This window comes from Carica papaya, chromosome 5, assembly GCF_054855325.1.
Source record: "Carica papaya isolate Zhongbai chromosome 5, ASM5485532v1, whole genome shotgun sequence".
Classification (NCBI taxonomy): Eukaryota; Viridiplantae; Streptophyta; class Magnoliopsida; order Brassicales; family Caricaceae; genus Carica; species Carica papaya.
This window is the reverse complement of record NC_142313.1, coordinates 6,834,844-6,905,869: the sequence shown is the minus strand read 5'-3', so window position 1 is coordinate 6,905,869 and position 71,026 is coordinate 6,834,844. Positions and strand designations below refer to the sequence as shown.

General features: G+C 34.5%; 6 protein-coding genes across 13 annotated transcripts in view; 1 reads left to right on the top strand and 5 right to left on the bottom strand.

The window, feature by feature from the left end:
• Positions 1–2,881, bottom strand: part of ANTR2 (Major facilitator superfamily protein) — a 6,398-nt gene extending 3,517 nt beyond the window's left edge. The window contains exons 1-5 of one of the 3 annotated variants that reach the window (XM_022050569.2): positions 2,463–2,765; positions 959–1,335; positions 752–886; positions 530–637; positions 139–294 (exon numbers count right to left, since the gene is read on the bottom strand). In XM_022050569.2, the coding sequence (XP_021906261.1) occupies positions 139–294; positions 530–637; positions 752–886; positions 959–1,335; positions 2,463–2,517 (831 nt within the window). In that variant the 5' untranslated portion in view covers positions 2,518–2,765. Of the gene's footprint in view, positions 1–138; positions 295–529; positions 638–751; positions 1,336–2,462 lie in introns of all 3 variants that reach the window. The other 2 variants (XM_022050570.2, XM_022050568.2) reach the window with 2 other exon arrangements.
• A 4,028-nt stretch (positions 2,882–6,909) lies between these two features.
• On the bottom strand, positions 6,910–10,504 carry LOC110820900 (glycerol-3-phosphate 2-O-acyltransferase 4). The gene is made up of 3 exons (XM_022050528.2): positions 10,040–10,504; positions 9,480–9,792; positions 6,910–8,001 (listed from the first exon to the last, which is right to left on the bottom strand). The coding sequence occupies exons 1-3, from the start codon at positions 10,348–10,350 to the stop codon at positions 7,123–7,125; spliced, it is 1,503 nt and encodes a 500-aa protein (XP_021906220.2). The 5' UTR covers positions 10,351–10,504; the 3' UTR covers positions 6,910–7,122.
• Positions 10,505–16,249: 5,745 nt separating this feature from the next.
• On the bottom strand, positions 16,250–18,786 carry PIP1B (plasma membrane intrinsic protein 1B). The gene is made up of 4 exons (XM_022050529.2): positions 18,363–18,786; positions 17,589–17,884; positions 16,569–16,709; positions 16,250–16,468 (listed from the first exon to the last, which is right to left on the bottom strand). Exons 1-4 carry the CDS (start codon positions 18,688–18,690, stop codon positions 16,373–16,375), a joined length of 861 nt encoding a protein of 286 aa, XP_021906221.1. The 5' UTR covers positions 18,691–18,786; the 3' UTR covers positions 16,250–16,372.
• Positions 18,787–36,661: 17,875 nt separating this feature from the next.
• Positions 36,662–53,301, top strand: SK20 (SKP1-like 20). Of its 5 annotated transcripts, none has more exons than XR_002540972.2 (11): positions 36,662–36,895; positions 45,304–45,827; positions 45,958–46,182; positions 46,307–46,498; positions 46,599–46,709; positions 46,906–46,978; positions 50,230–50,333; positions 50,406–50,569; positions 51,094–51,209; positions 51,901–52,042; positions 52,615–53,301. XR_002540972.2 is itself a non-coding variant. In XM_022050532.2 (11 exons), the coding sequence occupies exons 3-11, from the start codon at positions 45,792–45,794 to the stop codon at positions 51,912–51,914; spliced, it is 1,035 nt and encodes a 344-aa protein (XP_021906224.2). In that variant the 5' UTR covers positions 36,662–36,895; positions 45,304–45,347; positions 45,537–45,791; the 3' UTR covers positions 51,915–52,497. The 5 variants fall into 5 exon arrangements, 3 of the variants coding, with proteins under 3 accessions (XP_021906224.2, XP_021906222.2, XP_088076202.1); XR_002540971.2 differs by having other exon boundaries at positions 52,607–53,301; XM_022050532.2 differs by lacking the exon at positions 52,615–53,301 and having other exon boundaries at positions 45,304–45,347; positions 45,537–45,827; positions 51,901–52,497.
• A 343-nt stretch (positions 53,302–53,644) lies between these two features.
• SPPL4 (SIGNAL PEPTIDE PEPTIDASE-LIKE 4) lies at positions 53,645–60,543 on the bottom strand. The gene is made up of 14 exons (XM_022050542.2): positions 60,263–60,543; positions 59,426–59,584; positions 59,179–59,290; positions 58,844–58,963; positions 58,384–58,535; positions 58,038–58,220; positions 57,223–57,257; positions 56,658–56,820; positions 55,771–55,824; positions 55,325–55,417; positions 55,070–55,212; positions 54,850–54,920; positions 54,320–54,403; positions 53,645–53,949 (listed from the first exon to the last, which is right to left on the bottom strand). The coding sequence occupies exons 1-14, from the start codon at positions 60,395–60,397 to the stop codon at positions 53,843–53,845; spliced, it is 1,611 nt and encodes a 536-aa protein (XP_021906234.2). The 5' UTR covers positions 60,398–60,543; the 3' UTR covers positions 53,645–53,842.
• A 2,383-nt stretch (positions 60,544–62,926) lies between these two features.
• On the bottom strand, positions 62,927–68,597 carry LOC110820954 (U-box domain-containing protein 33-like). Of its 2 annotated transcripts, XM_088220919.1 has the most exons (9): positions 68,305–68,597; positions 67,941–68,062; positions 67,105–67,226; positions 66,742–66,846; positions 66,463–66,535; positions 66,164–66,301; positions 64,916–65,434; positions 63,976–64,737; positions 62,927–63,385 (listed from the first exon to the last, which is right to left on the bottom strand). In XM_088220919.1, exons 1-9 carry the CDS (start codon positions 68,450–68,452, stop codon positions 63,203–63,205), a joined length of 2,172 nt encoding a protein of 723 aa, XP_088077045.1. In that variant the 5' UTR covers positions 68,453–68,597; the 3' UTR covers positions 62,927–63,202. The 2 variants fall into 2 exon arrangements, with proteins under 2 accessions (XP_088077045.1, XP_021906291.1); XM_022050599.2 differs by lacking the exons at positions 67,105–67,226; positions 67,941–68,062; positions 68,305–68,597 and adding an exon at positions 66,959–67,098.
• Between the last annotated feature and the right edge of the window lie 2,429 nt (positions 68,598–71,026).

Sequence of the window (71,026 nt, the reverse complement as noted above, 5' to 3'; positions counted from 1 at the left end):
TATTCAAAATGGCTTTTCTGCCCACTTTTATATGTAATCCAAAAGGTTCTTGAGTAGCAAATGCGTCAAAACTAGCGAACCATAGATTATTAGGACATAACCCAAAAAAAATAAAAAGAGGCTTAACAGGATGCCAACCTCCCCAATGCCCATAAAAGCACGCATAACAAGCAAAAATGGAAGTCCGATTTGTGCAGCAATAGGTGTCAAAACTGTAGCAACTGACCACCAGACGACCCCAAATCCTAAAACTAGCTTCCCACCAATCTTATCTGCCCATATGCCGCCAACAATCTGTGTGCCAAAAAGATAATAAGATATGGTTAAATTGGAGGGTTAGAAGAATATCTATTATAAAATGGGGGGCGTGTGAAATACATGAATCTAATTTGAAGCATGGTGAAGTCTTATTCTCATAGATAAAAAAATCCTGCAGGACCATGTACCAGCTGCAGAAGCTTGATCAAAGCATGCAGAATTAAATCCACTTGTAAATTTCTAAAATATTTTGGGTTTGCTTGAGCCATACCTGTGTGAGTAGATAACCCCAGAAAAAAGAGGATTGAATTAAACCAACTGTTGCACTGTTCCAATTAAACTCTTTCGACATTGGAAGTATTGCGATGCTCATATTTACCTACAGTGAACATCAAAATTAGCTAGCACATAAAATAGAGGGCAGTAGCAAGCAATTTACAAGTATTTCTTGTGATGATAATCATCCATAAAAAGAACTAACAGGAACACTTACTCGATCCATGTTGCATAATAGAAATGCTGCAAAACAGAGTAGCACAATCACCCACCGCTTCGGAAACTGCTGCCACCATGCAGATTTTTCCTGCACATTTCCTACTAAAACAGCCTCAGCTGATCCATCTGAAGACTGCAAGGAGTCAACATTTGCCTCAATTATGTCATAGTCCTCAGACTTATAATATGCACGTGTCCTGTTCACCTTAGTATGTGCACCTGGTTGTCTTTGCCCATTGCTCAAAGCAAGCTTGTGGTTCACACTTGGTTGAAGCCTACAATTAGAGGTGGAACTTCGAGAAAGATAATGCTCATAGCATCTACTAGTTTTTCTGCAACACATTTGACTAGACTTCATGGACACACCATGCAAAGCTTGCGCACGTTTCACAGTTTTCTCATCTGCGTTGCCAGCACCGAAGGGAAATAAGCAGTATCTGTGTCCAGATACAACACCACTACATGCCATCCGACCACAGAACTTCCGTTGGAACATAGTCCTCTGTGGATTTGATGCAACAGCGACACTTAATCTCTCACATCCATGACGTGAAAGAGCTTCTTCCTTTTGATGAACTTTACCTGCAAATCAAGTTAGTTAATAAAAGAAGAATGATAATGCGGTGCAGATATAAACTGCCAATCAGCGATTCTAGGAGAAAGAGAATCTGACTGATAAATCATCCCTACCTTCTGGAATAAGTAACTTATTTTCTACATGATATATGTATTATCTTGCATTACTGAAAATATCAGAAAATCTCTCCATAACATTTGACCGGCCAATTGTACTAGAGTGATACGAGCAATAGATCAAATCAAATGACTCATCTTTACAAAGAATTTGTAGGGCCACACCGTGAAATCATTGCATAAGATTCACAGTGGCATTCATTACACATACCAAGAGGTGTATGGGCCAATTTACTACTCTGACCAAGTAGATTTTCCAAATCTCCTGATGGGGAAAGAAAAAACCAATTTTGTTTCAACTGAAAACTAGACCATTTGCAAGCACCATGAATCATAACGCTATTGCAATTGGCAAAACTGTTATAACAGGAAACACAACAATCCACATGGAACCAGAAAGAGAGCAGGAAAAAGAGTCCTGATTGGAGGGAAAATATTTATCATTCACATTGGTTGCCAAATTCTTCTTTTCCTTTTATTAATCTGAACAAGATGGATTTAGATGGCCATAACAAAATGAATAAATGAAACTAAAACATCCTTCCAGGTTTGAGAAAGATATTTATTACTCATATTGGTTGCCAAATTCGTCTTTTATTTTTATTAATCCAAACAAGATGAAATAAAATAATGAAAAAATTCAAACCAATGAATAAATGGAACAACAACAATCGTTCTGATATGAGTTGACTGCTAACTTGAACAATCTGTAGTTATTGATATTATCAAACAATTTTGTTGCAGCTCAATTCTATAATTCAGTATCATGAAAGGATAAGGCAATAAATTTTTTTTCCCTATATCCAGTTAAAGAATTATAATTCAAATAAAAAAAAAATCAACATATAAACATCAAAAAGCCGATAAATTAAAAAGAAAATGAACATTCAAGTGAAGAATCACTAGAGAAATAAAAGTCCTCAAAATGTAGCTAAATTTTCTGCTCGAAAAACTAAATAACACGCAAACCAAACTATAACAAGAATTAATGTGAAATGCAAACAGTAAAATAGTACCTGAGCCTATAAACGAACGGAAATTCCGGTTCGAAATCAATCCGCCGATGGCCATTAATTGCTTTAGCGCAAAGCTTTTTAAGAACTGGAAGCTGACAGTAGTTAGAGTTCACTACACCATTTTACACTTTCGAAAACGGAGCTCGAACCCGGAAAACACAACACCGTTGGGAGTCCTCTGCCTCTGCTACCTTCTTCGAGAGAGAAGTAGAGGATAAACAGAGGAGATTTTTGTGGATTTCTATTTTTTTATTCAAAAGCGGGAAAGAAATTCCCATGGTTTTTCATATACACAAACGAAAGGAGGGTCGAGAGGGCGACACGTGGCATGTCATCCTCCCGAGAGCAGGTTCCCAATTGCAAGCCCACAAAATAATGGAAATACCCCTCGATGTAAGGGAAAACTACAGTGAGTTTTCGGGCTTGTTGAATGTAAAAAAGAGGAGATGCGATGGGCATTATTGGAAAGCAAGTTGGGAAAATCTGAACCGTACCTGACGTGGGGTTTGAATAGGGACGAGACAGCCACCGGAAAAGAGCATGGAAAGGGATAGAGTGACGCAAATTTTTTATTTTTTAATTTACTTTTTAAAATTGAAATTAGTTTTTTTTAAATTATCTGAAAATTATTTAGAATAAGACACATGGAAAATGAGATACTTGTTGAATATCAAACTTATAATTGTCAAGTCATCACTAATTTTTATCAATGTCAAACCGTCCAAATAATATTTTCATATGTTTTTTTCTTAAAAAAAGGAATTTGTTACCACATAATTGGATGATGAAAAAGATGTTATAAAAAAAAGGACTACGATTGCTCTTTTTGATATTCCTTATCACCGAAAAGGGCGAGGCTCCACCATACCCGGGCGACAATCGCTCTACAAAGAAAGTACAGATAAGGAAGGATGTCGTTGATCCATCGGAGAATGGTGACGATGCTACGAAGCATATGAATGATGAGGAAATGGAAGAGGCAAAGGAGATGGAATTGACAGCCTTTGAAGATGAGATCCAGAAGATTACCGAATGGCATGTAACAAGTCCAACAGAAATCTGGGGCCTGAACAGAGAATCTTTTCAAGATAAATTGACCAACACTAGGCCCTCGGATTGAAAACAAGACGACTTTAAACTCAACGAGGATGATATAACCCTGGACACAAAAGGCAAATTTTCCACAATTTTTTTCTCGAACAGGGTCCACAACTACATCTCTCAATCTATGAAAAACTCTATTATCATTTAACTCCTAGGCATAGCCATCGGATACCAACCCCTGTTAGTACGCTTCTAGAATCTCTAGCGGTTAGTGGGTACCTTTAAATTGGTCGACCTGGAAAACAATTATTACCTCGATAAATTTAGTGATCCAAATGGTTTTACACACACACTCACTGGGGGTCCCTAGATCATCTTCAACCATTATTTAACCTTTCAACCTTGGACCTCGTCTTTCTTAATGAACAACGATAGAGTTGCCTCGGTGGTGGCGTGGGTCCATTTTATCGGTCTATCCATTCAATATTACCATAAAAGTGTGTTGAGAGCAATTACCAAAGCAATCAGAATGGTGGTCCGCAATAACTATAATACTTAGTCCTCTAAGAGAGGAAAATTCACTCAGCTCACTGTTGCGGTGAACCTCACCAGGCCACTAGTCTCAAAAATTTTAGTCAAAGGGTATCTGCAAAGAGTCGAGTACAAGGGATTACCTACCATCTGCTTTGAATATGGATGTTATGGCCATCTTAAAGAATATTGCCCCCAAAGCACGAATCTCAACATCATGGAAAATGGAGGAGACGGTGGTTTTAATAATGAACAGACTTCACCGTTGATGGCTATTGACAAGAAGTTTGGCCCCTAGATGCAGATTGTTCGTTGGGAAGGAAATTCGACAGAAAAGATACTTCATAAACTAACAAGGAAACTACCATGAATAAAAGAAAAATAATTTACGGGTCAAGATTTGATTTGATTGTGAAAATTGGAGATTCAATTCTGGAAGCCAACAGATACATGGTGGAAATATAAAGGAAAACCCTAGCGGCATCAACTGTAGGGGAGAGAATAAGAGAAAAGGAAGACCAAAATTCGGTAAATGTAATAAGGAAAGGAGCTAGTATGAGAAAAGGAGCCCTAGCAAATTAGACAGGTCAAAACAAAGCCAACCCAATACCATGGAAAAGCTTGGGCAAACGCACGAATCTTTGGAATTTGAAAATAGAATTGAGGTGCGAATCCAAGAAGGAACGGAACACATGAAGGAAATGGATTGAAGCCCAAATCTGGACATCCCCATTAGTGGCAGCCCACATGCCACTATCTAACGGGTCAGCTCCTTACTGGATCAGTGCAAGAACACTATGGTCCGGATTGAGGAATGGGTTAAGCAACCTGCAACCCCCCTGCCAAACTCTTTTTACGATTAGATTGATTGCATTGTGCGTAACTTTATCTGGGGCTCCTTGAGTGATTCCAAGAAGTTGAGCCTGATCAATTGGGATACCTTGTGTCAGCCTACTTCTTATGGGGGAAGTGGTGTCTTGAGACTCAGGGACTTAATAAGGTTTTCTTTAAGAATGTGGGTTTCATCATGATCACTAAACCGCACCTTTGGGTTAAAGTTCTCCGGTATAAGTATAATTGGAGTTATCCTTGTAGGAATACCTCCCACTTGAGTAACAGCTCTCATCTGTGAAGGAACCTGAACGACATCTGGGAATCTTTGGATCATGGTTTGGCTTGACACATTAAATATGGGAACACTGTGAGATTTTGGGAGGACAATTGGCTGGGGAACTATGGTCTGCTTAAGCTTCTTGCCTTCCAACTTGTTAATGAGACCCAACGAATTGAGTGTGTTAGGGCCTATGTGACCCCTATCCGCAATTAGAATTGGGGGCCCTTGTAGAATATTCTTCTGGCAGGCATCTTTCTCCAGCTCCGCATGATGACCTGGGAGTGGATGTACCCTACTGGGGACTCACTTCTAATGGTAAATTTACTGTTAACCCCGCTTGTAATATGTTTACTGATATTTCTTCTCTTTTGCAGATAACGAGTGGAAGCTCGCATGGACTTGGCCAAGGGCTCAACAGGTTCGCATTTTCTGTGGTTGGTCTTGCGAAAGAGCCTACTTACAAATGAGGAATTGGTTTATAGACATATGACTTATGACTCGGCTTACAGCACCTGTGGTCATGGCATTAAAGACCTCAACCATGTCTTAAGATAGTGTCACCAGGCCAAGGGTCTTTGGCTTAAGATCGTTTCCCATACAGTGACACACTCCTTTTTCAACTCTTACTTTAATGACTAGTTTACCGACAACCTATAAAATATGTATAGTTAGTGCTCCTCTTTCAGTGACTTGAAGATTGTCTTTGGTCTCACTAGTTGGCTACTCTGGAAACAACGTAACTCCATTATTTTTGGCGACAACCAATCCAACCTAGATTAGTTGAGACAGGCCACCTTCAGAATGATTGCTTACACCTCTCAGGCTATCACCATGAGGAATGTTATTTTCGGGTACCGAAGCCGAAAAGAGGAGGGTCTTATTAGCTGGACCCCATCGACTCAGAGTTGGATCAATGTCAACACGGGCGTTGCCTTCCGTAACAGCTCTTATATGGCTTGTACGGGTGGGATTGCTAGAGATGACCATGGGAGATGGCTTGAGGGTTTCTTCCGGAAGATTAATACTTGCTCCGTCCTCCAGGTTGAGCTCTGGGGGTCGCTTAACAGACTGGAGTTAGCTTGGAGACTGGGCGCGCACCATGTCATCTTATAGATGGACAGTGCTACTACGATTCAAGCCCCAAATAAAATTCCGAACATAAAACTAACTCCCACCAGTGCCAACTTCAACCTGCTCCTGACTTTGAAAGATTGGTGATTTAAGGATTAGAATGTCAAAATTCAGCATGTATACTGGAAGAGGAATAAGTGCGCCAATTTGTTAGCTAATATGCCCTTTGCTTGACCTCCTGGTTTGTACCATCGGTATTATAATTTAATAAAACTCACCGAGATCATAAGGGATGATATTATTGGAGTTTTCTGGCCTAGGATGTGCAACATTTATTCTTGTCTTGTTTGAAAGCCTTGGTGTTTTTTCTTTCTCTTGTAACAAAAAAAAAAAAAAAGTGTTGAAAATTTATTTGTAAATGTAAATTTTTTAAAATTGAAAAAATACATGATAAATTTGCCAAGAATTTTAGTATGAATTTGTAAGACTTGAGATGAATATAAGATATTTTTCACTTTATAAGAATTATTTTTCAAATTCAGCATCTTACAAAATTTCTCACCAAAACTCACATGGAATAAATTTAGATGTGAAAACAAATTTATAATTAACATTTTCATGAGGTAGTTAACTATTGGAGACAGTTACAAAATGATGAAGAACAAAGCATATTACAACTAAGACAAGTTTATAACACCTGAAAACAAATATGAAATATATATGTCTTATAATAAAGACAATTCAATCACAACGTACTTTAAATTTTCTTCTTCTACCCCAACAATGACTTAACAGTACTGAATTAGTAACGTTTTGCCAATCATCAAACCTATCTTATCTCAAATACAGTGGCTAATGGCACTCTTTGCTTCAGAGGATGCAAAAATAAACTGACCCTCTTCATTTCTTGGCATTGTACATTGACTCCACCTTACCATCATTTCCTCCCAGTAACATATACTTGTCCTTCCTGGTTAATACGGTCCGTTCAAACCCTAACACATCACCCAACACCTTCTGCACGTAATTCGCCACCTCGATCGGCGATTTCCCTCCGGCTTTACACGTCATTTCCTCCGGTAGGCGGTCGAGGAACGTCACCTCGTAAGTTGGTCTCGGATTCATGAAGAAGTAATACGGATCCCAAAATTTTACACCACGTACCGTCGTCCCGTAAAACATGTTCTGCTTACAATTGACTGCCACCGGCACGATTCTGTCGCTCATCTCGGCGAACAGTGCACTGAATCGCAGCAAGAAGGGTTCCCGACACGTGGTGCCCTCCGGGCACACCACGAGGTCGCCTTTTTGGAGGAGTTCCGATATGCGGGCTGCGTCAGCCGCACGGTCGCGGGTCAAGGCGACGGCTGGGATTGGAGATAGGAAGCGTGAGAGACGGCTTACACTGTATGTGACACAGGAGACTTTGCGTCCGAGAGCAATGGCGATAACGATGGGGTCGAGGGCCGTGCGGTGATTGCAGACATAGAGGTTGCCGGGGGAGCCGCGGGACGGGGGAGGGGGTGGGTTCCCGCGGATGATGAGGTGGATGCCGAGCATTTCGTAAGTGTAGCGTACAATACGCTCCGGGAGAGGGAGGTTGAAGTAGACGCGGATGATGGATAATATGAAGCCAAATGGCAGCCAGATGTAGATGATGAGGGCGTTGAGTGGAGTCGGACGCTGAACCAGACGACCGTCATGGAAGATGATTCGGCTCTTGAGGCTGTCTAATGGTGCTCGTGATGCTGATTTGCGGCGGTGCACCATGTACCCCTCCTGTATGTACGCAACAACACAATGTATCAGCGAGGTAACTGGAAAGAACTGGTTATTATTATGAACTTGATGGGTAAATAACATGACATATTATGATAAGCAACAAAACAAATCTTAGCAATTTTATTAGTTGAACATATGCGGCCTCATAGGAACAAGAACTTATGGGAAAGAGTTTTGCTGCAAATTAATAAATGTAATGACACCTTCGTTCATATAAATTTACTAATGAAAATCTGATGGTAGAGTCAGAGAAATGATATGATTTAGAATCCTTCAAATGTATTTTACAAACCAAACATAAAAAGAACATATATGTATATATAGGTTTTGAAAGTGTGATCAGTTATACACGTGCTATGCCAATATGTAAGCAAACAAAAATTTTACCAAAATGACTGCAAAAAATACTTTCATTGATAGAAATTTACATATATTTACACAATATAAGAACAAATGCATTCGTAGTTTTGGTTAAAATCAAATAAATTTTCATCTTTTCATCTTAGCCTTTAGATAATTAATTATCTTAAAATTGTGAAGTAATAAAAATTACCAAAAATTCTCTTTCACTCTGACCAGTGGGTTAAAATTACTATGCATTGTTGACTAATGCACCAAAAATTACTAAAATTGTAAATTTAGAAATATTTTTCAAAAAATTATATATATTTAAAATTATGTGGAGTCTCACTATTTAAGATTAAGGGCAGCCCTTCGCTATGAACTAGTACTTGAATTTTTATTTTATTATAGTTTGTAATAAAAATTAACACACACATGCAACTCCCCTGATAAAGTTATTATTGTTATTTAAAAATTCTACCTATTATTTGTACTTCAACACAACTTGCTAGTTATGGGATAACATGTGTACCAAGCACAAACCCTCTCTAATATTATATAAAACCCACAATTTATATCACACCATTTAGTAAATGATGCATAGAAAAGACTTAATATTAACATATTTTCATTAAGAACCAAATAATTTGGGCCATAAAAATGGGAAAACTATTTTTTGGAAGCAAAAGTTTGGCATTTTGGCTGTTTGGCAGCAGGCGGCAACTGGCACATGAAAGTTTTAATTACTTTACCTGGCTGGTAGTTGGAGGTTGGTTATGAATGCGGGTCCTAAGGCCTTAAAATCGTTTACCCAACCTCAAATGTCCACACTCCATTTTTCAAGTTACACTGAATTAATTGGACCTTTTGTATTTATAAGTCGTATTATTCCGTACGTAACCGACACTAACAACAGCAAGAAAAGAAATTTTATCTAAAGAAACGCAACCAACCAATAGAATAAAAGAGATTAACAATATAAATATATATATATATATATATATATGTAAGATCATCACGCTTCGTCAGATTAAATTACATTATATTATATATAATCTAACTTAAATTAACCACGAACCATACCAAACATGTATTAATTTATGCACAAACCATCATGATATTTGGAGACTAACCTTGCAAATAGACATGAAATCGTAATCCGAAGTGCGGTCCCCGATGCCAAGATCGGGAGATTCCTCTCCGAATTCCTTCAAGAGGGCGAGTCTCTTCAATTTGCCAACTAAAACCCCCGGTTTCTTCACGAATCCGGTGGCCTTCTTGGTTTTCGGGTTCACTTCGATCTCAGTCCCTAAAACCTTGTCACCGCCAAGAAAATCCTTCACAAACGGCTCCACCATTATGATTGGGTTTGCCGTCACCACCACCTTCCTCTTGCACTTGTCGAACACCTCGTAGCTTTCCTTTCTCACATCTGTAGCGTAAAACCTAACCAAACACGTGTTGTGAACAGAGAAATAAACTTCTAAGTTTTCATCCTCAACTTGCAACCAGTACTTATCTAAATATTTAATTGATCCGAAATCATTCACATGATGAGTAACATACTTGAAATTAGTTGATGATTAAAGACTAGAAAAAGAAAAAGAAAAAGAAGAGCAGCTTTATAACTCCAAACAGAGGAATACTCCCAAGTATCAATAATTTATAACTAACTACGCTTTTGAGACTATACCGAGGCAGAACAGCACGCGATGCAAGCTCGATATCGCGGATTTTGAGGCCAGCGAAGGAAATGAAAATGAGGATTTGGATGCCGATGGCTTCAGAGATGAAAAGATAAGCGACAATGACGATAGGAAGAGAAAGAAGCAGTACGAGGCCACGAAGAAGACTTCCTGCTTCAATAGCGACTAGCATGAAATAGGGAAAGGAGCTGCTGGACATGAGTAGAGTACCATCAAGATCCGCAGCGATCGACTCGTAATTTGAACCCCCGCACGCCGATATCGAAGGAAATTTTGACCTCTGCTTCTGCGATGACATGTTTCCGGTCGGATATGAACCTGGATACCTTCAGTTTCTTCGTCCCCAGACTGATATTTTTCTGTTCAGTATAAGGCTGATTTTGTTTTCTGTGTTCGGTTTTATTAGCAGGAAGGGGAATCGGGAGGGAATCGGAGGAGGATAAGAGGGAACGTTGAGTTTTAAATGTGGCGGTTGGCGAATGAATTTACAAAATTGGGCCTGAACTTTTCTTGACACTTTCGTGTTGTTATTTTCATCGTTTAGGTCAACGGAAATTTGGGACTACATGACAGTAGGAAGTAACATATTTTGGTTTTTAAGTTTCTTAAAATTGATATGACTAAAGGGATTTAATCAAACAATTATATCTATTTTTTATTTGAGAGCTAATTTTGAATTTTTTATTGTACAAAGTTTTATATACTAAGGTATATTAAAAATAAATAAATTTTCTTAATTAGTATAAATCAATATTAAGTGAACAAACTCCATTTGGAATAGATTAAGTGATTAAAACTTATGTTATATAAAAAAAAAAGTGACCAGAACTTATCGTATTAAAATTTCAAGTAATTTTATATATTTTCACATAAATGATAGAGAAAAATGTCTCAGTTTGTTTATTAGAGAAATTTTTTTGTAAATAACATAACTAAATACACATATTCAATTGAACATGAAATCGAATTCGATTGATATCGTTTTTATTACTTCGCAAGGGAAAGTTCAATCCAAGTTGAGACGTGGAGCTATACAAGTGTTACAGTGAGCACGAACATGTATAGTCTCATTGTTGGAAGCATAATATATATAACTATTGCGAAAGACTATGACACTTTATTCTATATTACATAAATTTAAAGGGTAAACAAAGTCACACAACCTTTGTTAGTATGAGGAGCAATCAAGATACAACAAACTCTAACGAGAACTTACTTACACCACAAATAATTCAAAAGATGATTCAAGAATTAGTACAAGTTATTCTTTAAGGTGCTATCTTTTTTTACTTTTCTTGTTGCTAAGTTATCAAATAAAAGAATTAAATCTATCCCTTGGTATCTTGATTTTGTTACTTTTAACTGATGTTTGGATAAGAACATGTTTTTGTTGAACTCAAACCTTATCATTTTCATCAACATGTCACTATTGCCAATGAGAAAAAATTACCAATTAATGACATTATGTTGTGTGTTTAACTAATACATTAAGAGAATCCTTATACCTCCCTAATACTTTCTATGGTCATCAATTAATTGCTAACTTAGGCTCTATTAGATCATTAAGTGGTCAAAATTATACTAGTTAAATTTTCTTCTCTTTGTTGTGATATATAGGACTTCAAATGGGGCAAGTGATCACAAAGGACATAAACATGGACATTTTTTTCTATCTCGAGTTGTACCACAAAAAGAATCATCCATCATGTCTTTTAGTCTTGACTTCTACATTTAATTCCCATGCCAATAATACTTAGAATCTATGGCATTATCACGTTAGTCCCTCACATCTCAGTAGGTTAGAATTTATGTTCAAATCCAATTATCTTTCAAACAAGTCGAATGTTAAATCTTATATTTCACAAATTGCCAAAGTTATGCTTTATGCATATTTTGCTAAATTATCATTTGGTTCTAGTATTTTAGTAATGAAAGTACTTTTTATCCAGTGCACTTTAATTTGTGGGAATAATTGCCTATTCCGTCTAGATTTAGTTACAAATATTTTATTTTATTTATTTTTTACTTGGATATATCTTTTATAAGCAAAATCTGCACTAGTAAATATAGCCAAGAACTTTATTATTATGATTGAAATACAGTTCAAAAAATTAGTTAAAATTTCTCATACAGACATTAGGGGCAAATTTTTTGTATATGATCTTAATAAATTATTTTAAGAGAAGTGGATTTTAACCCAACAATCATGTCTCAGCATACCAAAACACAACAAGGTAGTTAAATAAAAATTATGTCATGATTTAGAAGTTGTTCTGACTCCTCTAATCGAATATTATGTTATTCCTCAATTTTGAGAAAAAGCAATTCATATAAATATGTATCTTACTAATAGAAAAACTATTTCAGTTCTTGATAATTAATCTTCCTATTTTGTACTCTTTAGACAATCACCATATTACATCTTCATATCTTGATTGTGTTTGTTTTGTGTTACTTCCCTCACATGAACGAAACAAATTAATTACAAAAATTATCAAATGTCTTTTTGTTGTTTATAGTGATAAATAAAAGGGCTACGTTTTCTATGATCCTCAATTTCAATGTTTGTGTGTATCTCATCATTTTATTTTATTAAAAGTGTGCATCTTATGTTTTATCTCCTAATTCACCAACTACTAGTTCCACCATTTATTTTCTATATGATTTTTCTAAATCTCAATCCAATGATGATAAAAACAACATCTATCATGTTAATAACTAATAGCTTTAGAGATTCAGTCTCTATTTTCTCCATCAATGCACCAACACCACCTACACCACCTTTGGAATGATATATCCCAACTTTAGTAGACCATCTACCAGGCACTGGACTAAACATGTTAGAGGGAGAAAGGCTATGGAAGAAGAACTTAAGGCATTGAAGGATAATCATACTTAGGACATAGTTCATTGACCAACTACTACTTCTGGGTTTATATAATTAAGGTCAAGATCAACAACACTTTAAACTAATATAAAGCTCGTTTAGTAATACAAGAGAATAAATAGGAGTATAGAATTGGTTATGAAAAAACTATTACTCTTATTATCAAGATAACCATGATCAATACTCTATTTACTACTCTATTAGTTAAAGTGAAAAAAGTTTTTCCTCAAGAAAATTTGAAGGAAATTGTTTATAAAGAGTGTCTTCCATATTGTTCTCTTGCTGATCCTAATCTAGTTTGTCAACTTCGTAAATCCCTTTATGAACTTAAACAAGTGCTTAAAACATGGTTTAAAAAATTTTAGTTTGTTGTATGTTCAGCAGGTTTTTGACAAAGTTCCAATGACTACTCTATTCATCACTCACATACTAACATTGTCATTTTAGTTAGTATAGGATGATATGATTATTGTAAGAAGTGATCAACAAAAAATCATATAATCCAAACATTTTTTCAATGATTCTTATCACATAAAGACTTAGGCACTCATATATATTCTTGGATTATAAGGGTCATATTCATCTCATGTCATTCTTTTTCCTCAACACAATTACATTAAATACTTATTTAAGTTAATTAATCTTACTGATAATAAAATTTTCGCTACTCTAATGGAACAACATTTGAAAGTAAAGTGAGATGATGATGCACATATCCTTGATCTTGCTCTTTATTAATGCTTAATGAGTAGTCTCATTTATCTCAGTATCATGGATCTTAATATCTTCGGTGATGTTCAAGTTGTAAGTCAACATTTGCTATTTGAAAGGTACTTGTGATTACAAGCTCTACTTTCTTTCTAACACATCTCTTACTCTTATAACATTCAGATGAAAATTATGTTGGAAGTGTTGATATTCAATATTATGCGAATTGTGTTTTTGGGTGATTTTCTTATCTCTTGAAAAGATAAGAAGTAAGGATGAGAGTCAAAATCTTGCATAAAAATTAAGTATTGATCTTTATCTCTATTAATTTTGAAGATATATATCAAATGACTCTTTATGGATCTTGGTATTGTATGCTCTTAACCAACCACTCTCTTTAGAGACAACACCAATGTTATTAGCATTGCTACTAATATGGTCCACTATGAGCAGACTAAATACATGGAGGCGGATTGCTATTATATATGTGAACTTGTTCGTGACAAACTTTTCAATCTTGTCCATGTCACTGTGATGATCAAATTACTGATCTATTTTCATTTTAACTATCCAACTAGTAATATTTTTACTATTTATACACTTAATTTTATTAATGCAACTAACTAGCTGGTAGTAAAATAGGGTCAATAAATGCATTAATTAAAAAAAATTGGATTTGGGTGGATGAAGAAATGTTTCTATTAATTTGTGAGATTCAAGGTTATAAATTCTTGAAAAGTAAATCAATATATATGTTTAGTACGTTTATTTAACTAGCTCCGAATAAGTAATAAACATATAGTAAAGTGGGTATAACTCAAAAACTTGATCATAAAATAATTAAAAATTAACACATGAATAAAAATCAAATTTGTAATTTCTAATGGAAATACTTTAGCAAAAAAAAATATATATTAATTACATTTTCTATAAATTAATTTGACAAAAAGCAAGACACTGCTCAAATTTTAAACTACGATTTATAAAATACTAAAACACACCCACCCAACCCAACATATTTATGTGTTTTTTCTTTAATTAAAATGAACGTATAAATTAATTTTGATTTAAAAAATGATGTTATCATGAGACTTATTTTAATAATATAATACCCTAATTAATTACGTACTAGACTTTTTTGTGTGTTTGGTTTGAAATTTGTCATAGTTTAGATGGAGTAGTTGAACGCTTGAAAGCTTAAACATGCAAATTCGCGATACACACGAAAAGTAATTATCATGTACACCCACATATAAATAATAAATTTAATTTATTATTTGAAATTATATTAGGTTCGAATTAATGTTTCAAACATTGAAAATTTATTTTTTCTTTCTATTATCCACACGTCTATTCCTCTTTGGACCAAGAACTAATCGTCTGGGTCAGCAACAATTTAATGCCAATTGCCAAGATTCAAACGACTTACTTGGATCTGACACTGTGTATCCATCGTTTTTAAAACGTTAATTTCCATAAAATTTTGAAATCAACCCATTAATTTTATGGAATTTCTAAAAAGTATATATGCTTTTAAAATATTACATATATATATATATATATGTTTACATATGGAAAGTTAAAAAAAAAAAAAAAAAAAAAACTAGTTGCGGATAAGGTAAATGTTTCTTGGACTATTATTTTATTATTATTCTGCAGAGAAAGGAAAATATAACTGGTGATTGATGGAAGCAAACTTGTATCTGTGTATTTTATATAGGAGGTAGGTGTAGGGTTACAATAAGCAATAATAATGATCACATCGCATGGGCGTTTTTAATTAAAAATTAGTATTTTTAATTTACCCTAGTTATTTTATATTTATAAAAAAAAAACATAATAAATATTAATTATTATAACTTTACTAATCTAATAATAAATTAAATTATTATTAATCTCAAACCCACCCACAAAAATAAGAATGTCTGTAACATAGGAGGTGTTTGGCTTTAATCATAAATATAGAACAATTGTATTATTTAATGCATTACACCACTTTCTGGCTTATGGTTAGATGTGTGTGTCTCCTCCCACCAACTTTCCCACTTTACTCCAACCCCATCTTATTTATTTGCCTTCTGTACTTGTCACGTGCTGTATTTATAGCTTCTTATACATTTATATATATATATATTGCTCTCTCTCTCTCTCTCTCTCTCTCATATGTATCCAAATAGCTTTTGATAAAATTTCTATATAATTTTTCTTTAATTTTTATACATTATTTTTGTTTTTAATAATATTTAAATTTTTAAAAAATATTTAAATGTTATTCTAACGACATCCTGGTATCATTTATTTAAATAATAAATACAAAATAACATTATAAATATAAAACATTAAATATTTAATTATCAAATTTATTCTCCTACCCATTTCCAATATTTATAATTTTTTCAAATTTATACTTTTTTTTATCAAAGATTATAAATTTATAATTTTGTAACACCACAAACCGTACGGCATGATTACGGGTTTTTTTACCTTCGGTGATATATTATTACTTCCAAATGAATGCCTAGGCCCTAATTGAAAGCTCAAAGCCCTCATTGAAAGCCCAAATAAATCCTAAGAAAGCACGAAGATTAAAAAACTAACACAATAGAAACAAACAAACACTGATTAAAGCCAGCAAATTTATACAACCAAACTCCACCAGATCCTAATATATATATATATATATATATATAAAGAGGAGATAAATTATTAGAGGAGGGCTTTCGTTTTAGCCTCTGGTTTTGAATGGGATGGCTCTGATGACAATCTGGTGATAAAGCGCAGCAAGTGCAGCTCCAATGAAAGGTCCTACCCAGAACACCCACTGAAATATCAAGTACCAAAACATTAATATCACACAACCATTTCTTGCATCAATCATAAATATAAACACGTTTAACTTAGTTTCTTCAAATTTCACTCACATGGTGATCCCAGGCAGTGTCATCGTTGTAGATGATGGCAGCTCCGAGGCTTCGGGCAGGGTTGATGCCAGTTCCCGTGATGGGGATGGTTGCCAAGTGAACCAAGAAAACCGCAAACCCAATTGGAAGTGGAGCTAATATCTGCAAATTCAAAGATGTTTATGATATTCATATTGCAGGAAATGAAATTATATCCTGTCGACTTATTTTATTTTTCTATGGTTTGCTGACTAGTAAATTACGACGAATGTGAAAACGATTTTGAGCCATCTGATGATTTATTCTCTAGCTTGGACTAAGTTAAGACTCAACCATGCAAATATCTTGTCAGCATTCGTTGTGTCGTGATTTTTATTCTACTAAATTCATCATTGAAATGCCCGAGTACATTACACTAGCAAGTTTTTTTGGAAGAAACTTACTTTGTTAAGGCGAAAAACTTCCCAGCTTAATCCAATTTTATACATATATATACACATACGGAAATGTACCATAGTGGCTATATGCTTAAGGGCCATAGCCACTATGGAAATTGGGTCAAGAAGTTCATCATATAACTTTTAGGTGGGGAGATGCACCATTAAAGCCAAAGGCTCTTCTTAGGTAACTTTAATTCCCAAATATCTTCTCATATTAGTCTTAACATTTCAAATTAAAAATTATATGAAGTCAACAAAATTTTGTGAACTTTATTTGTGGAATTCATAATTTGTTCAATCAGAAAATACTAAGAATAAGATCACTGTACAATTCACACATCCATATATGAAGGATTTTTACTATTGTTGTGAAATTCACTTACAACTCTTATACTTTTTGTACTTAATTCAAGCATAAGACTTGAACACCCAATTCCAGATAAATTTTAACCCTATGCATTTCTAATTCCATAAAAGAAAAATGTAAAATCTGGAACCAAATTATAATAATTTCATAAGAACAATGCATTTCTTCCTATTTCTTCCCTAATTCTTATCCAACTACACCGTAAAAATACTGTAAATACATAGAAAAACTTACAGGGACATGGGAGTCTCTGGCGTTTCTCTTTGCATCAGTAGCAGAGAAGACAGTATAAACAAGAACAAATGTACCCACAATCTCGGCACCAAGTCCGTCTCCTTTTGTGTAGCCATGATTCACCATGTTGGCTCCGCCACCCAGCATCTGGTACGGCCTTGGCTGGAACCCCTTCACGACGCCGGCGCCGCAAATTGCACCCAGGCATTGCATCACCATGTAGAATATGGATCTGGTCAGGGACAATTTCCTCGCCAAGAACAGTCCAAATGTCACCGCTGGATTTATGTGCCCACCTGATCAAACCCATGAACAGGTTGACGTAAGGACTCGAGAATTTCCGAGAAGCAATAATATTTTAAGTTCATGGGAGTTACAGTGCGCGAAAAGAAAATCATCAGATTTTCTTTTCCTGCTTGGTTACCGGGAAAAGAAAATCCAAATGGAAATTTAGTTTGCATGGGAGTTACAGGAAACCTATTTGGACTTTGATCACCATTTTTTTCATTGGATTTCCGGTATGGTTTTCTTCCCTTCTTGTTTTCTTAGAAACTAAACATTAATCAGACAAAACCAACCCCCACAAATAAGACCAAAACAGAAAGAACTTTTCATCTCTCTCTCCTCTTATTTTCTCACTCTTTCTCAGCAACCAAATAGAGACTCTCTAAATACATGCAAGATGTAAACTTACCCGGAAAAAAACAGCAAAAAAATATTCAAAAGAAAGAATAACTAACATTAGGGGTAAGATGAGAGATGTAAGGAAAATACCAGAGATCCCAGCAGTGCAGTAAACCAGAGCGAAGATCATGCCACCGAAAGCCCAAGCGATGCCCTGAATACCCACAGAGGCGCACTTGTTGGGTGCCCTGTTGACACCCATGACCGTCAACACAGTGATGTAGAGGAACAAGAAAGTAGCCATGAACTCAGCAATGCCAGCTCTCCAGAACGACCAAGAATGGAGCTCGCCGGGCTCGAAGAGCGGAGCTGGCGGTGGCTCCTTGTAGTCTTTATCTGTCTGAGCCGATGTCCCGATAGGTTGCCTCTCTGAGAATTTGTTTGCCCCAAGCTTCACATCCTCTTCTTTCCCTTCCATTTTCTTCTTCTTCTTCTTCGTCTGTTAGAATGCCTCAAACGAAGTGTACCAGTTGGAAGAAGCTTGGAGTTGGAGTGAGTGCAAAGGATGGTCAGAGTAGAGTGATTTATAGAAAGTATGTATTGTACTGTTTAAATTGTTCAAAACGGCGTCGTTTTCTGAAACATAGAAATTCGACACGTCCATTTATCTCAACAACCACGTGGACACGTCATGTGGTTAGGTTTATGTGGGTGCCTTGGAGGAACCAAAAAGTAAAAAAGTGAAGAAGGAAGTAAGAGAAGAAGGGGGAAATGTGTGGATGAGATGAAACGGGGCGTTTCAGAAAGTGACAACATCAAAAGAATAGAAACTTTGGAGTGTAGCAATGAGTGAGTCTGCCACCATTTCCTATACAAGTGCGTATCACGCAATGAGTCTAACGGCTACTTTACGCCATAAATATTAAATATTTTAAGTTCGAGATTTTTTAAATTTATAATTATAAAATATTTGGAAAAATATAAAAAATTATCCTTTATTATATGTCTCAGTTTAACAACTTAAAATTCACGAGTTATGAAAATTTACCTTTCATGTGAAATTTATTTATAAATTATATTAAGATAAAAAAAAAATAAGATTTCATGTAGAATTAAATAATGCATTACGAATTTTATGGAAATTAGTAAAATTTAAAATTTATTATTTCAATTTCACATAAAAATTTATATAAATCAAATTTTGTTTTTTGGTTTTTGTTTTTTGTGAGACTCTTTTGATTTTCTTTTTAAAATAAATATATATAATTTGTAAATAAATTTAACACAACTTTTATATGTGTTCAAAACATAAGCTTACTAGATTTTCTAAGACTATTTTTAGAATAAATATAAATTTTTAGTGAAATTTATTTATAAATTAATACTTATTTATTTATAAAATTGTTAATTTTATTATAAAAATTGACTTCACATAGATTTTTTCAGGAAATTGTACGAAAATATTTCTAATTTCATCAAATTTTATCAAACCTATAATATATTATTGCAAACCTACATGAAATTTTATATGTAATTATTTTTTTTTATCATTATAGTACAGTTTAATTATCTAATATATAGAGCCAATATAAATTTAGAAATCAATTTTATCTATTTTTAGATAATGTAAAAATATATTTTATCTTTTATATCGTTAGATTTGGTTGTACTTTTAGTGGTTAAATTTTTTTATTTACTTTTTAAAATTTTTTATTAGTGTTTATAATTTAAATGTTAATGATAGTGTTCACAAATTTGAGAGGGTGTTCTACCAGTAAAATTACCATCTAATCCAGAGTTTGACCCAAACAAATTTCGACCCAATAATCAGAACGCAAAGAACCGAAAAGCTTGCCTTTCTCTGCCTTCTTCCAAATGCTACCTCCACCCTACCTTACACATAATTGGAAGACTCGCTCCGATCATATTCGAAAAGAGCGGAAGAAAGAAGCTGAAGATGGAATCTTTGGCAGCTGAAATTGGAAAATTGACGGAGGCTTGATACTTTTAAGGAATTAGAGAAGCAATGAAGCGAAGGGGAAGACTGGATTTTGGGTATTAAAAAAGAAAGAAGCTAGGGCATGTGAGAGAGGGAACCGAGCAAATTTCAAATTAGGGTCAAGGAAATGAAGAGAGAATGAGTTGATTGAGGATGTGAGTAACTTTTCCTCTATGATCTTTTCTTATTCAATGGTTTGGTTCACATTCTTTCACCGATTTTAATGTCTGATGATATAATACCCGAGCCCGGAAATTAACTCGGAATAAATTTTAACAATTTTAAAATATATTAAAAAAATATTTTATAAATTAATTTAATTTAATTTTTGTTATATTTGAGAAAAAAATATAAATTAGAGACGAGACTAAAAATAATTTTGAAAAAAAATGTTGAAAATTTGAATTCTTAGGTGTTTTTGAAATAAAAATTAGAAGCAGATGGTTAAAGTGCAAATAAAAAAAGTCCAACAGCGTAGGATTGCTCAGTCAGCAACCTTAACAAATCAGAGTGCACCGCGTGGCAAGATATGCTGATATCGGTGTCATGCGGGAGGCCATGCTGGGAATCCGCATGTCCTGCGATCGGACGGTCCAGGATTGATCTCGCACGCGTAGACGATCCGGATCCGTTTTTTCCTTAGGTGCGATTGAACGGTTGAGATCAAACGTGATGAACAGTCCAAATTCGTTTCTTTCTTATGCACAATAGAACGAATGAGATCGATCGCGATGGACAGTCCAGATTAACGCGGGATGGGTATAAATATTTTGTATCACACAGAATCTGAACCCTAGCCCCAACCCCACCCCCACCCCTCAGCCAGAGAAGAATGATCAAATGCTAAAGAAGGAAGCCGACCGCCTATCGCTGCCGGATCGAAGCCACCTCAGACCGCCAAAAAAAGTAAAAAAAATCTCCTACCCGCTCGAAATTCGATTTTGAGCACCCTTGTTGCCATATCGGAACAAAATAAATAGTGGGTGAGCCAAAAATCGCGGGCAAAGTCTGGTGGGGCCGCGGCGGCCCAAAACTCGTAACCTTCTCCAATGAGCCCCTTTCCTGTTCCAGTTTCGTGCAATTTTTTTACCGTTGTGTTTATCGTTCTATTTTCTGTGTGTTAATCGAATGAGGAATCCCAGCTGCGAAGGAGAGCCGACGGACCTACTGCACCCAAAAATCCCACCACAGGTAAGTTTCAATTTCTCGAATTTTTTTGCCAACCGAGGCTCCTAATGTATTTTTTTGCAGGGATACGTGTAAAGTCGGCCGAAATTGGCCTAAACCGACCGAAAACGACCAGGTCGAGGCAAACCGCTACTGGGGGCAGTAGTGCCGTTGGCCGAGCACGGCGGCGCTGAGTGCTGAACCACAAAAATTGTCTGAAATGAGTTTTGGACACCGATTTTGGATTTTTGGAGTATTTTTAAGTGTGTGATGAGTGTTTTGAATTCTACAGAAAAATTCAAGGAACCTGATACTCGTTAGGAGGCGTAGTAGACAGCTGAACATCTTGAAATGCCGATTCAAGTAAGAATCTCTCACCATATTCTCTGTTATAGAATTAAAGCTTAATAATCAATAGTATGGTATTTTGTGAAATTTATAAAACTTTGGGAATAATTACAGGTCACTAATAGAGCCGAAACTGGTTATTATTTATTTGTCATGTTTAACTGATTATTTACTTGTACAACTTTAAATACATAATAATATATTGAAATAGTTAAATGATTAAGTTGTATTTCCTTAATACATATATCACTTATTTGCATGATTTATGTTGATTTGTGAAATGTGAAATTAATATAAAAATGAGAAATTACTTGATTATGTGAATTAATAAATGATTGTCTTACTGGATATTCTGAGAGATGGTGGACGAACCGAGTACATAGGGAACCCTACCGTGAACATTACCTCATAGCGGACAGGGTATCGAGGGATGGTATTTTTAGCGCTCATACCGGATAAGGTATGGAGACAGCTCAGTTCACCCTTATACAGGACAGATTATCAAGGGATGACATTTTTGGCACTCATCGCGGACGGGGTATGGGGACGACTGGTTAATTGACAAGTTTAGATATTAGGTTCGCGCATAGGAGGACATCCTTATGGACCCTTAGAGGTACCAGTAAGGAGATAAAAATGAACGTTGTTATTCTTACTCACTTGTATAAGAAATTGTAATGTTATTTGAGTTATTGTCTTTATAGATCGAGTTTGAAAATCTCATAACGGTAAGTATGTAATAAATAATTTTTCATATGATAAATGAACTTACTTAAATTAAGAGCTCTATTAGTCATTTTATAATTTTTTACCAACCATTAGTTTTCGTATCGGTGAGTAGTGTGATATTCTTATTAGACTAGTGTAGCTCACTTCTATTAACTATTTAGATTAAGAAGATCAAAATCTAAATCCTAATCACCAGTAGGGCTGTGAGTAGGTGTCCCCCAGATTCTATCAAGAGCTAGTGGAGGTTAACCTCATTACAATATTTATTTACTATTTTCATATGTTTATTTCGTTTTTTTTTAATCACTATGAATAGGACATTTTAGCCCTAGTGGGCATTCTAATTTATGTGTAAGGAATGTAAACCATAATGTTATTATACGTTTCCGCATCTTTAATTTAAATTTATTTTACTCAAGGTTTTGGATCTTTACAGTTGGTATCATAACCGCATTCCTCAAAACCATTCCTTATATAAAGATTTAAAAACACCAAATATAAAACTACCACTCAACATTTCTTTGTTAAATGCACGTACAAGAAATGAAGAAAGGAAGACCTCCATTAAACTGAGCAGCCCGAGATGACTCACTTCGAGAGGATGTTGACCGATTCTTTGAAATGTTGGAGAGACTCATCTCTATCCAGCATGTCTAGGAGGAAAGGAGGGAGTTGTCTAACCCTCCCCAGCTGCCATAATTTGAGTTATCCTTGCAGTGGAAATATCCAGAGCCATTCCAATATAACCCTACTCCCCCACCGTACTATCTGGCACCACCACAGTACAATCTGGTACCTCCACCATATCATTCAGCACCACCACAGGGCCACTCAGACCCTTCCCAATACAATTCAGTTCCTCTTCCATGAGACCCAGTTCCACACATGATGGACACAGACTACATTGAGAGGTACAAAAGACTAAACTCATTTACCTTTACAGAGACATCCTCTTTTGAAGATGACGAGTTTTGGTCAGCTGAGACAGAGAATGTCTTTGCGACTCTTGGGGTGATTCCCGAACAGAAAGCTATATTTGCCACTTACATACTTGTGGGAGAGGCAGGCCACTGGTGGCAGCTCAAGTAAGCCACCCTGCCCGTTCCAGTCACTTGAAAATAGTTCCTAATAGCCTTCAATGCAGAGTACTTCCCAGAGCACTTCCGATATTTGAAAGATATAGAGTTTGTATACCTAGTCCAGAGTGAGATGTTTGTGTCGGAGTATGCCTGAAAATTCCTAGAATTGGGTCGGTATTCCCCTAAGAGCATTATGAATTAAGGTAGGAAGACAAAGAAGTTTGAGTGGGGCATCTGCCCTAAGATCAGACAACAACTGTACGTATTTAAACTCAGTACCTACTCAGCCATTCTATACAAGGCATAACTAGTGGAAAGGAACTTTTGCATCTTTCCTCCAGCAATGGAGAATTCCAGACCCCCAGTTTCACACATAGACCAACACCCACTGCACCGGCTCAGCAAAACAAGAGACTTAGGCTAGTGACTCAGGCTCCTCCTTAGACTCTAGTAACAGGACGCGGTAGGACTTGCTAGCACTGTGGCAAAGATCATGGGGATCGACCTTGCTATCATCTCAATAATACATGTTGTATATATGGGAGTATCCAACACTATGCGAGAGAGTGCCTGCGGAACCAGAATTAGGTCAGACCTCCTATGTAGGGCAGAACTTACAACCTCACTCAATAGGATGCTAAAGCCAACTCAGACGTGATACAGGATACATACACTATTTGTAATCACCTTGCACATGTTTTGATTGATACTGATGCTTCATATTTATTTGTCTCACACACTTTTACACAAAACTTAAATGTATCACCGAAAATATTTATTTCTGTGTTGTTTGTGTGCACTCCTGAAAATAGGACACTACTAAGGGATGTTATATATAAAGCTTGTATTATAAACATAACATATAAGAAATTAAGTGTGAATCTTATAGAGATTGACATATGAGACTTTGATGTAATCTTGGGAATGAACTAGTTAGCGGCGTACCATGCCATCATAGATTGCTTGTAACGACCCCGGACTTTGGGTTTTACATTGCTTCCACAAGAAACTTATATTCAACCCTCTTAATGAAGATTCATTTACAAGTTAATAAAAATTTTAAATGTAATTTCCTTATTTCATAGTATTTTAACTCTGTTGTCTTCTCTACATTAGGCAAACCTAAGAAAAAAATATTCATTCAAGAGATTTCGATAGTCTGATACTTATCTTATGTGTTCCCTGAAGAACTACCTAGACTACCGGTGGATAAAAAAGTTGAATTCACCATAGATCTCCATTTTGGCACCCAGTCTATCTCGGTGGCCCCTTACCGCATGAGCCGTATTGAGATGGAAGAATTGAGGAAACAGATTAATGAATTGCAGGATAGTGGGTTCATCCAGTATAGTGTATCTTCTTGGGGTATCGGAGTCACATTTCTAAAGAAAGGGAACGGGACATTACGATTGTGTATTGACTACAGGGGATTAAACAGGGTCACAATCAAGAACAAGTACCCTCTCTTCATAATTGATGATCTCTTTGACCAGTTGTAGGGTGCCCAAATCATCTCCAAAATATATTTGCATTCGGGTTACCAACAGGTAAAGATCATGACATATAACATTCCCAAGACAATTTTCAGAACCACATACGGACATTATGAGTTCCTAATCATGCTCTTTGGACTAACCAACGCACCATCTATTTTATAGACTTGATGAACAAAATTTTTGGACAATTGCTGAATCAGTTCGTCATTGTATTTATTGATGATATCTTGGTCTATTCAAAGAGCAAAAAAGAACACCTCACTACCTGACTCAGGTTTTGTAGGTTCTCATAGAGAAGAAATTATATGTCAAATTGAGGAAGTGTAGTTTCTGGTTCAAGTAGACTACCTTTCTAAGACACATCGTATCAAGGGATGAAGTATCAGTGAATCCCAAAAAAGTTGAGGAAGTTCTTGGATGGGAGAAATTGACATCGGTTAAGGAGATTCGTAACTTTTTAAGAATGGTAGGCTACTATCGCAGGTTTGTAGAAGGATTTTTAAGTCTAGCCACTCAATTGACTCGACTCATAAAGAAGAACGTTAAGTTTGAATGGAACGTAGACTGCGAAAGGAGTTTTACAGAACTCAAGAGTGATTGACTACTGCACCCGTGTTGGCCTTACCGAGTGTGACACAGAGTTATACAGTGTACAGTGATGCCTCCTACCTATGGTTGGGTTGTGTTCTGATGCAGCATGACAAGGTTATGCCTATGGGTCCAAGCAATTGAAGAGTCATGAGAAAAATTACCCCACCCATAACTTGGAACTTGTTGCTATTATCCACGTCTTGAAAACCTAATGCCACTACCTGTATGGGGAGAGTTTTGAGATTTTTACTGACCATAAGAGTTTGAAACACATATTCACTCAAAAAGATCTGAACATGCGTCAGAGGCATTGGATAGAGCTCCTTAAGGATTATAATTGTAATATTTTATATCACTCGGTAAGGGCAATATAATAGTTGACACATTAAGCAGAAAAAGTACAGGTATATTATCTCACCTAATGGTTTTTGAATGCAGAGTAATAGAGGCTGAACAACAAATACAATATCAGGACTTAAAGAAAGTTGCATCTTAGCCCATCGGACTGTCCAACCCGAATTGATCCAGAGAATAAGAGAAACACAATTAACCGATTCCACCATAGTCGCTCTCAAAAAAGATGTAGAACAGGAAGTACGTCCAGAATTTTGATTCTCTGCCGATGGATTACTCAGATTTCAAGATAGAGTGTGTGTTCCAAATAACAGTGAACTAAAAAGAGACATCATGACAGTGGCTCACAGCTTCAAGTTTGCCATATATCCTGAAAGTACTAAAATGTATCAAAGTATGTGACTCCAGTTTTGGTAGAGCGGGATAAAAAAAGAGGTACTCAAACCGATAGGCATTCAAAGAGAACGATTCGCATACTGGAGGATATGCTTCGAGCTAGTGTTTTAGACTTTAGAAGCCATTGGGATGATCACCTACCTCTGATAGAGTTCGCCTATAATAACAGCTACCAGGCAAGTATCAACATGACTCTATATGATGTATTGTATGGCCGACCATGCAGATCGTCGATCTGTTGAGAAGAGGTGGGTGATAGAAAATTATTTGGCCCAGATCTTATAAAGGAGGCTACAGCCAAGATAGTTAAAATCATGAAGAACATCCAGACAGCTTAAAATAGGCAGAAAAGTTATGCGAACTCCCGAATGAGGGATTTAGAATTTGGGATAGTCACTCATTTTAAAGAGATCAATAGGTTTAACAAGAGAAAAAAATTAAATTCCGAGTTCATTAGACCATTTGAAATCTTAGACTGAATTGGTATGACTATCTATAGACTGACATTGCCTCCAGAGCTATCCAGGGTTCATAATGTATTTCACGTATCTATACTACGCAAGTACAACCCGGACCCCTCACACATCCTGTCCCACGAGCCCTTTTTACTTCAGAAAAATCTATCCTATGAGCAGGTACTGGTAGGTATTGTAGACCGAAAGAGTAGAGTACTCTGTAACTGAAAAAATTTATTCATTAAGGTCTTACGGTAGAACCGTACGCAGGAAGAGGCCGCTTGGAAACTGGAATCAAACTTTAGGGCCTAGTACCCCCAGTTATTCGACTGATGAGAGAGTGACAAATTTGAGGGACCAAATTTCTTTTTAATGAGGAAGAATTGTAATACTCAGGCTCGAAAATTTGTCCGGAATAAATTTTAGCAATTTCAAAATGTATAAAAAAATAATTTATAAATTAAATTAATTTAATTTTTATTATATTTGAGAAAAAAATAAATTAGGGACGAGACTGAAAATAACTTTGAAAAAAAATGGTAAAAATTTAGGTTTTGGATGTGTTTTTGAAAAAAAATTAGAAATAGGGGGATCAAAGTGCAAATAGAAAACGTTTGGCCATATAGGACTAATCCAGTTAGCAACCTCAACGAACCAGAGTGCACCACGTGGCAAAGCACGTTGACGTCAATGCCACGCAGGAGGCTACGATAGTGATCCACGTGCCCCACAATCGGACTATCCAAGATCGATCCCGCGCACGTGGACGGTCCGGATCCATTTTTCCCTTAGGCACGATTAAACGGTCGAGATCAAATGCGATGAACAGTACATATTCGTTTCTTCCTTAGGCACGATCGGACGGATGAGATCGATCGCGATGGAGGCCCAGATTAACACGGGATTGGTATAAATATTTGCATCACACGAAACGCGAACCCTATATGCTAGCCCCTCCCCCTTGCGCCGAAAAGAAGGACCAGACACAAGAGAAAGAAGCCGACCACCGCTGTACCGGAGCCACTTTTGACCTGTAAAAAAGGTAAAAAATTCTCCTACCCGCTCGGAATTCGATTCTGAGTACCCTGTGGTCATATTGAAGCAAAAGGAACAGCAGGTGAGCCGAAAACCACGGGTAAAGACCGGCAAGGCCACAACAGCCCAAAATCTGCAATCTCCTCCGATGAGCTCCTTCCTAATTCTTGTTTCGTGTAATTTTTTCACCATTGTGTTCACTATTTTGTTTTTTGTAGGTTGACCGAAGGAGGAATCCCAGCCGCGAAGGAGAGCCGGTGAAGCCGTTGCACCCGAAAATCCTACCACTTGTAGGTTTTAGTTTCCTTATTTTTTCGGCCAACCGAGGCTCCCTAAAAATTTTTTCGTAGGGATACATGTAAAGTCGGTTGAGACCAACCTAAACCAACTGAAAATAGCCAGGCCGAGGCAAATCACTATCGCAGGTGACGGTGTTATCGCTGGAGCAGGGTGGCACCGCCATGCCAGAACCCAAAAAATTGGCTAGAATGAGTTTTAGACACTGATTTTAGATTTTGGGGGTATTTTTAAGTGTGTGACGAGTGTTTTAAATTTCACAGAAAAATTCAAGGAATCTGATACCTGTTAGGAGGCACAGTAGACAACTCGACATTTCGAAACACCGATCCGAGTAAGAATCCTCTACCCTATTCTCTGTTATGGAATTGAAGCTTAATAATCAATAATATAGTATTTTGTGAAATTTAGAAAACTTTAAAATAATTACAAGTCACTAATGGAGTCAAAATCAGTTATTTATTTATTTGTCATGTTTAACTGGTTATTTATTTGTACAGCTTGAAATATATGATAATATATTAAAATAGATAAATGATTCAATTGTATTTTCTTGATACATATATCACTTGTTTTGCATAATTTACGATTGATTTGTAAAATATAAAATTAATATACAAATGAAAAATTGCTTGACTATGTGAATTAATAAATGGTTGTTTTACTGGATATCTTGGGAGATGGTGGACGGATCGGGTACATAGGGAACCCTACCGTGATGTTACCTCATATCAGATGGGGTATCGAGAGATAATATTTTTAGTGTTCATACTGGACAGGGTATGAAGGCGGTCCCGTTCACCCTCATACCGGATGGGGTATCGAGGGATGAAATTTTTGCCGCTCATATTGGACAAGGTATGGGGATGACCAGTTAATTGACAAGTTTAGATATTTGGTTCACGCATAAGGGGACATCCCTATGGATCCTCATAGGTACCAGTAAGCAGATAAAAAGAAAAGTTGTTATTCTTACTCACTTGTATAAAAAATCATAATGTTATTTGAGTTATTGTTTTTATAGGTCGATTTTGAAAACCTCATAACGGTAAGTATACAATAAATGATTTTCATATGATAAATGAACTTACTTAAATTAAGAGATCTATTAGTTATTTTATATTTTTTTTACCAACCTTCAGTTTTCATATCGGTGAGTAGTGTGATATTCTTATTGGACTAGTGTGTAACGACCCCGGAAATTAAAAAAGAAATGTATATAAAAATTCTAAGTGCGGAAGCGAAATAAAATATTATGGTTAACATCCCTTACACAATAGCCAAAACGTACTAAACATATGAAAGAATAAGTTAGCTAAAGAAAATACTAGAAATAAATACTATAAGGAAAACTATAAAATATTTACACATCTACTAGTCGTCTTCCTGCAGAATGGGCTCAGGAACCAAGTCTTGCTGATCTGAAATGGTTAAGTAAGGAATGACCTACACTAGCCCAGTAAAGACGTCACACTATATCATTGTCACAGAAGTAAAGGTTGGTAGAAAACAAAAACAACCAATGGAGTACAATTTTTAACAAATTCATTTATCAATAATAAACCCTTTACTGTCCACTTACCTCGGTGATATTCATGAAAACGACCCTTAGAAAACAATAAGATCATAGATATCATATAATCATACGCACTCTGTAACATAGCACATGTCATACTTTTATATTTCAATCATCAAACAATAATTTTCCTCTTTTATCAGCCTACCAGTATCCATAGGGATCCATAGGAGTCCCCGCTACACGTGAACCATTCACTTTAATAACTGAATTTCAGGGTCGTCCTCATACCTCGTCCGGTATGGGCGCCAAAATATTTAAAGTCTCTAAACCCTTTCGGTATGAGACAATGTTCCCGGGAGGGTTCTCTATGGACCTGGTCCGTCCACCATCTCTCAAGATATCTAGTGAGGCTGTCAACTTATCCATTTATCAATTCACATGCCCTTTTCTATTCTTTTCTTAGTTTTCTATTTCTCACATAAACATGAACACTTAAATAAGTAACGTGCATTTAACAAGGCAAGCATACATTAAACCCACGAAACCAAGCAGCAGTGAAGTAAACAGTGATTCATGCATCCGAAACCATATAATAAATAAGTCGCATACCGTAACGCATTTAAAATTGTGAAATAAATAAAACAATAACTGACCGAAAAATATATTATATTCGAGTTTCATTAGCAACCTTAATTAATTATACATATCTATTAATTGCAAAAATACGATATTTCCATTCAATTGAACTTTAATTCTGCGATAGAAAATAGGGTGAGGGATTCTTACTTGATTCGAAGTCTAAAACCGATTTTTTACTGCACCTACGGACAGTCCCTAAATTCCCTGAATTTTTTTTTTCGGGAACTGAAACACACTTACGGTACCTATACATATCCCCAAATAACTCAAAATCAGACCCAGGGCCTACTCGGCCAATTTTGAAATTCCGGCACGGCGGCTCCGCCATGCTCCGGCGGCGATCCGCCTTGGGTTGGTCGTTTCTGACCGATTTCGGCCGAATTCGGCCAAACTTGCATTGGTTCCTGTGATAAAACACCCATAGGGCCCTTGGTGGGCCGAAAAAATACCAAAAACCGAAACTTACCGGCGACGGGGCTCTCCGGTGCGGCAGCTCCTCCGACTCAAGTTACGATTTGGTGTTTTGCTCCGGTCAACCTGTAAAGGAAGGAACTGTGGTCACAATGGTGTAAAAATTACATCGAACGGGAATTGGGAATGGCCTCATCGGAGGCAAAAACTGAGAAAATCCACGGTAGTGCCGCTGGGCTTCGACGATGTTTTCCGGCCAATTGGCCGGTGTTTTGGCTCTGATTTTGTCACAGGTAGGTTTAGAATTGAAATCCGAGCCAAGGGGAGAATTTTTACCTCGTTTGGCTGCTAGAAAGTGCTCCAGTGCGGCGGCGGGTGGCAGCGATCGGTTTTCCGGTGGCGGTGATCAGTTCCCCGGTGGCTGGGCTTTCTTCTCCAGCGAGAGCTCTGGCGATTAGGGTTAGGGTTTGGGTGTGGATGAGATTATTTATAACCTTTCGCTTTTAATCTGATCCGTCCATCGCGATTTAATATGGGTCGTCCGATCGCGATTAAATAGGGAATGAATCTGGGCCATTCATCGTGATGTAATCCTGACCGTCCGTGCGCGATTCAATCTGGACCGTCCGTACACGTGCAATCTGGGTCATCCGTACGCGTGCAATCTGGGTCGTCCGTACGCGCTTTTGATCTGGGTCGTCCGTGCGCGCAGGAACGGATCTCGGCCGTTCGATCGTGCGCACGCGGATCGCCCACGTGGCTCCTTTTCGCGTGACCTCTTGCATCAGTGTCTCTGCCACGCAGTGTGTCCTAGTTGGCCGGGGTTGCTGACCGAGCTGCTGACGTGGTATAATTTTTCTAAATTGCGTTTTAACCCCCGGTTTTGAATTTTTTTTTCAAAAATACCCCCAAAACCCAAATTTTCACCTATTTTTTCTAAAATTGTTTTCAATTAAATCTCAAAAATAATTTTACCTCTTTTATTATTATTATTATTATTTCTATTTATTTAAATTAAACTGATTAAAACTATATATTATTACATAATAAATTATTATATTCATATAAAAAATTAAAATAAAATAATAAAAATTTATCGGTGAGTAGTGTGATGTTCTTATTGAACTAGTGTATCTCACCTCTATTAACCATTTCAGATCAAAAAAATCAAGATCCATATCCTAATTAATAGGAGGACTGTGAGTAGGTATCTTCCAGATCTTATCAAGAATTAGTGGAGGTTAAACTCACTGTAATATTTATTTACTATTTTTATATGTTTATTCATTTTTTTAATGAACCGCTATGAAATGAACATTTTCGTAGTCCTATTGGATATTCTAATTTATGTGTAAGGAATGTAAATCTTAATATTATTATACGCTTCTGCATCTTTAATTTAAATTTATTTTATCCAATATTTTGGGTCTTTATAGATGATGATTCCTATTTGACAGACACCGGAAGATGATGAGCTGAGATTTATTTATGTTTTTGGACTGAGCATTATTAGAAATTACCTATATTTTGAATGGATTATTTGGGCATGAAAATATGTGGATAATTGCATGTTGAGAGAATCTTGATGATAAGAATTGCTTCATCAGGCTTGTTGGATTGGGTTCAAGGCTTCATTAGCCTTCGTTCTTCACAGTTTTGAACTTTTTGTTAAAAAAGAAGTATGATAATTTTTCAAAATACAAAAGATTGGATATTAGTTTTATTACACATTTATGATTATTTGTAAAATATTTAACTATATCCGACAGTGATTGAATGTTTATGCGACCAACAAATTTTACACTACAAAAAAAATTATACACAAAATCCATTAGGAAATAACTAAATTTATAATTTAATAAAATTTTAGGTACAAAATTTGAGTTTGTATTCTTTTATGGACAAAAGAATGGTATCCTTATTCAACATCATTGAATAAGTTCTTGATTTAATTATTAAATTGTTTGAATTCGAATAAGGTAGATTTTCTTTGTTAATTTTTAGTCTAATACCAAACTTTGTTTGATATTGAACACGGTTGATTTTTAATGGTATTATTTATTCGAATGCAGATTTTCTTGATATCAAAACCTGATTGATTATTTGATGAAAATAATTTATTGAAGAAATAATATAAAATTTATTATTTATTGACCACTAGATACTTTGAATAATTTTAAATAAAAAATCTCAATTTACAAAAATACTTAATTTTTAAAGTCTAAATTGATTGTTATAAAGATTTTTATTTTTAAGTAAATTTAAAAAAATGTAAAAGAATAGGTCTATTTTTAGATTTGTCTTTGTTCTCATAAGGAATACTATATAAAGAGAGAGAAAGTAGAAGAAGTGTCTTTGCTCTTATTTTTATAAGTTTTGTACGATATCTGTGATTTTCTCTAAGTTTTTCTTCTAAATATAGATTAAAACCTCTATATACAGATGTAATAAGTGGGTAGAGTTTATTTAGAAAATTCTAAAATAAATATAGTAGTGACACATTTTTTTGAATCACTATTTAATTAAAAATCTCTCTAAACAAAAAAAAATATTAAATTTATTGAAACAATTAAATCTCTTAAAGTATATTTTAAATCCAAATTGAGTCAAATTGAATATTATTTTTTCTTATTAATTGATTAATTACTTTTTTTTATTGATCAATCAAATAATAATTTTAAAAAATTTATCAAAATTTGATGTCTACAGTATAAATATGTGTGTATATTATTTTGTAAATGATTGGCCTCTAATATAGGTAGTTGTCAATGCGCATGCTTGTGGCGAGCAATTGAGAATGTTGTAGGCAAAAGCATTATCTCCACTTACATATGCCCGTACCCCTAGGGCCCAGGCCCACATGTCGTTTTGCAGGTTCAATTATATCATGCCATATTACATCAATCGCAAAACTACGAATAATATATTAGCCATCTATAATTTATTTACTGCGTAATAAATACAAGTCACAAAAGTAATTATAGATATTTATTTTAAATATTTGAAAATAAAAGGCACACAATAAATAAATTAAACATTTACATAAGTAAATAGTAACCTAATGAAATTCTTCATCAAATATTAAATTTACATAATAAAAATACAAAAATGCACATAATAAATAAATAATTGTTGTACGTATCGACTCGATCAATCAAATAATGTTACTTATAACTTTATACATAACTATTCTTTTGATTATGTACATGAATAATACATAACAATATGGGAAGAACGTATGATCAAAAGATTATTTTTTTTAAAGTAAAACATCTAAATATGAAGGATGAATAAATATATTTTATCTGTGATAAACAGATTAATCCAAAAGGGAGTTTAGTTGTCCATTATGGTGAAATTAAAGATAAAATATCATTAAAAAGTGCAATTTTGTAAATAAAATATTGACATTAACCGTAATTTGAAGTATATATAGTGCTAAATTTACCTTTCACTAGTCATTGCCAATAGGGTTGTTAGTATGTGGGAAAATATTGTAGCACTTGAATTATATTAGTTTTATAAAAAATTTGATATTTCAAGGTACGTTGAGTGTCACCCATTCGCAATGATCTAAAAATTTTATAGTTTATTTTTTAAAGTTCACGTGTTATATAATAACTCACTCAAATAAAATTTGGTTTCCTCCATAAATAATACTTGTGCATAGTATACTTTAACATCAACTTTTTAGAAGTCAATTTTTGATGTTGTTTACGGTTAAGAACGTACGAATATTTAAGTAGTGTGTAAAGATTAAAATAGATATACTATATTTGCAAATATAAAAAAAGTGTCATTTTCTACTAAATAGATATTGTTAAAATTATTACATATCAATACGGTTGGAGATTTCGATGGGAATGAGTATCCATAATATTTTGTTCATCTTTTTTTCCTCTTAAATTATTCGATTTGTAATTAGATTAGAAAAGAGACTCAGACAATTAATTGAACAAAATTAATTTTTCATGAGCCTCCTAATTCTTTAGTTCAATTTCTTCAGCATGATTAATTTATGTTTGAATGATGTTTTCTATAAAAAGAAAAACATTTTTTCACATGCTTTGTATTGCTAATATATTTTAAAAAATATATTACAAATATTTAAATTATAATTTTTTTTATTATAAGATAAATAATAGTGGTAAAATATATTATTTATGGTAATGATGGTTATAAGTAACATGTATATACACACATACAAAATGATATAAATTTTTGTTTCTCTTTGTCTTTGGTCTCTATGATATCTCATATGTGCATGTGTATATATTAATGTATAGTCTCATGAAGATCTCAATAGAAGTCTTATAAAGAGAGAAATACAATTTATGATTTTTTGTTGCTTTCCTTTAAATTGTAGTTATGATAATTTTATTATTTATTTTTGTCTATATCATTGAGAATTTTATTTAAAATATAGTGATATAATAATAATAAAAAAAAAACTTTTGATATAACCAATAAGGTCAATAAAGTACTTATTGGATTCTTTATTTTTGATTAAGCATAATAATAATTGTCATAACATTTATTTGAAGTTATTGAAATTCGTTATTTTGAGATTCTAAAACTATTATTTGGCTCTTATTTTGAATAAAATTAAAAACTTCTATAAATCATGATTTTGGTTGCTCCACAAAAATAAATAATGTTATGTAATGATCTAAGTATTGTACGAAGTCTCATACTTTATTATAATATTTTAAATTTTAAATAAAAAAATTATCATTATGCTTAACAAAAATTGTGATTTAACTTCGTATTAGAAGTTAATGATCTTAATCTAATTTGTTGGTACATGTCTCTATTATAATTATTGTTTGTTTTGTATGTTCTAATTGATTATACTTTGTCGATTGAGAGTTTATCTTTTTCGACATTTTATTCCATTTATATAAATGAATGTTACTCTTTACCACTCACTATATTAATAAAGGAGTTGCACAAACTATCTTAATTGTCTTAGCTAGTGCTCCACAAGTTTATGTTGCCAGTCATTTATTCCACTTTAATATGACAATCATATTTATTTTGTGATGCAGTTGATTTTCACGTTTGTTCTTCAAGATTTTTCATTACTACTAATAATTACATGTGAATTTATATTTATCAATATAGTAAAATATTCATACCCATGAACACTACCAATTGATTAAAGTGATTTTTAATAAAAAATTCATCAGAGATTTTATTTTTATATAAGAACGAATTAATGATCATTTTTTTTTTATATTTTATTGACATTAAAATGAGTCGAATCATAAAAAATAATAATAAGATATTAAAAAATAAAAATAAGTCGAAATTAATTTTTTGATTAATAATCAATAACATAACAATAATAAACAATACAGTTAACCATTAATATGACATAACAAATGATGCAATAATAACACTGTAATTATTAGTAAAATAATTTTAGAATATTATAATTACTAGTAAAAAAATTATTTTATAATCGTTATCATTAAAATAATTTTGTCGTTACTGTCATACAAAATGACACTAAAATTTTTTAGTTATTAATATTATTATTATTATTATAACTATATTTACATACTATTGAATAATAATACAAAATTAGTGCATTTTTTAATATATTATAATCAAACTTTTAACATATAATATAATGTTCAATAAATAATATTCAATTACTCTATATCTTAGCATCATTTTAAAAAATGTAAAAAAAAAAAAAAAGAAAAATCTGCCCAAGACATCATAAAAATATAACTTTTAGGATGAAAAAAATCAGTTTTTTGGTAAAGGAAAAAAAACAAAAACAAAAAATTGGACCCAAAGGCCGATGAGTAGCTAACCAAACCCCAGTTTTTAGTTTGGGGTCACGTGTGTACGGCGACGTTTCATCGGACCCTTGCTGCCTCATCTTCCCGACAGCGGCCCGGCGCGTACCTTTTAACTCACCATTCTTTAGGCACAACACATCTATGCCCCAGCCTAGTTTTACAGTTGCATTTCCTTCTATTTATTTATATATTTATTTATTTTTAAAACTTCTCTTTCTCTCTCTAAAACGCTCCCTCTCGTTCTCTCTCTAACGTTTCACTCTCTCTCATTTATCCATTCTCTGGTTCGCCGACAACCGCCAAATCTCTGCAATTTCAACTATCTCCTCTCTCCTACCATCCATTTCTCCCTCAGGTACACGCCACACTCTCCCCTATGTAGATATTTATTTGTGTTCTTCAACCTTTATGTGTTTCTGTTCATTCTGCATCTTTCTTTTGTCATTTTGGATTATTGCATCTGAGCATCTCCTGTTTCCAGTTTGCTTCATTTTCCTGTTTTCGTTTATTCGATCGGTTTGTTCGTCTCATGTTTTTGTATTTTCTGTTCGTTTCTTGCTTGAGGATTTCTGTTTTAGCTTTTGTCTTTTAGGTAGGGTTAGGTAAATATTTTCTATCTTCTGATTTTTTTTTTTGTTTGGATGGTTGTGTGTGTGCATACGTCGACGCGATGTATATACGTGTATGTTTTCGAGGTTCCATTGTTGATCGATTAGGTTTATTTTGGGTTGGTAGGTAAAGAAAGGGGAGAAACTTAATTTTTGAATTTTGTTATTATCACGAAACGGGAGCAGGCATTAATTTAAGCTTAGAGTCGAGCTATTTCTTTAAGTTTAATGGAGTTTGTTGGGAAAAGAAAAACCAGTTACTTCTGGGAATTAAAAAAGTTGCATTGCTAACGTTCTCAGGAGCAAAGAAACCAAAATAAATTATTTGAGTTCTTGATTCACTGTGTTTTTTCGCCACGATTGTTCGCCGCTGGAAGAATTATGCAGAAATGAATAACATTTAAAGAAGTTGAATGACAAATTTTTATGAAATCACATGCTCTTGAAGTGTGTTTGTCTGGATATGCAAACATTGGGATTGGCTGATGGCTGATTGCAGTTTGAGATATGATAGATTTTGGGGGTGGGATATCCATGGAAAAACTAGCAGTGCCAGTTATTATTAGTGGCTGCAATTGGTTAGTTAAGTGCCATGGCAACTAGTTGGGTTGCTTGGTAAAGGAGAATGTAGGATGGGGGGATTATGGAAGAAGGGGGCTTTTTGTAGTTGTCTCAGTAGATGATGCTATGGATATTAAAACAGAGTTTCAGCTTTACAGTGATATTGTGCTCAAGGTGCTAAGTTTAACTTATTTTGCTGCCAGTGATGCATTTGAAGAATGCAATCGCTAAATTTCCGCTTGCTTGTTAGTTTAATCTGCTGGAAGAAAACAGTGGCCAAAAGAGAGGTTTCGAAGGACCTAGGAACTGGAAGTTTCATGACAAGAATTCTGTCACTTAAATATTAAAAAAAAAGAATTTTGTCCGTTAAAGATGACATATCATATCGGATAATTTTGAAGTTTCTTTTATCTTTTTGGTTATCTCCTTTGTCATTTGGAAGGATAGGAACAGTCAGCTTTTGAGAGTATTGGTTCTCTCTTTAGTAGAGTTAGAGATCATTGGTTCCAGATCTTATGTTTTTTGTTTAAGGGTTATCCTTATTACTGTGGGGGATCTTATTGTTGAAGAGGAAGAAAATTATGGTATTAAAGAAGAAGTAAATCAAGGTGTTAAAGAGAAAGAAAAGTATGGTATTAAAGAGAAAGTAAATCAAGGTATTAAAGAGAAAGAAAGTCATGGTATTAAAGAGAAAGTAAATCAATGTGTTAAAGAGGAAGAAAATCGTGATATTAAAGAAAAAATAAATCAAGATGTTAAAAAGAAATAAATAATGATATTAAAGAGAAAGAAAATCAAGGTGTTAAAAGAGGAATAAATCATAGTATTAAAGAAAAAGAGAATCAAAATGTTAAAAGAGGAAATAAATAAGGATATTAGAAAAGAAATAAATCAAATTAAATAGTAAAATATATCATTTGTAATTAATGGTAAAATTATATATGAGGTTGTAATATTCAATGGAATACACATCAATTAAAACCATTCTTAACGCTTATATATATTTTGACTGCTATGTGGAGCCTTGGTACTTGGGCTGCACCTTTTTGGTGCCCTATGTCTCCTTTTTTATTCTCAAAAAATTATTATCTTGTAAGCCACTAAATACTAGGAAGAAAAAGGAAAGAGGAGTTGGTGGCGTGAAGAAAAATTTATTTTTAAAGATAATGTAGATGGCGCATCAAGAGAGTCGGTAATTTTTTTGGTGCTTAAGCAATTCTTGAAGAAAATAGATAGTATGTATACCAAGTTGATATGATTTCAAACAAGTGATTTATCAATTGGTAAATTGCATTACAACGCTTAAGTTTACCTTAGTACGTAGAAGATGTCTCCATTTAAGAATCAAAACATAGAAACTCCTACCTTTGCATGAAATTTAGATTTTGCCCCCTTGGGTACTGTTTGTTAAAATTTTATTTTCATTGCTTTCTATCACATCATATTATTTCCAAATATAAAAACATATCCTCTTTTCTATTATGCAAACCTAAGTATATATATACACACTAAAGTAAAAATCAATTTGAATGTAAAAAAGTATACTTTAAAAAACTGTGTCTGGCCAAACAAACAACTAGGCACTAGTCGCTCATTTAGCTAAATTCTTATATGAGCTGGTGATGGGTGTCGAATCCAGCAAAAATAAATTTCTAATTAACCAATGAAACAATATTGTAGTGGTGGTAAAAAGGGTCGAATCTGCAAGAATTGAAAACTAATTTTTTTTCCTTGACCAATGAATAAAAAACAAACAGTAGGAGTTTTGTAGAATTTAATATGCAAAATATAAAATAAACAATGAGTAAAATAATATTGAACAAACTCTTGCCTGCAAATTAGAAATTAAAACAATTATAAGAAGAATTCATAGTTGATGAAATAGTTAGCTCTAGTATTGCAATTGATTATAGACGTAAGGATTTGTTTCACCCAAAAAAATCAGTTATAGTTGTCCAAAACGTTTCGACAACCAATCATTCTTTATTCCTAAACCAACTAAGAAACATTTGTTAGTTGATTCTTCGCTGCCAAGCAGTTCTGTGAACGTCCACATGATTTAAGTTGTCAACGGTCTTGAGAACTAAAAAGATCTGATTCAAGTTGTTGGATTCATCTGTGTGAACCAGTCAATTAGATTATTTACTTTTCTTATTGCGTCATTGATCACAATTTGGTGCTGAAACCACTTAAATAATTACGGATTTGAGGAGTTCGGCTAGCTGCTTGCGGTTTCTCTTCTCATATGATGGGTTCTGTTCAAATGAATTCGAAACAACAAATATATGTAGGTGCAGGAAGTAAATAAATGCCAGCTCTGAAATAAAACTCATATTAATTCGATTAAATCTCATTAATACATTATTGGAGTTTTTTAAATCTATCAATTAGGAAAAGAAAATAAGTTAGCCACTCATGGTGGGCTTTCCAATACAAAAGAGTTATTGAAAAGTAAAGGGAAGAAGAAAGATGAAGAAAGAGAATTGTAGAAGCAGCAGGAGTTGTTGTGTGCGGCGTCGGGAAGAAGAGATGATAATCCTCTTGCTTTGACAGTCGCCCCCTTTATAGGAAAGGGAGCTAGGGTTTTCTTTTTTTGTTCCAATATGCAAATTTCCTTTGATTTTTTGTCCACAAATCTGGGGCTTGAACGGGATTTGTTTTTAAATTTTAAGCGCGCGCCTTTTTCTTTTTGAATTGACTGCTGTGCACGGTTCTTGGCATTGCCCGAGGCTAAACTGTCTGGGGCAAGACCCAAGCCTTGCCGAGGCTTGCTTTTGTACTAATGATTCACTTTACAAATTCTTCTTCTCATCATGCTGTTTTTCTCTGTTTTTGCCCTTATGTCCCACATTGCAACAAAACACAGAAAATAGTTTGGATTAGGTGACATACCATCAAGTTCAACAACCCAAAAGTGGGTAATAAAGTTGTTTTCAGGCTTTATCAGCTATTAGCAACTTAGGTAATTTGGATGGGTGAACCCACTCACAATGACCACAATCAGTTCTTTTCTTTTCTCAAACTCAGCACCTGTGTGTCTCCACCACCATTCTCTTACCTAGTCTTCTTGCCAGTGTATTAAATGTCTTTATTAACAATTTCGATGAATGTTGCAAAGAAGCTTGAAGCAATTCAATGCAGATTTGTACGGGGTGACTTGGAGGAACATAAGAGATACCACTTGGTGGCATGGGATGTTCTCAAAAGACCTTGCATCAAGGAGGATTGGGGCTGACATTGATCATTAAAATGAATCAGACACTCTAGGCTAAATGGGCTTGGGGGTTTTTGAATGAGAATGAGACTTTGTGGCATAGAGTAACTGAAGCAAAAGTTTGGCAAAGGGGAAATAGATTGTTATCCGAGAAGTTTGTCAAGACTGCGTAGGATTGGTGTGTGGAAGAAGATAAGCATGGGAAGGACTATTTTTCATAAGTGCATCAGATGGCGGGTGGACAATAGGGAGAAAATTAGATTTTGGATGGATCCATGGGTTGGTGAGGAAGCACTTAAAAGAGAGATTTTCATGGATTTATGCGACCACAAGGCATAAAAACACATTGGTAAAGGAGATGTATAGAGTGATCGGGAATGGGAGGGAGTGGCATGTGGAGGTTTTAAGGAATTTGAATGATTGGAAAGTATGTGAGTATGAGTCTCTTTTGGATGTTTTGTCTTTGGTGGTTTTGGTGAAGAGTGAGGATCAACTTATTTGGACGCTCAACTTGAGTGAGTCATCTTCAATGGGGTCTTTTCATAAACATTTGACTAAGAATGATGTTATGGATGTTAAATTCCCATCACGACAAATACGGAAAGTGAATTCCCTTTGGAATTACTCTCTTTGCTTAGGTAGTAAGGTGTGAGAGTATTTTAACCATTAATAAGTTGGTTAGAGGACAAATTAATAAGTTGATTAGAGGACAAATTATTGTAAACAGGTGCTATCTTTGCATGTGTTGAGGAATCATGTAATCACCTTCTTTTATGGTGTCCGGTTGCCTATAGCTTATCAAGCATTATTTATGAGTTCTTAGGGATTAGTTGGGTGATTTCTAGGATTGTAAGAGGGGAAATTTGGGCTTGGGATGGACTTAGTTGCAAATGTAATGTTGCCAATTTGATTCCTTTGACTGTTTTTTGAGTTCTTTAGAAAGAAAGAAATGTTAGAGATTTTAAAGGGAAAAAATTAGGTTTGTATAAATTAAGAGATAGGTGGATTAATTATTTTGGGACTAGTTTGTTGCATTATGATATTGGTAGGGTTGAAGATTTTGGGGATATAATTGATATAGTAACTATTTTGTAAATCTTTATGCTTATTGGTTGGTACTCATTTTTTTGGTACCTTGTTAATATACACATTACATTTTTATTTTTCTAAAAAAGTTGATTAGAAGGGGCAAGATTTTGGTCAATGGATGCTACTTGTATAAAAGTGCCTAAGGAGACATATGAGCCTCTAGTGCTCATTGGGAAGCAGCTCATGGATGTATATTGACCATCAACAAACTAATGAAGAGAGGGAAAATAATGACAAACTGGTGTTGTATCTATAAAAGAGCTAAAGAGGTTTATGACCACTTATCAGGTGTCCCCTAGTATACAGTTTATGATCTATGGCTCTCGAGATTCTTGGTTACAACTAGTGATGTGAGCAAGGAGAGAGAAAAGAATATCTTTAAAGGGAGAATCAGCCAAGAGGAAAGATTTCTTCCTAAACCATGTGATATATTAAAGGAAGAGAAAATCAAATCTCATTTTTTAAAGAACTAAATCCTACGGTTTAAGAAAGATATGAGTGGTCTATTTACTCTTTTAATGGAATTAACCATATTTATTTTCCCTAATTCTGTTATGATTAATTAAAATATTCTCATTTAAAAAGAGAATTTTTTATCTATCCTATTTTAATCAAAATTTTTTTAATTTTCATTATTTTCTCATTTAAGGTAAGATTTAATTTTTTTATAATTTTTACAATTAATTTAGGTGATTTATTTTCTTGTAATGCACACGATCTACTTTATAAATAGATATTTAATTCCTAATTATCTTCATTCAAATTTGATAATAATAAAATTATAAGTTTTTAGTTTTCAATTAGTGAGGTTTTCTTCAACCTTTTTGTTGAGTGAGAATTGATTCAACTCATCAAGATCAATTTTTGTAACGTTTATCAATCATTCTTGAATTGATTTCACTTATAAAGGTTCCATCTTGTGGTGTTTAATCAATTCAAATTATCATCCCAATTAGCTTAGTTGACATTCACGTGTCGAATGTAGGTAAAGTAGAGAGGGTGATTTTAAATACTAAAGTATATGTGAGGTTTTTGATCACATTAGTTGATTATGGATTCCGCATCAACTAGGCTATGGCTGGTACTAGTAAGGAGGAGATTTGGGCTTGGATAGACATTATGAGAAGAAAGAAGCACTTGGGGCTATTCTGTTGGCAACTATTTGGGTGCTTTAGAAAGAAAGGAACATGAGAGTATTTGAGGGCGTGGAGGAGAATCTTGATAAATTAAAAGAGGGATGGTTTCAAAACTTTAGTATTTTGATATTGAGACGACAGTTGTATTCAATGGAGAATCTAGAAGATCTTATTGATATACTTGTTGATATCTAAATTCTTTTGTATATAGATTTTGCACCTCCTTAGTGCATGTAAGTAATATAATACACACTTTTTATTTCAAAAAAAATTAGCGTTTAAACTACGGAGCATGGTACATAGAATCCTAGGTGTCAGTTGGGTAATGGTGGGGAGTGTAAGGGAAGAAATCTGGACTTGGAAGTCGTTGTGCGGCAGAAAAAAACAATCAGGTCTCATTCCCCTCTCAATATTTTGGATTGCATGGAAAAAAAGAAATAGAAAAGCTTTCAAAGAGGTGGAGGAGTTTGATACGGTTAGGGATGGGTGGTACCAACGTTTGGGTTTTTTTATTATTGGTAATTACTTACACACTATGGAGAACTTTGGTAACCTTATCGAAGTCCTCATTGATCAGTGAATACCTTCCGCATACAGGTTTGACATCTCTTTAGTGCCTGTAATTAATAAATACATCTTATACTTTTTATTTTTTAAAAAATCTCTTAGCTGGTTTTCCTTCACACCCAGACATATATCCATCTAGTATTTTTTCTCGTTCTTGCTCAGTAGCCATGCAATGCAAGTAATTTCCAAACCACTGAACTGATTCTTCCTCATTCACTGTCTTCCTTGCAAACCCTCTTCCTATCTTCACTAAGCCCATCTTTACAACAACCCTAAATCCCAATTTCCCCCGCCAAACCACTCACCTTTTCTGCTCAACGTACCAGTATTGTGATACCCACAACACTAATCCCTCAAAACCTCCAATCTTATTCTTTTTCCTGCGAGTAACACGAATTAAAGAAAAAATAATAGGATTAAATGTGGCTCTGAAGATTTTCAGATTGGAGAAATGTAACGATAGTTCAGTCATTTCAGTATTTCTTTTAAGATTTGACAATCAAACTTCTTATTTTTAATAAATAAAATCAAACTTAATGCCCGGGGAGTACGTCTATATTTTAATGAACATACGTGTGTGTTTTCCCTTAATTCTTAAGTAGGGAGTTCTATATATGAGGATAAAAGTTATGCATGTCGATGCAATTTACACTTTGTGGCTATTATTAGAAGGTTCATGTAAGTCGAGTCTAGGTTCTTCTTAAACAAGGATGTATTTCTAGCCTCCCAGTGAATGATAGTCAAGGGAGCCACACATTCTTTAGTTTGTATTTTTCTGATAGAAAATTATAGGACTCCTGATTATAAATAGAGATTTCCTGATTATTGAGAATTAATGAAGTCCTATGGCTGGTTGTTGTAATCTCCTTTATTTTGCTTCTCCTCTTGAAAATTTGGATTTAATAGCTAAGAGGGAAAAAAAAAGGAAAAAAAAATATTTATATTCCCTTCCAAATAGTAAATACATTTTTCTCTTTGGAGTTCAAGAACAAAACAAAGCTTTCATTCTTGATCCAATTTCCCCAACTAACTCAGTGTATCTCCTTTGTTGGCCACCATCTTGCCAGCAGCGGTTTTGTCAGTGCCACATCCTAAAACATAAGAGTAAAGCATGATTGTCGCTGTACCATAAATGTTTCAAACTTCTATATAATTAATAATAAATGCATTAGAACAGCTTATGAAGAAGTCATAATCAACAGGTGCAGGATGCTACCTGTGCAAAGAAGTAGCAGAGTGTCCAAACTGTTTCTGATCTGGTGCTTGGTTTCCAGACTTATTTGGAAGACAGGCCATGAGTTTCTTAATCTGAGTTGGGTAATGGGTGGGATAATAGCTGCATAATTGTGAGCATGGGAGTGTCTGGAGTTGCCAAGAGCAGAAAATGGGCTATTTTGCTTTTTCCTCTGCTGTTTTTTTTTTTGGTGTTATCTGGTGAAGCAAGAATAGGATAGCTTTTTAAAGAGTTTGCACCAGGATTGAGGATTACTGGTTTCTGAGCCTTTACATTTTTATTCACATGTCATCCTTTATGTTCTAAGGAGGATTTTGCAGACCTTATAAAGATTTGAGTAATAATTTCTTGCAGGTACTTTTGTACGCGGGCAGCAACCCCTTCAGTGCTCTGTACATGTGATTCATCATTTTCCTGTTAAAGAAATGCATTAAAAATTTGGCTTTATTTGCAGACCTTATAAGGATTGAGGACATTTGGCTTGTGCTTGACATATTGTTCTTCGTAATTTCATATGTTCTAAGCTGGAAATTATCCCTGGGGAGTCCAATGGTTGCTTATGTTTGTTAATTTTCCTGCTTTACCAGTTCAATGATGCACCTTCAGGAAATTTCTTTGAAGTATTGCTGAATATCCATGTGCATGGGCTTTGAAGCTCGACTGTTTATGGTAACATCATGGAAAATTAATAATAGGCTTGAGAATGTCCACTCCTTAAGAAAAGTAAAGCTGTCATTCTATCTTCTGCATTCAAGCTTTTGAGTATTAGAGAAGACTATATTGCAATTTTACTGCAAAGGGGCTTTGTATAAAATAACTTGGTGGTTCAACATTATTGTCAAATGTCAGAAGTTGATATGACAGTGATCAAACCAGAGGTATGTTATTAATGGATGCGATTTGCCATTTTTCCTGCATTGAATTGTCCTTTCAGCCAATGCTAGAAGTTGAAGGTCTCTGTTTTGAATATGTACAAATGATGTCGGACCTATGTCTGTATATATGCAGATGATGAAGTCCTATATCTGGCTTCAGACTGCCGATGGTTCAATACAACAAGTAGAACAAGAGGTTGCAATGTTTTGCCCTATGATATGCCATGAACTAATACAAAAGGGAATGGGATCATCCAAGAACTGTGCTATATCACTTCCACAGCGGGTCAATCCTGCCATGTTAAGTCTGATTCTTGATTATTGCAGATTTCACCAAGTACCAGGACGTTCTAACAAGGTTTAACATGCTTTTAAGTTGTTGATCTGCCTCCTTTAGGCTATATAAATTGAGTAATATTGGATCTGCCTCCTACCATGAGCTCTTATCAAGCTCTTGACTTTTTCCTCCCCTGTTGATGTAGGAAAGGAAGACTTTTGATGAAAAATTCATTCGAATGGACACAAAAAGGCTTTGTGAGTTGACTTCTGCTGCTGACAGCCTTCAGTTGAAACCTCTGGTTGATCTTACAAGCCGTGCTCTTGCACGAATTATTGAAGGCAAAACCCCTGAGGAGATACGTGAAATTTTTCATTTGCCTGATGATCTCACTGAGGTGTCTGCTACTTGGGAAACTGTTTTCCTTTTGGCATGCTTCCCTGTTCCTTATGTTGTCATTGTTGTTTCATAATTTTAACATTTTAGTATTTATGCAGGAAGAGAAATTGGAGCCTTTGAAAAACACAATGGATGATCCAAGAATTCGACTTTTAAATAGGTTGTATGCAAAGAAGAGGAAAGAATTAAAGGAGCGAGAGAAATTAAAGGTGACTGGCAGTCTTTTCGCTTTTACTTAACTTATAGTAACTTGTAATTTACTTTTAAAAAATGAAATTATACTGTTTGAAGGTGCATTCTGCTGTTTAATGTGAATTCCATTAGATGAAAGTGTAATAGGGTTCATACAACAGTATCTACCTCTATGGGGATGATAATTGCAAAATTTGGCTTCACATCTTTCAGAATGTTGAGGTTGAAGAAGAGCGAGTGGATGAGCGTTCTGTGGATGACCTCTTATCATTTATTAATGGGGAAGGTACTCAAGCTTCACCTTCATTATTTTTCTCCCTGTCTGAGTTTGCCTTCTTCATTATCTTCTGTGTTGTAGGAATCTCTGCTGCTTATTAGGTTTGAGTGAACTAATTTGCTTAATTTATAGAAGGATTTACCCTTTATTTTATTTGGAACATAGTCTCAATATTTAGGAATTGAAAAAATATGGATAGCTTGGATGCTGAAAATTCTTTTATCAAATATCATATGAAATTTCTTTTGTAAACTAATTTTCTTTAATATAAAGAACAAATTTTTTATTGTTGACTTTATCCCCCAAAACATAAATGGTTATGCAATTATAAAATGACTTATTTTCTAGTAGCGTGCTCAGTTGTCTGTGAATCCTTTTTCCCTATAAAGTTTGTCTAGGCAAGTACTATTTTGTAAAGGGTAAATCTAAAAAGCATTAAGGATCCTAATTAGACTTGCAAGTGAAAATGAGTCACTTGTAGCCACTTTGAATATTTAGATACTGTAACGACTTCGGAAATATTCAAAGAAAATAAAAAATAATTAAAGTGCGGAGGCGTAATAAATGTTTAGGGTTTATATTTCTTACACAAATAACTTAAAGTACCAAACAGTGTTAGGGAATTCACTTTTTTGAAAAAAATATAAGAATAAGGAAATAAACGGGAAATAAAGAAATCTAGCATCTACTCGCAATCTTCCTGCGGTTCGGGCTCTGAATCTGGTTTTCTTGATATGAAATGGTTAAATAAGGGATTAGTTACACTAACTCAGTAAAGATATCACACTATATCACTGATACAGAAGTAAAAGTTGGTATAAAATCAAAAACCACTAATGGAGCACTAAATTTAGTAAATTCATTTATTAATCATAAAGAAAATTATTTACCGTTCACTTACTGTAGTATGGTTCATAAAAATAACTTATGCAGACAATTGATATCATACAGATCATAGTTTCGTGTAAAATCAGTAACATAGTACATATCACAAGTTTATATACATCGTCAATAAACTAAACAATAATTGTTACTTTTTCATCAGTCTACTAGTATGCATGGGGGTTCATAGGGATGTCCCCGCTACACGCGAACCATTTCCTTTAACAATTTCAATTATGGGTTGTCCTCATACCCCGTCCGGTATGAGACAACGTTCACGGTAGGGTTCCCTATGTACCCGGTCCGTCCACCATCTCTCAGGATATCCAGTAAGGCTGTCATCTTCATCTATTCATCTTTCCACACAACTTTTCCGTTTTTCGTTAGTTTCAATTTTTCAAATCAACCATAATCACACAAGCAAACAAAAATGCATAAGGGAATACAATCATATCTCAATTTTTCAACTAAACGGTGATCACATAAGGTAGCAATACATCCATTCAAATCATAAAATTGATAAATCAGATACTATTATGTCTTTAAACTGTAAAATAAATCAATAGAGACCAATTTTCGGTTTTGGCTCTATTAGCAATCCGTAATTAATTATGCACATTTATTAAATTCGCACAAAATACATTTTATTATTTATTTAAACTCCAATTCTATTATAAGGAATAGGGTGAGGGATTCTTACTCAATTTGATGTCCGAAAAGTTAAGCTGTTCGACTGCGTCTACGGGCGATTTCCGGATTCCCTGAATTTTTTTTCAGGAATTAAAATGCACTAATAATACCTACAAATATTCCAAACAAAGCTAAAATCAGTGTCGGGGCCCACTTGGCCAATTTCGGAACGAATTCGGCCAATTTTGCATCGATCCCTGCGAGAAAACACATTAAAGGGATTCGGTTGATCGAAAAAACACAAAAAACCCAAACTCATTGGCGGCGGGGCTCTCCGGTGCGATGACTCCTCCAGCTCACGTTGTAGTTGGGTGTTTTGCTTCGGTCAACCTGTAGAGAAGGACACGGTGATCACAACGGTGAAAAAATTACACATAATGGGAATCGGAAAGGGCCTCATCGGAGGCGTTTTGTGAAATTCCCTGCGGTGGCGCTGCCGTGCTTCACCGGCATTTTTCGGCCAATTGGCCTGTTTTTTTGCTCCAATTTGGTCATGGGTGAGTTTAAAATTGAAATTCGAGCAAAATGGAAAGTTTTTACCTTTTTTGTCAGTCGGAAAGGGTTCCGGTACGGCGGTGGGTGACGGCGGCTCCTTCTTGGCGATCAGGTCTTCATCTCCGACGAGGGGTTCTGGCGGCTAGGATTAGGGTTTGGGTGCGAATAAGAGTTATTTATATCCGTCCGCTTTTGATCTGGGCCGTCCATCGCGTTTGATCTGAACCGTCCGATCGCGATTAAATAGGGAGTGAATTTGGGCCGTCCATCGCGATCTAATTTGAACCATCCGATAGCGTGTGAATCTGGCCGTTGGATCGCGTTTGGGAGGGAGCGCATCCAGACCGTCCGTGTGCGCGGGAACGGATCTGGGCCGTTCGATCGCGAGCACGCGGATTGTTCACATGGCACCGCATCAGCGTCCGTTGCCATGTGACACGTCCTGATTCGTCGTGGCTGCTGATTGGGCATCTTACGTGGCAATTTTTTTCTAAATTGCGTTTTGATCCATGATTTTCGATTTTTCTTTTAAAAATATCCTCATAACCCAAATTTTTACTCATTTTTCTCAAAATTACTTTCAATTTATCCTCATTCAATTTTACTTCTTTTTTTACTCTAAATTAAAATTAAAAATTAAAAAATTAAGAAATTATATTTATAAATAAATCTTAAATTTAGGGTATTACAGATGCCCATAAAGGTTGTTCATCCCTGGAGAATGCCATGGCAAGTCATACTGCCAAGCGTTGTTGTGTCTTAATGTTTGATTTCCTGATTTCTTGGTCACTTTGCTGATACGATTATAAAATGAATTTGGTTACTTTCTATATGCAGAACAACGGAGCATTAGTAACTTTTTTCTTCTGACTGATATTTTGTCCATTAAATGTCTGTTCCAGTGTGCTATACATTTGAGATGTCTTAGCTAATATTCTTAGTCAAGTACAGTCTTTCATTATATTTTTCCTACCTAATTATACTGTACATGCTTTCTTGCTCTCTCTCAAACATATATGTAAACTGCGCAAGTCTATATCCTATATTTTCTCATTGCTTCACTGTGAAATTTTGCAAAATAATGGAGCTTGATTGATATCTTTGATTATCTTAGTATTGCCTCTTAGTCTTCTTTTTTCTACTTTACTTCCTTTTGAAGGCCTCATTGGAGGTAAGGAAATTCTGTTTCACAGATTCTAAGGGGATTAAAACTTCAAAAAATAAAAAGAAGAATCGGAGAAGGAGAGATCAACAGAAGAATGGTTCTCCAAATGAAGCAAATGAAACACATAAGAAGGTTGCCATCATTTTTGTTTTCTTTTTAGTGTTTGGTATTGGTCCAGTTACCGGGTGTTTTTCACTTGGCTAGGAGGAAAACTGTATCACTTCTTCATGTCATACTGCTGAGGATGGTAATAAAATTCGGTCCAGTTTGGGTGAGGAGTCAAATTTACTTGATATGGAAGATGACATTTTTGCACATGGTGATATTGATGATGAGATAGATCCAGCTCTGAAAGAAGAGATTGATAGGTAAGCCTGTTGGTGGGTTGTTGGAATTTTCTTTTTAAAGAATCTTCATAAACTCTTGTTTTGGTGCTTTTTTACTATTTTCAGAAAATCTGGTGTCAAAAGAAAGGCTGTAATTGTCTATATTGTTGCTTTCTCTGAATGCTAATTATATTATGGGGGTAAAACAGTGATTTGATGCATGATTTTTTTGAAAATTTTTTTTTGCACCTCATTATATATGTATTATTATGTGTCAATTTGGAAAGGAAGTCAAATAGGAAACATAAATTCCTACAGAGAGAAATTAGGGAAGCAACTGAGATAACAGAAGTAGTTTAAGCAGTTGACTAAATACTTGTCTTCAGTAGTGTAAAGGCATCGAGAAATGAAATTCTGTTTACCTGGATTTCTCACTCTCTGCGATTCTCCCTCCTTTTTTCTCTCTTTCTCTGCAACAATTCTAAGATTGAATGGTCGGCACAGTCCACAAAACTTTCTCACATCACATATACATCTTATTCCCTCTTATGCTACCTTTAATTCAGAGAGGTGGAAGATTTTGCGCGGAGATTGAATTCCGACTGGATCTCATCTTTGGGTCAAGAAAGGAGGCCGGTACATTTTTCAATCAATGGCAATGGTACTGCTAGAAGACATGCAAGTATGTTAACTGTTCCTTTATATTACAAGCTTATCTACAGCAGTATTTATTTTTAAGTTCTCTCTGTGGAACACAAAGCCTCGGTGCATATTAACTGCTTGTGTTTTGTAATAATAGTATAATTAGATTGTGCTAATGCTAGTTAGTGTTCTTTTTATTGTTTTAGATAGTGAAAAATATATAACTTTGTTGAAAATGTTTTAATCTTTTATGGGAGAGGTTGGTCAGGTTGGCTCTATAGCATGCACCTGGAAGTCGTCTGTTTGTAGTGCCTGCATCCCAGTTCAGAATCACATTTAGTGATGCATGCTAAATTCAATGCACTTGATTTACATCTGAATTTCCTCTTTGGTTAATTGTATATATCATGCTAAGTTATTTCTGACCTGAATAATTCATGGTCCGGAAATTATTTTATTTAAGAAGTGTTTAATCTGATATTTTCTAGTTATCAGAGCTGCCCTCAGCAGTTCTGTAAAATTTGTAAATCTCGCCTTAATTTTGTGAGTTTTTACCCTTGAATCTTTCTTGTAGACATGGATTTGATGGCAAAGTGCCATGGCAATAAAATTAATGACTTGATTTACCAACTAGAACCAGGAGGATTAACTTGCTTTGGACTCTTTTGAGCAATCACCATCAAATTCAACATAACTAACAAGATTAATTTGTTTTCACGGTAATGATCCAGATCCAGAGCACTGATAAATTATACAATGAGGATGCTTCTTTTCTTGGCCAGTGGCTGCAACAATTTTGATCAGACCTTGCTCAAAATGCAAGAGTGTTGGATGTCTAGAAGATCTGGGATTCTCACTTATGTGTATCCTAATGTAAGGCTTTTCTTCATTTTTCCCCTTTTCGTTTTTAAGATTTTGCACAGCTAGGAAGCAATTTTGATTATGGGGGCAAGCCTTGTACCTTGACATGGAAGAAATAAGGAATTGTATTTTTGTGGGCCAATTATGCTCATTCTTTTCATAGGCTTTAAAGGTTTGCAATTTAGTAATCCCTGCCCTGGAAGAGAGAGGAAATGTTGAGGAAGGAACATCCCTTTTGAAGTCCTGTTTAGCAATAATTTTGGTTTTTTTCTAATTTGTATGTTCATTGGTTTCAGGAGTTTCATATTTATAGAAATTCTTTGGGCAGTTCTTAGTCTATTTGAGATCTCCCCCATTACCTTTAGTTGCATGTAATTTTGTTTATGAAAAGCTGGGTGGAGGTTCCGGTCATGATATTTTGGAACATCTGCAGTTTGAATGAGAAATTTTTCATCCTTTAATGTCTATGATGGCGGTTAGTGCTGCTTTAGAAATTATATGGGTGGGATCTCTCACGTCTTGCTAACAAAGTTCCAATTTTGTTTTGGTTTGTAATTGATGATGGTCCTGTAAAAGCATTTCAGGTGGTGGAACATCTACTCTTACCAAAAGCTGCTTTTTTGGAGGAACTAGGCTAGAATACTGTATAAACTAAAGATGCCGTTCTTTTTTATGTTGTATTATTAAACGTCCTTTTTGTTCGTGTATTTTTTTATTCACAAAGTGGTGGCAAATATACATACGACATTGTGTTTGCATCCATGCAGTGTGCTCTGAATTGGTATTCCCAATAAATGCAGCACATATTACGCGTCAGTATGTGGTCCTACATACCAAGTCCAGTGCTCTTTGCCCCAACCACTTTAGCTCTGGAAATGTTGGTTTTCCCATACACAATTTATGATGGTTGTTTTGTAATAAATGCTAATTTTAGCATATGAAGGTCCTGTTCGGTTTGCTACTTTGTGGCCTGGAAGGTGCAGAGGGTACCAACTCACATTTGATGTTATACAAGCATATGTTTAGTTGTTTGTGGTTAAAGGCTTCTAAATTCGATTTACATCTACCGCACAGTATGGAAAGCAGATAGCTCTTACTACGTCAGCCACAAAATAACATAGGAAGCATATACACTTGAGAACGTATGATTCACCTGAAGAACTTGTCAGTTGTAAGGCAGCTGTCTTAAAATGTATTTTTTTTTTTTTGGAAAAGTTAACAGCTTAGACAGGAGAAAAGCAGAATATAACATTCATTTACAGCTAAGTCAATTATCTGTTATTTATTAACCAGTTTTGCGATAGTGGGAAACGTTATGATCCGCATTTAGACCGTTTCTTTTATACTATTAGATTAAATGAAAAAAATCAGTCTTCAAAATTAAAATATTCTTCTCTTACGTTCTCACACTCAGAAGCATCATGGCATTTACTCGTTTACCCTGCAAATTGTGGAATGGTAAGGTGATTTGATTTTAAAAGTTTAAAATGAACCCTTTAAAGAGATTAAAGCAACCTTGATACTAATTCTTAGCAGTACGGACACTCATAGGCAAGCATGTCCAAAACTTAAAAAGGTACTTCCATTTAAGAAGGAAAAGAAACAAAAAAAACAGGTCAGAAGCATAATGCATTGCGGTTCAGTGATTTTAACAAGCTTCTTTTTGTCAATATCTAAAAACTGTCATGAAGAAAGTGGGTTACTATTAGATGCTCTTTTACAATTCGAACTTTCTGAGTTTATCGACCACTAAAAGATTTTAGATAGTCATAATATTACAGTGAGGTTTTCATCGATGGGTTATATGTATATTCATTGAGGAGATTGAAGCTCCAAATGTGGGCAGGGTCTCTCTGGTTCTCCTCTTGTCCACAAAATTCGGAGGTCTCCTCTCTTCTTTCCCAGAGTCAAAAAGGTCCCTGCAACAGTGGCATACTTGTAAGTAGAGCAACAAAACGCAACTGCTGGTCACTGCTACCAAAATGTCAGTATCTTTTTTATAGATTCACTAATTGTATATCAATCAAATATAAGAATCTGTATAACTTCTTTAGCTGTTATGCAACTCTATATAGAATTGTGATAGGATCCAACAATTCTAAAGTTACATACAAGGCTCCACATAATAGTATGGCCTCAAATGGCCAGAGTCAGAAGTGTTTTTTTTAAATAAAAAAAATGGCCGGAGTTAGAAGTGTTATTGAGAAAAAAATCAAGACTGGTGATATTTTGTTGCTGCAGTATGTATGAACATCGGATGTAAAGTACACGCATGCAGCTGTAACTTACCAAGGGTAAATGGAACAATGTACAGCAAAGCCGGTTGACCATGCCCATCCATCATGTTGAGGGCCACATACGTTATGAGGAGACCTGCAATCCAAGCATTAACATATCATCCATAAGCAAGAAGAAGACACTGGGCTTGAATCTATATCTTTACTCGTAGCCCATCAACTAAGCGCCCATTTAAGTTTGTGGTACTAGCATGGCAATATAATCAATCAAGTGCAAGATTTAGCTACTTGGTCTCAGCTTCATCCTACGCATAATAGGCATAAATAACTTCTGCCTTGTTTATCGCATTTCTAATTGTGCACTTGGTCTCTAATCTAGACAACTCACTTCTACCATTCATTATAACCTCCTCAAATGTATATCTAATTCAACAGTTTAGAATTATCAGCCTTATTTATAGCCTGTTATTGCGAAGGATCCTATCAGCATGTTCGTCAGAAAACACATCTGCTGCAGAAGGCCTGACAATCTTCCACCATGAACAACGAAATCTAAAGTATCCGGGTTTAGCAGTTTTGTACCTAGACCATAGGCAGTCATTGCCCACACAAAGTATCCTGCTCGAAGACTTTTCTTTGCCAGCCAATCATACCTGCAAAATGACCCACATAATTTGGTTTCTGGTTCAAGGACCTGATAGACAATTACCAAACTGACCCACCAACCCTGCCTCAACCAAATGCCGACGATTGGTATAATGACATCATTAATTCACATTGTGTGCAGGTCTGAAGCTCAAACCTCAATGAAAATGCCACAAGCAGTCCTGGTAAGATAATGTCACCAAAGCCTATGATACTGTAGCCACCCCAGGGATCAAACATCCGTGGGATCTTCAGTAGCATTGGAATTCCATCTTCACCACTTCTGTCACCACGAGCTACCTGAAAGAAAAAAGAAGGAAACAGGAGCATATTCATTTCTTTTATTGGGGTTGGCTTATCATCCTCACCGACAGATTATGATGAGGGAAAATGGTTTTACACAGCTACTCACCACTATCATCACACTCTCATGGAACCACCATTTAGAAACAAATACCCAGAAGATGTCATACAAGAAGGCACAACTGAGGAGAACCGTCCCAACCTGATAACATAAAGATTTTTAATAGATTTATCAGCACTGAAAGGCTTTCAATCCCAACAGGAAACATTCAGCTCTATAGTTTTGTACAGTTAATCATTTAAAAGTCCGAAATACAAGGCTGTTTTGATTTTAGTCTATCTTACAGAAGATGTCTGAAAAATATAACCATTTTCAAGACTGAATTGTCAAGGCCAAGATGCAGAAATTGAAAATTTTAAGATCCAGACTATATTTACAGTTTTTGAAGTAATAATTACATCAGAGAGCAGAACAATAAGGAGAAGGTACAAAAGTACGGAGTATTTTAGGATATTTTTTTGATCTTTAACCAAAAACCAAGTTTTTTAAATTACCTTGAGATTTGGCACACGAACAATCTGAAGAACTGTGATTATCAGCGAAATGCCCTGATTGAAAAGACAAATTTTTTAAGTTGAAATTAATTGGTTAGAAACTTCCATTTAAATGTTAGTAACCACAAATAAGAAAAAATTAAAAGTAAAATAAGACTAACGTGCCTGTAAGGTCAAATATCCATGCAAACACGCATTCATAGAACATCGAAAAAAGAAAGTAGCTTGGAAGCAATGTCAAGGATAGGGACTTCAACAAAGGTACATGTGTCTAAGTGTATGCTTGCAGGTATAGGGTGGTGACACTCATTGTGATATTTCTGTCAACAGTAGCATTTTGATAGGATAGTCTGACCTTTAACTGGCTGAGAGTCATTTTGGCAAATATTTTTTATGCTCAATTATAAGCTAGAAGAACATGTAACCACAGCATGGGAAAATATGAGCAACAATGAACCTAAGGACAAAGTCAAGTTGCTGGCTGGGAGTCTATTCCTACTTCAGAAATTCCTAATTCATTAGTAGCTTTTTTCTAAAACAAGAACAAAAAATGAATTCATGGGATAATTTTTTTTTCTCGTACATCATTTGTCAACAAATTGGCACAGCATCAATCTAAGCATGCTTTAGTCACTGTTCACTGAATTAAGCAGAATTACTTTAACACATACTATGAACTGTGTATCTGTTATCAAGAAAAATTGATTAACTTTGGGAAGAGTGGGGAGTTTCAGAAAGATAATCTGTCTAGAAAGGAGAAGCAACAATGAAATGGCATGGATATAGTGGGGAAAATGAACCCTACTGAAACTTAGAATAAGTAGCTAATATAAATGAGAGCTAACAAAAACAAGATAAGCTAAGAAAACAACACAAATGTGGCTTACAAGGATATCTTGACCTATCCAAGCAAAAGAGATCTGACGAAACACTGCCCAGATAACAGAAAATGCTATGCAGAAGGGACAAACAGCCAATGTCAGATAGGAGACAGCTCCAAAGAAGGGTACTTTCACAAATGATTCTGCAGCATTCTGGAAGCATCTGAAACTATATCCGGTTACTTGTCAGTTCCAATCTCTGTAATCTATTGATAAAAGAACCTCAGTAAAAAGAATAAAGAGAAGGCTGAGAATATGTTTCAACATATCTTGGACCTTTGCATACTCCAAATATTGGAAATAGTTAGGTTTGGAGATAACTCATCGGCAATACACATTATATAACTATATAAGGGAAACAGGACAGAGAATGCATTTCCAAGGAGTATAGCCATTGCAAACTGATGTCAACTCCCACCAATGTCAAAAAAAATAAAAAATAAAAAACAGGACACAACCATATTTCCTTTTTCCTTAAGAGAGAAAAATTTGGTGGCCCCAACAAATTGATTCTATCAAGGAGAAAGGAAAATACATATAAAAAAGTTAACAGGAGAATCAAAATGCTTACCATGACAGCAAAGCCACCAAACAAGTTTGCAATCCCTGTAAGTGCAAAAGATTACAAGGTTCAGCTTTGACCACAATGATGACAGAATGAGGCAGTTCAACTTAGTAGCTTCATGCATTAATTTTAGGTTCACTTGTTTCAGTCAACTGGGAATATAATTCAAGATATACCCTTAGGGATTTTGCCTAAAAGTAAGAGACTAGCATACAGGGCAGACTGATATATTCAGTGTCATGTTATGCTTGAAACATTCACCTTGAAGGCTTGTACACATAGAGAATAGCCTTTCAAAATTGTAATATGTAGAGCACTAAAATTTCCACCAAAAACCTAATATGCAGTTTGCTTTCCATGTCTAATTGCTACCAAAGAGCATGAGGGTGCAATGCATTACATAACAATCGACTTCTTTATTGGGTCATTAACTATATGATGTAATTCTTTATCACTTAATCTTTGTCCTTGGGGCAATGATGGGGCTAATGATGTTGTAACCAACGCAAGGGAAAATGGAAAAATTTGACCTATGCATATTATACACATTATCTTAACACGTGTTAAAGAACTAACTATATAATTTTTTCACAGAACTGACTGTGAAAATATTTCTAACAAAATACCTTCATTTAAGTATCTAAAAGTACCAATTCAACAGTAGAGAAACATATAGGTAAAAGGAAAGTAATGCTGAAACCATTAGAGACTATTAAGTAAACCGAGAAATAAAGGATAATTTGAACTTAAGCTATATGAACAAGGGAGCCAATTTGGTCAGTGCTTTACAAGAGAGGTGCACCATATGACAAGAGACCCACCTCTACTCCTCCAATACAGAATAAGACCACCAGAACTTCAATAAACCAACTTGACATGAGTTTGTACAGCATGACTAAGAAACAGGAAGCAACCACAACAAATAGGATCGCTGATGTCATGTTGATATCCACAATACCACCAGAATGAGTGCCTTCTGCAGGTAGATATTCTTCAGAGGCATCCTACAATAGGGGAAAAATCTATTAGTTCTCCTGAAAAAGTCCATAATTTTCAGGGAAGAAAAAGATCCATACTGTAAAACACAGTAACTATCTGTGGAACGGCAAATGATGACCTTTTTTTTTGTAATAAAAAGTATCAAATGTATATAAGGCAAATGATGACCTTTAACAGCTTGTCTTGCTCAATGGCTGCTTCTCTGGCTGTCCATGCAGACCAATAAGAAGCACATAAAATGGTACCGACTGCCATGAGCCACAGAAACACCTCAGCCACATCAACTACTGGACGTTTTGGTGAATATAGTGCCAACGTAACTGAATAGACACCATTAAGATGAAATGTGCAGCCGCGTGAAAATAGTGCCAGAAAAGATCAGCTAAAGTAACTGAATAAACATCATTAGCATAAAGAATGAAGCCAAATGAAAATCAGTGCGTACTGCCTGCGAAGATCAGGGCCAGAGTAACCGAATAAACAATCATGATGCAAAACATGCAACCAAACGAAAATCAGTTTCAAAAAATAATTACTTACTACCTAGCTATGACACTAATGCATGGCATAGGAAGTTATTATGATATTAAGATTGTACAAGAAACATGCAGAACAAAGAAATGCATACCTACGGAGCCGTTCATAATATACTTTTCCAAGCTGGCACCGGCATCTTGAGGAAGCATAACAGCAGGTATGCCTATTTCTAAATCAGTTTCATTCCCCTCGCACACCATCTTAAAAAGTTCTGCAAACAAAATACAATAATTATAGACTGAAAGCAAAGTTTTGTCTTGTGCTCTGCTTCTGGTGCTTCTGTTTTATCATTGTAGAACTGAAATCTACAATTATAGCATGATCAATATGGAACTGGAATAAAGATTTTTTTTTTCCTTCTGCAAACATCTAAAATTAGTATAACTGCAATGGAAATACAGTAAAGGAAAGGGAATATTCAAATACCTGTACGATAGTTTATTATGAGGATTGCTGAAGCACCAGCCTCTTCAGCAATATTTGCCTTTCTAGTGAAGCTACAGTTACCTCGGTGGACAAGAATGACCTCCCCTGTAAGCTACCAAAGCAATGAAATTACATTAAGAGTGGAAACAATTCAATGTCGTCTTGGACACATTATGATGAAGTAAGAGAAAACAGATCTATGGATGAAAACTTAAGCATGCAAAATATGTGGTCATAAATTGAAAACCTTATTTTTGGGTTTGCTACAGCAATCAGGAGGATCTGCCAGAGCAAGTCTAGTTTGGTTGGCATGCTTCTCTTTTGATTCCAAGGTAGGTCCAAAACGAGCACCAACACCAACGTACTCCTTGTCTTCTATATGATCAACCCAAGTAGGGACTTTTACCTAGTAACAGATGATAATCAATGCAATGGACAAAAACCTTCATCAGGATTTAATGCAGAACACAGTGACTGCTAAACGAGACAACACTTGGCTAAATTCAATAGCTGAGAAATAGATCCGATAAAATGGATTAAAAAAAATATAGAATAACACGCTTTTTGAGTAGTTAATCAAAACATCCAAAAAAAGAGATTTGCTTGAACATACTCTGTGCCTCAGCAAATGAAATACATAAAAGTGAGAATTTACTAGCTCGAAAACTCATTTGACAAACAAATATTACTATACTGAGTTGTAATTAATATTTTCCACATTCTTAATTCACATCATCGAAAATTCAAAAGTTCCTTTTTCCCCTTTCTGCACTTTCCTTTTCCGTCCTTCCCTAATCAACCGAACAAAACTGGATGAAGGAAAAAGCAGGCAAAACCAACTAAACGGACTCCACCACAATCACCCAGCACAAATAGTTTCCTTAGAAAAAAATCTTAAATTAACCACAAAATCAAACAAACCAAGACAAAAAAAGGTTCTCTTCTCTTTCCCTTTTTTTCTTAGCAATCAAACAGAAAAGATAACAACACAAAACCAAATCAAATACAATAAAAGAAACACGTCAAATATGTTTGGAAAAAGAAATAGAAAAGGAAGAGAGATTAGGGTTCTTAATTCATTTACCAGAACAAAGTTGTTCTCGCAGCCGGGCTTTTTGGGAGCGACGTCGTCTTGGTGAACTATGTCTCCAGCTGACCCCAACCTCGTAGTAAACACCAGAGCAATACAAACTATATAAAAAACTCTCTGTATATCCATTTTTTCATTTAAAAAAGTTGAGTTAGGGTTTAATCTAGAGAGAGAAGAGAGCAAGAAGAAGATGAAAATGGGAAGAAGCTGGAAGGAAAGAGAAGGCGGGGAGGAAAACTATCGTGAGAGAAGAGTAAAGCTAATATTTCTAGTTGTCGTTTTGGGGCTGAAAGATGAAATTCACGCCGTGTGGGAACGGCTGTTAAATGGAATCACTTCTTCCTGAGGTCCACGCGCACATATCTGACGCTGCAGTGTCTGTCCAGTACACGCGCTTTTCAGCTGGGCTTTGATTGGTAGGAAATGACGTGGACGTAGTGGATCCTCGCGGGGTGATGACGTGATGTGATGTGTCCAATAAATTTTTGTTACCTTGATTTTTTTTTTCTAAAAAGAGAAATCTTAAAAAATAAGTGAAAAAATATGTATATCTAATAATTAATAATTTTAAATATATTTTGCTTAAAAAACTAATTTTAAATATAATACTAATTATGTTCTAGATTATATTATAGTGATTAATTTTTTATAATTTAATTCAAAATATAGTACATATTTTGATTGAAATATAAATATTTTTAAATTATATTATTTATTATTTATTATTATCATAATTTATTGTAAAGTAGTAAAAAATAATATTTTTATCATAATTGGATAAAAAGTAAATAAATTAGGTTAAAAATTAAAATAATAAACATTTGATTATAATGATTCATATACAATAGATGTAGGGATAGTATTCAACATGTGATATGAGAGTACCAACCTACTCCATTTTGTTTTTTCGTAATGTTTTATTTAAAATTAAAGTAAATTTAATTTTATAACGAAAATTAATTAGATAGAATTGAAAATAATTATTTATTATTTAAAAATAACTTATTTACATATATTTTTTTATATAATTTAATTAAATTAAATCTATAAATATTTTTATAAAATAAATATTTATTTTTATTTATATTATTCTTTATATTTACTATTTTTTAATTTAAGATTAATGATCTAATTTAGATATTATAAACAACTGAATATGATATATATATATATAATTGTTATTCAATTTAAATTCAAGCTAAATTTAAAATTTTAAAAAATATGTAGATAAAATTTAAATTAACTAAAACCCAATTCAAGACAACTTATTTTCATTCTTAAAACAAGAGAAATCATTCTAAAAAATCTTCTCAATTAATGGTTTAATTTTTTTAAAACACATTTTTTCGATTAAAGAAAAATAGGTTCTTACTACTCAAATAAAATGATTGATTTCTATGTTGTATCATAAATTGTTAGTAAATAATTAAATTAACATAAATATCCAATTTAATGATGAGAGAAACATGTCTATTTTTTATTTTAAATATTCTGCTATTGGAATACCAAAACTTCAATTTATAAATATTATTATTTTATAATAAATTTTGTCAATGTCTATCAAAAAATAATACTTTAAACTAATTTCGTGTGCTCAAATTTACTACAACAATTTTCATATTTTATTTTATTTTTATAGTATAAAAAAAAAAAGAGCGCAAAGAACAAGGAGGAGGAACGAAAAATGATCTAGTTATGGACTGTAGAGGTGGGGTCGTTGGAAAAGGTAAAGCGCGTGGGATAACCTTTTATATTGCCGTACAAAGTTACCGGCGATTGCCTATATAAAAAATCCGTACAGACCGTACAGATAAGGTGTCGGGATAAAAAATTACGTGGTAGTAATCACGTACACGCAACTCCATTAAGCATACCTATATATGGATGTCTTACTGGTTAAAATAGTGTGAGCGAACAAATTACTGACACGTGGAGGAGGAGCAAGTGAACCGACCTCATGACAGAACTACACTCTCTTTAACGATACGGTGCGGAAGCTGCGCAAGAGTGGGGCCCTACGTGGGTGCAACTACAACTTTTGGCAACTTATATTTAACACGTGTGAGATCTTGACTGATGGTCGATTGGCACGTGAGAGATTTAACATGTGTGGGGTAAAACCAGATGAAATTTTTATGGTTTCAGAGTGAATTGTCAGGATGAGATCAACCCCACCAAAGCTTGGAGCTCAGAAGTCAGCACCGCCCACAAAGTCTTTTGTTTTTGTTTTTTTTTTTGAATTTTTAATTAAATAATGATATATATATATATATATATCTTTATTTGGAAAAATAATGCTAACATAGTTTACAATAACGTGAAAACAAAGGGGAAAAGAAAAGGAAAAGAGATACCCTTGACTTGGATTAAGAAATGATTAATGACATGATAAAGGAAAGAGAACTTAGATTTTCAAATAATTTAAATTTATTGTAAATTTAAATTTTATAAAATTTTCAGATAATTTTTGACTTTATTCAATTCAATCTTCTACCTATAAAACAACAGAGTTTCTCATATAACGGCAGAAGATAATAAATATGTCAGTCCCATTTCTGGTTCTCATTAACAGTTTTCTCTATTCCTCTCAAGAGTAAAGAAGCTATGGTTTCAATGTTATAATAACAAAATCAAACACCAAATGTTATAATAACAAAATCAAACACCAAATAACTAGCCGCAAATTTCATTAGAAAGCCATAGTTCACCAACTGTATAATGCATCTAAGCACCCTAGTAATGGCTATACCATATATATGTGTGTAATGGACGGAAGGAACAGAAAAGATCAAGGAGTGTACCATCATCAATTCGATCATCCATATTTGAAGTATAAATTATCATCATATCATCAACTATTCTCCTAAAGACACGATAGTCTGGTTCTTCAAACCTACCATTTTTGCACCTTGTTGAAGAAAACTCAAGAACTTTTCAGTTTTGTTCCCTCCACTCTTGAATCGCTGAACGAAGAGCTCGGTTAGGAACAAGATCCCGATGAATAAGCCTAAGGTTTGTCATGGGTGAAGTATCGTGTCCATTCTCAAACCATTCCATCAAAGCTGATGCTTCATAAGTAAAACCATCTGCCGTGACATGGGGATCCTGCATCACTTCCTGCAATCATGAGCAAGTAGACTTAATACGTACTCGTTATTGAACTTAAAAGTTGGTGTCCTGGCAATAGAATAAACAAATGATTCATCTAATCCGCATTTATTTTTGCTGATTGTAAAATAATAGAGCTGAACTAATTTTCTCAAAAGTTCATAAGAATTTCTTAACGTGCAACCAACTAAACTATAAGTATTGTCAGAGTATAAATTAATTTTATTTTATGCTGAAATAAATTAACAAAAATAAAAAAATAATTATAATTCGAATGTTAAACTTTTAAATCTCACAACATGTTAATTGATAGAGTTAAATTAATTTTTCAAAAAATATAAAAGTTGACCGGAAATAATATGATTTATTATATATTCATTTTTCAGAAGAAAAAATGTAGATTTATTATTTGTACATTAATGTTGGCAATTACCAGAGCGGAATAATAAGGAATTTTATCATCTAATATGTGAAATAGCAAAACTGCAATGATCTTAATAGTTAGAATACAAAGACGTTTAGCAAGAATATCTTAGCAAAAACTCCAACAGAAAAATCACATTCCAAGATTATGTTAAGAAGAAGAAATCTGGAGTTACCTGTAAAATGGGACAAACAAAATATGATGGAGTCTGCCTCTTCTCTTCAGGACGCACAAATGATGATGAGGAGAATCCACAAGAAATTCTTATAGGTTCAAGCACCCTCCATACCTCAGAAACAAGGTCTGGTCTGCTTCCACGATTAATCTCACAGCACCTCAAGGCTAAATCAACCAACCGCTTGGCATGCCCAAGTGGCCACTCTCCAGCTAATGGATCCAAAAGGGTGTCAAGATTTTCTTCACCAATTCTTTCTTGCACTTCCTGTGCTATACACAAGGGATTTCTTCTCGTCAATAACTGTAAGAGTATAACACCAAATGAATAGACATCTGACTTCGGAGATAATTCTTCGCCTTGAAATAACTGCGGATCCAAGTAAGGGATAGTGTCTGTCAGATACTCAGTTCTATGAGACCTAGATGTGGTCCCATTTCCATGATATTGTTGGATATGACAGACACTGAAGTGGCTAAGTTTGCTGACATAGTTAGCATCAAGGAGAATATTTGCTGGTTTCAGATTGCCTTGTGAAATGGCAGGAGGATTGCTGGAGTGTAGAAAGATGAGGACAGAGCATAACTCAGTAGCTATGCATACTCGAGTCTGCCAGGAGAGTGGTGGGCTGTTGCCTTTGCAGTTGAGTCGGTCTTCAAGACTTCCATTAGGGAGGTATTCATAGATTAGAGCCCAAATTTCAGGACAGACACCGATCAGAGTCAATAGGTTTGGATGCCTCAACTTACTCAAAACATCAACCTGAATTAACACTAAGGGACAAACTTAATTGCACTAGTCCTAATATAAAGATAACGTTTCTTTTTCTGTTTTAACTTGAACAGTGAAGATCAATACCCAACAGTATTCAAAGAAGTATTGCACTTTATATTATATTGATATTCAGAACGAAAACAAACTAAAAGTTAAAGCACCTTACCTCCAGCTGAAATTCTGAGGGGCCCTGTAGGCTATTTGTGTGCAGGATCTTTACAGTTACTGGGGTATGCCGAAGTATACCCTTGTAAGTGCTTCCATAATCTCCTTCCCCAATCTTCAAGGATGGGTCGAAATTGCAGGTTGCTTCCTGAATCTCTGATACAGAAAACTCATGGAAGAACTGGTGCACATCCATACTGGAGTCTTCTGCTTGTTTCTTCAAAAGCTCCTCAGTAATTTTGAGAGCATTGTCACTCTTTTCCTCAAAGTCGTCCCGCTCTTTCTTGAAAATCTGTGATAGTTCCAGAGCAGAAGCCAACTCATCCTCCAAGTGTTTTATCATATAATCACTACTTGCAACTTGGCTTTCCATTAGCAATTTCTGATCAATTGCAATCAAACGCTCTTCATCTAGCTCCTGCTTCATCTTTTCAGCATTTTCTCTTTCTCTTGCTAACACACCTTCAATTTCTTTCCTGTGTCTTAACTCTTCATTGTACAATATTTCCAATGCTCTAGCCTGTAATCATTTACTATGTTTAGGAAATTGCATCGGATCAGATTTATAAATTTTAGCCTGAAGAAAAGAAGTTACTAAAAGGTAGCAGAATATATTGATGCCTATTCACATTGGATATTCCACTAAACACAATCTAGAGAGCATAAAACCATCCATTCTGGAGGCACCGGGATTAACTTTGGGAATTTAAACCCTCCATTTCTTCACATAACCAATTAACTGTGATCCCATTTATACCAAATTTATAATCATTATTTACTAAAAGTAAGTTCCATGAATTAAAAAGATTATGTTGAACTCTATGACTATTCTAATTAAGAAAATCTAATTATTTTATAATGTTTCAATCATTCAAAAATGTAATTACTCGTTGAGACTAATCTCAACTTAGTCACTACAGTTCTATTAATATACTAGTGAATTAAATTATTAGTCTCATTAAATGAAACATTATGGATCAGCACTGCCAGACTATAATACATCTATAAAACGACTAATTTTGTTGTTTTCAAGTAAAATATAAAACTCTTAACCATTAAATCACCATTTTGTTAGTTGAATCATTCAAAATTTGATCCGCTGATAGTATTTTTATAAAATATTACTATATACAATTGTATTCATGATCATGAATCTTTCTTGTTCAGTGGTCTTTTCATATCCTATCTACAACAATTATATTATGTACATAAACTGTAATAAATTTATTGAAAAAATTATCTAGATTACCTTACGGGTAGCCTCAAGGAGACCTCTATCAGATTTGATGCGTCTGAGAGACTCTTCAAAAGCTTCTTTTTTTAATTTCTCAGCCTCCTCCATAGCTTGCTCGAGTTGATCGTAGAAGTGATCGTCGCCACCTCCTTCCTGCATAATTTTGGACACCATGCAGGACATGGACAAAATATTTAAATTTCTTCAGAAAATAAAAGATCCAGAAAAAAGCCACAGCAAGAATTTTGAAAAATGGCTTTTTCGGTACTCTGAATAATTTTAAAATTTGTGACATGTACCAACTGAATATATACCAGAGTACTAGATGAATGTAAATGATGATCTTCAGATATAGGCTGATTATTCGACTCTATATCATTTTCATTCCTGTGAGAAAAACAAAGCCCAACCATGATCAAGAAATAGAATATCTTAAGTAGGAAAATTAACATGAAGACACGAGACAGAAAAAAGAAATTAAGAAACCAAGTCATCTTTCCAAAATGCACTCTAGCTACAACCAGCAGCCTAGAAATCTCTCAACCGTCAAAGACACATAGGGAAAAACAAGTAGAACAGAAGAACATATATACCATGTATGGATAAGATGCCCTCTGCAGATAAACCAAAATTGACAAGATGGAGGCCCATTTTGGAGCACATACTTGGCTTTATTTGACTTGAGATCCATCATTCTCCTGCATAGTTAAAGGTTTTTATAAGCAACGTCAGCAAAGGTGCGAATTCATCTGCTAACTTGCTCGGCCATCGACTAAGTCCGATGTTTTCAGATTTCACTGATCCATTGACCTGAACAAGATCTGCACTCCAATATCCTCTCCAGATCATGCAAATGCTTTATCGTTGAGATCCATGGTACAGAATAGAAATAAAACAAGTAAATAAATGCAATGATTTTCAAGTTAAATGAAAATTATTTCCTAATTCATTTGTACACTGAATAGTGCTTGTCGGCTGCTGCTCCCATCACAAGCTTCTTCACACCATGCTGATAAATAAGTTCCACAATCCCCTCTCCAACAACATCCATTTCAATATGAAGTTTTTTCGCATTCACCTGCAGAAGAAAGACATGAGTGCCAGATTAAGCGAAAGTACAAGCAGACCGCCCATTTTTAAAGATATTCTTTGTTGCTTTCACGACCACTTATAGATCAAACCAAAGTTGACCTGAAAAGATGAACACTTCAATTGTAGTTTACTGAGCAGGAAAATTAACCAATGGAAACAAAAAGTGCAGATTTAAAAAAGTACCCTTTAGACAGCAAATACACTGAAAATGACTTAGGCATTGGAGTATTATCATCAGAAAAATACTCGCAGACCAACCAGTGTTGTTTTGCAAGTTTGAGGGCCAAGAAACTTGTGAAGCGTGTTATTTTAGAGGTTTTTTTGAAGTCACTATATATATATATTATATATATGTATTTGCTCCCGGAAAGGCATTATTCAGAATTTTGTTAGAATTGGGCATATTGAGGACTAGGTTTGAGAAAGAGAAGGCATATTCTTGTCAAGTTTAATTTTCTAGCTCACTAACTGTTCAATGATTTACCTATTTGCATAACAAAACTCCAACACCACAACAAATTGAAAACAAAGTCTTCTTAAAAAAAAAATGCGCTGCTGACTTTGCAATTCACTTATTGAAATACGGTTCATGACAAGCCACCTTTTAGAAATAACATTGTAAATATTCACAATTAGGGGGAAAGAGGGAGGCAGGAGAACAAATCAATACATATAGTTCATCGATTGGGAAAGAAAGTACCCCTGCTCGGCGACAAATGTCAAGGTAATCATCCAAGATCCTATACATGATTTTTATTTCCACTTCTTTGATTGTCCTGAGTTCATCTTCTCCAAGTTCGTCCACCAGAAAATTCCCATTAACTACCAGAATCGCAAGAGGAAAAAGCAAATAAAATTAACAGCATTTTATAGAATTTCTCTTTCTCATTACTCTAAAAAAAAGCGGATTAACATATCAAATGTTGACGCTACTCATGAAATCTCTGTAAAGCTTGTCATTCAAATAAAAAATACAAGGAAATAAAAATCTACACTGACATCGAGATCACCCATGTATATATTTGCATATAAACCCTGAAAGTACTGTTTGTAGAGAAACTTACAGATCATCTGGGCTGGCTGATGAACATGAAGAATACAAATAGTCCTGGCTTGGAGACTCTCCAGTGCCCATAACAGAGTCAACTTGCTTTCTTCGACATCTTTCCCGACAGCAACGCACACTGTATCATCATGAACCACGCGTGCCATTTTTCTCTGCACCTGTTCAAATCACCGAGAGCTGCCTACATGGAAGAGAAGTGGAAACATGGATATAAGCTATAAGAATCGCAATGCTGAATTACCCACTAATTTCCTTGTTTACGGGAAGGAGTTTCCAAGTCAAGTCAAGTCTAAGTCAATAATGGCAATGGCCGGTAGGAATTATAACGCTTTTGGATGATTTTTGTTGTGAATAATTAATCTATGGTAATGTATGGTAATTACATAATATAATAATAATAAAATTATATATTAATATATTTAGTAATAATATTTTTTTTTGAATTGATAGAATAATGTAATTGTATATTTAGTTAAATTATTAATTTATTTTTATTTTATTGTAGTCATTAAATTTATAAAATTATTTAAATTATAATTTTTAATAATTTTTTTAAAATATTAAAAAATAAATTTATTATTAAAAATAAAATTTTAATTTTTTTATAGTTAATATAAAAAATTAATTTTTTTGTTATAAGTTAAAAAATTTAAAGAATTATATATTGTATAATATTTATTATTATAAGTTTTATGATATAAATAAAGTAAATAAATAAATTTTATTGATAATAATTTTTAATTTTGTTAATTTTTAAATAATTAAATATTTACGTACATTCAATCAACTTACATATATAAATTATTTTCTTATTAATACGTACTCGATTAATATTTTTTTTTGTAAAAAAAAAAAGAAAATGAATAGTCGTATAAATATAAGAATTTTAAAAATACAACACTCGTTAAAGCACTTCAATTACAAATCTAACATAAATTAAATACTAAAGAACAATAACATAGTTTGATATTAAATATCTACTTTCCTAATTATATATTAATATTCTAAAATATTTTTTCTAAATTTTTTAAGAAATTAAAAAATTAAAGATTATAAATCAACAAGTTTTAATGTTCGAAATTGAGATTTAATCTAAGTCATTACGTGATAATTGAAGCAACCTACTTAACAACAAACTATGTCGTTCAGGAAGACATTCTATGAAAGCAGTAATTATGTTTGGTTTATTCACAAGAAACATACAAACTCCTATTTCTTCATGTGGATCAAGACCCAAACGAGCAATCTCTTCATACAGTTGGCTTTCTAGAACACGAGCTTGTGTATTTGTTGTAATTTTTTCAATTGTTTTTGCAACTAGTCTAACTTACTGAGCCAGATAATCTTCCTATGGGATAGTAGGCAAATATTTCGATTTCTTTTGTCTATAGGAAGATTGTGATTTTGTTGGGGTTGTAAAGTAAGAGTTTCGGACGTTGGAACATCGTTCATCGGATCCACACCCTCAAAATTAAAATTGCCACCTAAATTTTGTGGGAGTTGATGGTCAATCTCCTCAACGCTCATTGCATGTTCATTGCCACTTTTTTTCCTTTATCCTTGACTGAAACATGTTGTCTCACAACTAGCCCCATTGGCTCTATCCATTCCATACATTTATATCATTTTGTCGTAATTCCGCACATGTTTATTCTTTAGTTCAGATGCTTCAAGTTGAGCTTTTGATGAAATAATATCTTAACATTTAAACTATATAAAATAATGCAAACATGTGATAACTAGGTGATTTATCTTTATTAGTTGCTACCACACCTCCTCTTCCACTTTAAATCTTTCAGTTGTCAGATTTCAGGAAAAAATCATTCAATCTATGTTTAAAAACATCATACCATTTGAAGAATTATATTTTTGATGCAGTTGTGAATCTGCTCTTTATCAATGATTGTGTTTGGAAATGCATTCCTCAATTCAATCACGATACAATTAATAGCTTGTGTGATGAATGTCCCACTAGATCTACGGCCCAACAAATGCTGATTATAAAAGACATCTACTAATACATCATCCAGAGAATCTATACATTGGATAGTGTTACTCCCTCCATCTACAGATCTGTTCCTCCTTGCCATTTTATAAAATAGACAGCATAAAATTAACAGATATAGTTATATACCATAGAACACCAACAAATATAATCATATAATCATACAGTCATATTTAATTCAACACAAACATATATAACCAACATATATAATCATATATCATACAAATTCTAAATTATATTGTTCAATTAAAACAATAAAATATCTCATAAGTCATAAACCATACAAATGTCATAAACAACACATGTGGTTCAAATTGTTATCAAACATTATAAGCAGCCCACATATCAGCTGCTATATGATCTCTAATAGTTTCCCCCTTCCTTGTTTCCTCAATACTATCCCTAATGTATATTGATTTAGTTCATTATGATAAATGTGCTGAAGTTTTTCATCAACCTCTGCAAGAAATTCATCATTTGGATCTTCTCCCCGTAAGTAGTTGTGCAAAATGCAACAAGTAAATATAATGCGATTAAGAGCCTTGATACGATAATAAGGTTTAATAGAGCTTGAAATAATTAGGAAACATTTCTTAAGAATTCTAAAGGTACATTCAATTGCATTGCTTAAAAAAGCATGATGAAGATTATAAATAGTCACGAGCATTGTGTGGTGGATTCCTTGAGTTTTCACTTAAATGGTATCATTCTCCCC

What these genes read in the sequence shown, in the direction of transcription:
- SK20 (XM_022050530.2), top strand. Translation starts at nt 45,792, where the DNA reads ATGTCAGAAGTTGATATGACAGTGATCAAACCAGAG. An exon ending in AGGAGCGAGAGAAATTAAAG is followed by an intron (nt 46,710 to 46,905) that starts GTGACTGGCAGT and finishes CACATCTTTCAG; the next exon opens with AATGTTGAGGTTGAAGAAGA. An exon ending in CTGAAAGAAGAGATTGATAG is followed by an intron (nt 50,570 to 51,093) that starts GTAAGCCTGTTG and finishes CCTTTAATTCAG; the next exon opens with AGAGGTGGAAGATTTTGCGC.
- LOC110820954 (XM_088220919.1), bottom strand. Translation starts at nt 68,452, where the DNA reads ATGGCACGCGTGGTTCATGATGATACAGTGTGCGTTGCTGTCGGGAAA. An exon ending in TCCTTGAGGCTACCCGTAAG is followed by an intron (nt 65,435 to 66,163) that starts GTAATCTAGATA and finishes AAATGATTACAG; the next exon opens with GCTAGAGCATTGGAAATATT. An exon ending in CCTCAGAATTTCAGCTGGAG is followed by an intron (nt 64,738 to 64,915) that starts GTAAGGTGCTTT and finishes GTGTTAATTCAG; the next exon opens with GTTGATGTTTTGAGTAAGTT.
- PIP1B (XM_022050529.2), bottom strand. Translation starts at nt 18,690, where the DNA reads ATGGAAGGGAAAGAAGAGGATGTGAAGCTTGGGGCAAACAAATTCTCA. An exon ending in CTGCACTGCTGGGATCTCTG is followed by an intron (nt 17,885 to 18,362) that starts GTATTTTCCTTA and finishes GGGTTTGATCAG; the next exon opens with GTGGGCACATAAATCCAGCG. An exon ending in CCAGAGACTCCCATGTCCCT is followed by an intron (nt 16,710 to 17,588) that starts GTAAGTTTTTCT and finishes TTGAATTTGCAG; the next exon opens with ATATTAGCTCCACTTCCAAT.
- LOC110820900 (XM_022050528.2), bottom strand. Translation starts at nt 10,350, where the DNA reads ATGTCATCGCAGAAGCAGAGGTCAAAATTTCCTTCGATATCGGCGTGC. An exon ending in TCGCGTGCTGTTCTGCCTCG is followed by an intron (nt 9,793 to 10,039) that starts GTATAGTCTCAA and finishes GTGTTTGGTTAG; the next exon opens with GTTTTACGCTACAGATGTGA. An exon ending in ATTTCATGTCTATTTGCAAG is followed by an intron (nt 8,002 to 9,479) that starts GTTAGTCTCCAA and finishes GCGTACATACAG; the next exon opens with GAGGGGTACATGGTGCACCG.
- SPPL4 (XM_022050542.2), bottom strand. Translation starts at nt 60,397, where the DNA reads ATGGATATACAGAGAGTTTTTTATATAGTTTGTATTGCTCTGGTGTTT. An exon ending in GTAGCAAACCCAAAAATAAG is followed by an intron (nt 59,291 to 59,425) that starts GTTTTCAATTTA and finishes TTGCTTTGGTAG; the next exon opens with CTTACAGGGGAGGTCATTCT. An exon ending in TTCGTGTGCCAAATCTCAAG is followed by an intron (nt 55,418 to 55,770) that starts GTAATTTAAAAA and finishes TTATGTTATCAG; the next exon opens with GTTGGGACGGTTCTCCTCAG.